Genomic DNA, 71,334 nt, shown 5'->3' with positions numbered 1-71,334 from the left:
GGAATATGATAATTCACTCTATTCTGCTTTGCTCAAGCCGCAACTGGAATAATATTGTGCCTTAGCGCATCACAAGCGGAGCATGAGCCAACAGGGTAATGCGGCAGCAAAAAAGATCCAATGCGATTCTAGGCTGCATCAATAGGAGGATAGTATCCAGACTCAGAGATATCATAGTCGTACTCTATTCTGCTTTGGTCAAGCCTCACCTGGAATAATATTGTGCCTTAGCGCATCACAAGCGGAGCATGAGCCAACAGGGTAATGCGGTAGCAAAAAAGATCCAATGCGATTCTAGGCTGCATCAATAGGAGGATAGTATCCAGACTCAGAGATATCATAGTCGTACTCTATTCTGCTTTGGTCAAGCCTCACCTGGAATAATATTGTGCCTTAGCGCATCACAAGCGGAGCATGAGCCAACAGGGTAATGCGGTAGCAAAAAAGATCCAATGCGATTCTAGGCTGCATCAATAGGAGGATAGTATCCAGACTCAGAGATATCATAGTCGTACTCTATTCTGCTTTGGTCAAGCCTCACCTGGAATAATATTGTGCCTTAGCGCATCACAAGCGGAGCATGAGCCAACAGGGTAATGCGGTAGCAAAAAAGATCCAATGCGATTCTAGGCTGCATCAATAGGAGGATAGTATCCAGACTCAGAGATATCATAGTCGTACTCTATTCTGCTTTGGTCAAGCCTCACCTGGAATAATATTGTGCCTTAGCGCATCACAAGCCGAATATGAGCCAACAGGGTATTGTGGCAGCAAAAAAGATCCAATGCGATTCTAGGCTGCATCAATAGGAGGATAGTATAGGAATATGAAGTTATATACTACATGGCTCTGTAATAAACACAGAGTTGTTTTGGAAGCCAGTCCGGAAGAGAGAGCGCTGGCCGCCCAGCCCTCCCGGCTGGAAACAAAACAGCCTCAAATGCAATTTTGCAGCTCAGCTGGACCTGCCTCCGAACAGATGTGCGCTGGCGACAGCCATATAAATTATTCTGCTGGAAGGAAAAGGAGAAGCGATTAAAAAATATATCCTCCCCGCATCACCGCCTCTTTGGTGTAATAAAGGCACAGCGCTGCCAAGAAGTCCGTGTCGGCAAAAGGGCATCGATGCGCCAACCTTGGGAAGAGTGTCAGGACCTAGAATAAGGAAGGATCGATCACGCCGAATTTCCGAAAACGGGTTCGGATTCTGGCGTTTTGGGGGCTTTGGGGGCACTCTGCGCATGCTTCGAGGGACCTATGCGTGCGGAGGAGCCCGGCCTCACCTTGATGCAATATTTAGGCCGTCAATTATTCATACTTCAGGAGACAATGCGGTGTGTTAGAAGGCACGGTTTCACCCAAGTGCTCGGAAGCGAACCAAAAATGACATATTGCCCTATAGCTCCTACTACAGCGAATGGTTGACCTACAGCTCCTACTATGGTGAATGGTTGCCCTATAGGTTGACCTATATGGTTGACCTATAGCTCCTACTATGGTGAATGGTTGCCCTATAGGTTGACCTATATGGTTGACTTATAGCTCCTACTATGGTGAATTGTTGACCTATAGCTCCTACTACAGCGAATGGTTGCCCTATAGGTTGACCTATATGGTTGACCTATAGCTCCTACTATAGCGAACAATTGACCTATAGCTCCTACTACAGCAAATGGTTGCCCTATAGGTTGACCTATATGGTTGATCTATAGCTCCTACTATAGCGAACGGTTGACCTGTAGCTCCTACTATAGCCAACAGTTGACCTATAGCTCCTACTATAGCCAACAGTTTACCTATAGCTCCTACTATAGTGAATGGTTGACCTATAGCTCCTACTATGGTGAATGGTTGACCTATAGCTCCTACTATAGCCAACAGTTGACCTATAGCTCCTACTATAGTGAACTGTTGACCTATAGCTCCTACTATAGTGAATGGTTGACCTATAGCTCCTACTACTGTGAATGGCTGACCTATAGCTCCTACTATGGCGAATGGTTGACCTATAGCTCCTACTATGGCAAATGGTTGACCTATAGCTCCTACTATGGCGAATGGTTGACCTATAGCTCCTACTACGGCAAATGGTTGACCTATAGCTCCTACTATGGTGAATAGTTGACCTATAGCTCCTACTATGGTGCATAGTTGACCTATAGCTCCTACTACGGAGAATGGTTGACCTATAGCTCCTACTATGGTGAATAGTTGACCTATAGCTCCTACTACAGCAAATAGTTGACCTATAGCTCCTATGACAGCGAATGGTTGACCTATAGCTCCTACTATGGTGAATGGTTGACCTATAGGTTTACCTATATGGTTGACCCATAGCTCCTACTATAGCGAACGGTTGACCTATAGCTCCTACAATATTGAATGGTTGACCTATAGCTTCTACTACAGCGAATGGTTGACCTATAGCTCCTACTATAGCAAACAGTTGACCTATAGCTCCCACTATAGAGAATGGTTGACCTATAGCTCCTACTATAGTGAATGGTTGACCTATAGCTCCTACTATGGCGAATGGTTGCCCTACTACTCAGGAGACACCAATGGCCCTCCCGCCAATGGCATTGCAGGTATGACGAGAGCCATAAACATGTCCCAGAGTCCAATACAGACATCCCAGTGTTCCTTTCTCTCTCCATTGGTGTGGAATTTGCATGACTCTGCCCACTGCCTCTCCCTTCACCCTTTCCTATTCTTTTCTATGGCACACCGCAAACAGAGGAATTGATCAGCAACTGAACATACTAGAGAGGTTGGGGGAGAATTCACCATGATTTATAGGTACTGGGATGTATAGTTCACCAGCAATCTAAGAGCACTCTGAACTCCACCAACGATGGAATTGGACCAAACTTGGCACATAGCAAACAGATGACTTGATCAGCAACTGAATATACTAGAATGGTTTGGGGAGAATTCGCCATGATTTATAGGAGTTGTAGGTCCTGGGATGTATAGTTCACCTGCAATCTAAGAGCATTCTGAACTCCACCAACGATGGAATTGGACCAAACTTGGCACACAGAACCCTCAGGACCAGCAAACAATACTGGAGATCTTTGCGGGAAATTCACCTTGATTTGGGGGAGTTGTAGTTCACCTCCATCCAGAGCGTACTATGAATCCAAATAAGGATGGATATAGACCAAACTTGGCGTGCATACCCAATATGCCCAAGTTTGAATACTGGTTGGTTTTGAGGGGAATTGGCATGGAGATTTTGGAGTTGTAGGCACTGGGATTTATAGTTCACCTGCAATCTAAGAGCACTCTGAACTCCACCAGATGGAACTGGACCAAACTTGGCACACAGAAACCCCATGACCAACAGAAAATACGAGAAGGGTTTGGTGGGTGTTGAGCTTGAGTTTGGGAGTTGTAGTTCACCTACATCCTACTTACCTAGATCTCCTTCAATTGCAAGTTTCAGAAAGTCATTCTGATGTTAAATGGCTGACATCAAGCGGCCGGCAGAGAGATTGCAACTGAAATATAACAGGAGGAAAGACATGGGAGAGAGATGTACACTTAGGCAACAGACCTGATCTTGAAAACAGTCAGCATCTGTTGGGGGGGATCGGATTGTGTCTTCATCTACTGAAGAACTGGTGTCTCTTCCAACACTGAGACCCGGATAGTGGCAAAATCTTTTTCTATGGAGGCTTTTAAACAGAAACTAGATGGCCTTCTGTTGGGAGGGATTGAATTGTGTCTTTAAACAGAAACCCGATGGGACATCAGCCAGGAGGGATCAAATTGTATCTTCAGACAGGAACTGGATGGTCATCAGTCGAGAGGGATAAAATTGTGTCGTCAAACAGAAACCCGATGGCCATCAGCCAGGAGGGATCGAATTGTATCTTCAGACAGAGACAGAAACTGGAGGGCCATCAGTCGAGAGAGATCGAACTGTGTGTTCAAACAGAAACCCGATGGCCATCAGTCAGGAGGGATCAAATTGTGTCTTCAGACAGAAATCCGATGGTCATCAGCCGGGAGGGATCGAATTGTATCTTCAGACAGAAACTGGATGGCAATCAGTCGAGAGGGATACAATTGTGTCTTCAGACAGAAACCTGATGGCCATCAGTCAGGAGGGATCAAATTGTGTCTTCAGACAGAAACTGGATGGCCATCATTCGGGAGGGATCGAATTGTGTCTTCAGACAGAAACTGGATGGCCATCAGTAGAGAGGAATCGAATTGAGTCTTCAAACAGAAACCCGATGGCCATCAGTCGGGAGGGATCGAATTGTATCTTCAGACAGAAACTGGATGGCCATCAGTGGAGAGGGATCAAGTTGTGTCTTCAGACAGAAACCCCGAGAGGGATCAAATTGTGCCTTCAAACAGAAACCCGATGCGCATCAGTCGGGGGAGATCGAATTGTATATCGAATTGTATCTTCAGACAGAAATCCAATGGTTATCAGTCGAGAGGGATCGAATTGTATCTTCAGACAGAAACTGGATGACCATCAGTAGAGACAGATCAAATTGTGTGTTCAAACAGTAACTCGATGGCCATCAGCCAGGAGGGATCAAATTGTATCTTCAGACAGAAACTGGATGGCCATCAGTCGAGAGGGATCAAATTGTGTGTTCAAACAGAAACCAGATGGCCATCAGTCGGGAGGGATTGAATTGTGTCTTCAAATAGAAACCTGATGGCCATCAGCCGGGAGGGATCGAATTGTATCTTCAGACAGGAACTGGATGGCCATCAGTCGAGAGGGATTGAATTGTGTCTTCAGACAGAAACTGGATGGCCATCAGGCGAGAGGGATTGAACTGTATCTTTGCATTGCAGAGCGGGGTTGGGCTGGATGACCTTTAGAGTCCCTTCCAATTCTTAAAGCCTCCGTCCTCTCTCTCTGTCCAAACTACAAATCCCATTGAGCGTGGAGGCATTGGGACGGGCCTTCCTTTTCCTGTCAGGCCCTGCAGGCTAGGCCTCAAGCCTGTGGTGGTAGCACTACCACGACGACGCCGACGCCGAGCCTCTCCGGGCCTCCTTGGCTCCCCCTTCGGCCTCTTCGGAGTGGGCCGGCCTTGGAGCCAGCAGGGCCGGGCCGAGGAGGGGAGGAGCTCAAGGGCCAGGCGGCAGCCGTCCGTCGCTCCTTGGAGCCGGAGCCCACTCGGCGCCGCGGGCTTGCGGCCTAACTCCCCGGCTCTCCTGCCGAGGCTCGCCGTTCGCCGGGTAGGCCTCAACGGTTGCCGTGGCAACGCGGCCTAGTCGTAGGCCTTCACGAATGTAGGCCTGGGCGAGGAAAACATGGAAGGGGGCAATGGAAGGGGGGAAAGAGAGGGTGATGAAAAGGGTTATTTGGGGAATGTTGCATTGGGGGGGGGGGGGGTAGCAAAAGGGGTTGGAGGGGAAGAAGCCAGAATTTAAATTCCAAGTTACTATTAAATTATTGTGATATAGTTGTTGCATATATATATAGGGTTTATATATGTGTGTGTGTGTATGTGTGTATAGCAACAAAACTACAGTAATAACAATCTAATTATTAATTGTTTATATATATATAGAGAGAGAGAGAGCAACAAAACTACAGTAATAACAATCTGATATAACAATTAATTGTTTATATATATATATATATATATATATATAGCAACACAGTAATAACAATCTGATATAACAATTAATTGTTTATATATAGAGCAACAAAACTACAATCATAACAATCTAATATAACTATTAATTATATATATATATATATATATAGCAACAAAACTACAGTCATAACAATCTAATATAATTATTAATTGTTTATATATATAGCAACAAAACTACAGTAATAATAATCTAATATAGTAATTAATTGTTTATATATATGGCAACAAAACTACAGTAATAACAATTTGATATAATTATTAATTGTTTATATATATATAGCAACAAAACTACAGTAATAACAATCTAATATAATTATTAATTGTTTAGATATATATATAGTAACACAGTAATAACAATCTGATATAATAATTAATTGTGTATATATATATATATATATAGCAACAAAACTACAGTAATAAAAATCTAATATAATTATTGTTTATATATATATAGCAACACAGTAATAACAATCTGATATAATAATTGTTTATATATATAGCAACAAAACTACAGTAATAACAATCTAATATAATTATTAATTGTGTGTGTATATATATATATAGCAACAAAACTACAGTAATAACAATCTGATATAATAATTAATGGCACATGTAATAATAACTAAATTTAAAGTTATTATTAAATTATTATATTGTGTGTCAGTAGACACCTCTGCCATATACACACATACAGATTTTCATTTTTGTATATATATTGTGTATATAGATTGATATGTGTGTATAGATTGAATAACAATCTAATATAATAATTGGTAATGGTAATGTAATAATAATGGCCTCCCTGCTTGCGTAGCAGGTTAAATCGCTGAGCTCCTGCACTTGCTGACCAAAAGGTTGGCAGTTTGAATTCAGGAAGCGGGGTGAGCTCCCGCTGTTAGCCCCAGCTTCTGCCAACCTAGCAGTTCAAAAACATGCAAATGTGAGTAGATCCATAGGTACCGCTACAGCAGGAAGGTAACAGCGCTTCATACAGTCATGCCGGCCACGTGACCTTGGAGGCATCTACGGACAACGCCGGCTCTTCGGTTTAGAAATTGAGAAGAGCACCAACCCCCAAGTCGGACTCGACTAGACTTAATGTCAAGGGGAAACCTTTACCTTTTAGTTGTGAATACACAGAAACTAATGAAATAGTTTACCGCCCTGAGTCGCCTTCGGGCTGAAATGGGCGGGATAGAAATAATGTATGTAAATAAATTAATAAATAATAGTTGCTAAAGTTGATTGAATGGTTCAAATTCTAACTTCAGGTGAAGTTACGTAGGAAAATCCATGCAATTCCTGGATGTTTTCCTACATATCCTATAAACAAGTGTGGGATCAGGAAAAGCATATGTTTACGATCAATAGTAGGTTATGGATAGGATCAGGGGAAGTGTAGATATAAGATCAGGAGACACATAGGTATAGGGCCAGGAGACACTTGTGTATTGGATCAGGTGAAGCTTATGGATAAGATCAGGAGAAGCTTGTGTATAGGATCAGGAGAAGCTTGTGGATAGGATCAGGAGAAGCTTGTTTATAGGAGAAGCTTGTGTCAGGAGATGCTTAGGTATAAGATAGGGAGAAGCTTAGGTATAGGATCTGGAGAAGCTTTTGGATAGGATCAGGAGAAATTTATGGATAGGATCAGGAGAAGCTTTTGTATAGGATCAGGAGAAGCTTGTATATAGGATCAAGAGAAGCTTGTGTATAGGATCAGGAGAAGTTTATGGATAGGATCAGGAGAAATTTGTGTATAGGATCAAGAGAAGCTTGTGTATAGGATCAGGAGAAGGTTGTGTATAGGATCAGGAGAAGCTTGTGTATAGGATCAGGAGACGCTTAGGTATAAGATCAGAAGAAGCTTAGATATAAGATAGAGATAAGCTTAGGTATAGGATCGGGAGAAACTTGTGTTTAGGATCAGAAGAAGCTGAAGTATAAGATCAGGAGAAGCCTGTGTATAGGATCAGGAGAATATTGTGTATAGGATCAGGAGAATATTGTGTATAGGATCAGGAGAAGCTTGTGTATAGGATCAGGAGAAGCTTAAATATAGGATCGGGAGAAACTTGTGTATAGGATCAGAAAAAGATTGTGTATAGGATCAGGAGAAGCTTATGGATAGGATCAGGAGAAGTTTGTGGATAGGATCAGGAGAAGCTTATGGATAGGATCAGGAGAAGCTTAGATACAAGATCAGGAGATGCTTGTGTATAGAATAAGAAGACGCTTAGGTATAGGATCAGAAGAAGCTGATGTATGTGTTCCTTTCTCTTTCAGGATGGAAGAGCAGTTTGCTTGAGCAAGGCTACCTTTCCAGGCCTTGCCATCCGCTGGGATGTTTCTCATGAACACCTCGGCTTTGGTGGCCCTTCAGCGGCAGTGGGAGCCCTTCTCCCAGCCGAGGAACTATAGATATCCCGTCTGCTTCTCCGAGTCAGAAGACGACCTTCCCCGATCGGCCGTCAGCGCCAAAGTTCAGGTGATCATCAACAACCTGCAAAGCGAAGACTCGTCTCTGCACAGCGGCAGCGAATATGGCTGCCTCGTGCCGAAGAAACCAAAGGTGGAAAAAGGCCAAAGTCACAATGTTAGAAGAAGCGGGAGAGTTCTGCAGAAGCGCAACTTGGACGACGTGGAAATGGAAGAAAAGTCCGAGTTTGGGGCCCTCTTGTTGCCTTCGGACAGCGACGATTCAGTGGATCGAGACATAGAGGAGGCCATCCAGGAGTTCCTGAAGAACAAAGACCAGAACGTCCTGCCGTTGCAAAGTGGCGTCAGCATAAACGAAGTTGTGTCTGACTCTTTGGAAGACGGTACCGACCAATGGGTTGCTTCTCCTTGCAGCGTGAGCAGCGACGATTCTTTCGAGCAAAGCATAGAGGCGGAAATCGAGCAATTCCTGAACGAGAAGAAGCAGCAGCAGGCGAGAAAGGAGGCGACAGCCGAGGAGAAGAAGCGACTCGATCAGAAGGAGACCCAAGAGAAATGGGTTGTTACAGGTCAGAGAGAAGCTACCAACAGAGTGAGCCAAAGTTCTCCGAAGCGGGGAGACAAGGCCTTCTTCTTAAGACAGCGCTCTCATCTACAAAATGTCGGCACTCGGTGTTTGAAGCCTGAAACTGAGGGAGAAGTGGCAGGCTTCAAAACGAGCCAAATACCTTTGGCCAGCCACTCTCTTTTCCTGGAACAAAGCCGCGAAGGTGAGAAAGGGCAAAAGCTTTGGAAAACCGGAGGAGAACAAAGCAACGACGTATCCGATTCAAGTAGCGATGACGGCATTGAGGAAGCAATTCAGCTTTACCAGCTTGAGAAAATCAGGAGAGCGTCCGAATCCCGAACTGCTTGTGTCCCTTTCCAAACAGAAGAGGATATATCATCGCGTCTGCTGATCCGCTCGGTGAATGCCCTAAGTGGCAAAAGGAGAAAGCTCGCCACAAAACCAGAAGATCTAAGTCGGATTAGCGGGAACAGCATCGGTCTGGACAGTCGCAAAAATGGTGCTCCGACGGAGAACAGCATCGCGACGTGCGCGCTTACACTCCAGACCTCATGTCGGGCCGATACCACTACCGAACTCATGTGCGCAGAAGCCATTTTGGACATTTCCAAAACCATCTTGCCTCCTCCTGGAGGAAGCAATGCTTTCTTCTGCTCTCGGGACGGGTCGGCATCTCAACACGAGAGTGACAGTAATTCTGTGGACAGCGACGACAGCATCGAACAAGAGATCCGGGCCTTTTTGGCCGTCAAAGCACAAACGGAGAGCTTGATAACAAAATCTGACACCCGGCACCTTAAGCGGATTCCCCGTAAACCCTTCAGACTCTCACTGAGTCATCAAAGGAAACTGAAAGGGGAAAGTAAAATAGTTAGAACGACACGGGACACGCAGCAGACGCTGTTAGAACAGAGCAATAAAGATGGAGGTGACTTAAGAATACTACAAAACACCCAAAAGGTGGCTAGATGCTCTCTGGACATTGGCGGTTCTGCGGATCCACCGTTCCAACGTTGTGAGACAAAGTCGATACAGAATCCGCCAAAATGTGGACTAGATTACAAGAGCAGTTCCTTGGACAGTGACGAGGATCTGGACACTGCCATCAAAGAGCTCTTGAGGTCGAAACGAAAGCTCAAGAGGAAGCCCAAAGACCCAAGAGCTCCGTGCAAGAAGAAGGTCAGGTTCGATGACACTGCAACACACATTCTTGGGAGCGAAGAAAGAGACTGCAAATCCCAAAAGCCTGTTTCACTCAAGAGTTGCCTTGTGAATTCCCAAAGGGTTGAAAATACGCCTTCTCGGAATGTCGTCAAGGGGAAGCCAAAAGTCACCAAGGCCATACAGTTTAATAACAATATACAAGAGAGATCAAAAAATAATATTTGGACTGACGCATCGTTGACAGATGAGAGCAGTTCCGTCGACAGCGACGACAGCATTGAGCAGGAAATTCAGAGGTTTTTGGCAGAGAAGTCTAAATCTATACTAAATATGGATACTCCTGCATCTAATGGAATTGTTGGGGGCTTGGGAGCTTGTAAATCCCAGGCAGCCGAAGCAAAGTATCAGCAATTCCAAGGTCAGAGTCATGCCGTCCCAAAACAGAAAGGGAAAATGAAGAAATTGGGTCCGCCAACGATCAATCTGCGGAACTCTCCGAGACTGGAAGAAGGGGCTATGCGAAACGGCGAGCAGATAATATCGTATGCAATAAACTCACAGAGAATCCAAGGAATTGCAGAGTCTTCCCATCCTGATTTACCTGTAAACAGAACTGTAGAAGGAAGCCAAATTATCCGCCATGATAAGTTGGACCAAAAAAGTCTGCCAACGGAGAGAAGCAAAGCCAAAAAACCCCAACTGCAAAACTGCTTTGAGCCTTTGTTCCAATGTCGAAACTCGTATGAGTTTAAAATTTCCAGCAATTTCCTCTCAGGACTGAAAAATCAAAATAACAGACCTATACTTTGGGGGAGAAGCCAGAGCTCGGAGTTGGCTTCGTTCAAAAGGCAAGGCAGTGTTGTTCCTTTAGCAAATTTGCCTGGAGAGGGGGGTGCAATGACTCCGAAATGGGGTTCCACGAGTGGGAAAGTGCTAGATTTATCCACAAGGAGCGCCGCAAAAGGCTGGCAGACATATGTAGCGGACCACAATGACACATCCCTTAATAGTGTCACAAAAATTAAATTTTGGGGAGACCAAGAGGCCTGCTGCAGCTTGGGTGCCAACCAAAGGTCTCATTTGCAAGGGCCCAAGAGGCAAAATATGCTAAAAGCAAGCACAGGATTGTTGTGTAGCAAGAAAAAGGAAGGACACAACATAAATTTAAATAAAGGAAAGGACACTAGCAGCAGTTATGGCTTAACGCTAAGAGGAAAGTCGTTGAGAGGACAAGAAGAACAGCCTCCAAAGGTTATCAAAGTGGAAAGTTTGTAAGTCGTTCCAAAAAATCGTTCCAAAGTATGTACGTAACTTCCAGTTTCAAATAGTTGCAGCAATATAAGTTAATGTGTTGTCGAAGGCTTTCATGGCCGGAATCACTGGGTTGCTGTGAGTTTTCCGGGCTGTCCAGCCATGCTCCAGAAGCATTCTCTCCTGACGTTTCACCCACATCTATGGCAGACATCCTCAGAAGTTGTGAGGTCTGTTGGAAACTAGGAAAATGGGGTTTATATACCTGTGGAATGATGTCCAGGGTGGGAGAAAGAAGTCTTGTCTGTTTGAGGCAAGTGTGAATGTTGAAATTGGCCACCTTGATTAGCATTGCAGCTTCAAATAATAATAATACTTTATTTATACCCCGCTACCATCTCTCTGGTGCGGCTTACATGAGGCCGAGCCCACAATACAATACAAGCAATAACGACAACAATACAAAGCAATTAAAATAAATCTCATACGCAGAGTAACATAAACATTAACAATAGCACAATACACATTTAAATCTGTGGCTTGGCCAATGTAATTAAAGTTTAAAAATAATGCTGGGTATGGACAAGATAAAGGAGGCCTGGCTGCTTCCTGCCTGGGTGGGAATCCTTTGTTGGGAGGTGTTAGCTGGCCCTGATTTTTTCCTAACTGTAATTCCCCTGTTTTTTGAGTGTTGCTCTTTATTTACTCTCTTGGTTTTAGATTTTTTTTAAGACTGGTAGCCAGATTTTGTTCATTTTCATGGTTTCATCCTTGCCTCCAACAGACAAGAGTTCTTTCTCCCACCCTGGGTATTCTACAGATATATGAAAGTCGCTGTCTAAGGAATTCCAGACAGGAAACAATCAGGGCCAGCTAATGCCTCCCAACTAAAGATTCTCCCAGGCAGGAAGCAGCCAGGCTTTGAAGCTGCAAGGCCATTCAGTGTTTAAAAAGTTGGCTAATGGCAACATTCACACTTGCCTCCAACAGACAAGAGTTCTTTCTCCCACCTTGGACATTGTATAGATATTTGAAACTTGCTGTCTAAGGAATTCCAGACAGGAAACAATCAGGATCAACTAATACCTCCCAACTAAAGATTCCCCCAGGCTTTGAAGCTGCAAGGCCATTCAACGCTTAAAAAGTTAGCTAATGGCAACGTTCACACTTGCCTCAAGCAGACAAGAGTTCTTTCTCCCACCCTAGACATTCCACAGATATATCAACCCCACTTGCCTAGTTTCCAACAGATCTCACAACCTCTGAGATCGACTGCCATAGATGTGGGTGAAACGTCAGGAGAGAATGCTTCTGGAACATGGTCGTACAGCCTGGAAAACTCACAGCAACCTTTGCCAAGATTAGAAAAGGATATAAAGCAACCCTAAATGTCTCCAAAGCGCTTGAAATGGAAAAGAAGTTGTGAGATATACCGACGTGAAGAAAACGTGTCTCCAATTATATGTTTTTGGTGGGAAGGGTGGAATCTTCTTTAGCAATATTTTTTTTTTACATGATTTCAAAAGTGCTTTAGCGTTGTTGTTTTTATAACAGTTTATAGACAGAGGTTTGTCACTTTTGAGATTATTGTATTGTTGAAGGCTTTCAAGGCCGGAATCACTGGGTTGTTGTGTGTTTGGGCTGGCCATATTCCAAAAGCATTCTTTCCTGATGTTTCGCCCACATCTATGGCAGGCCTCCTCAGACTTCACAACCTCTGAGGAGGCCTGCCATAAATGTGGGTGAAACGTCAGGAGAGAATGCTTCTGGAACGTGGCCAGACGGCCCGGAAAACACACGACAACCTTTTGTGATTCTTGTTCAAATGACGACATGTCTAAAGTGTCATTTTTCAGCAAAGAGTTATTTCTGGTTTCCAAATAATTGAAAAAGCACTTTTTTTAAATTAAAATTTGTTTTGGGGAAGGGTTGTATATAAGAAACAGGTGTACATTCATATGTTTATATGATTTAATAAACCGGTTTATGAACCGTGACAACAAAATGAGTTCTGTGTTGTGTGACTTGTTTATGCAAACCTTTTTCAAAGCAGTTTTGCCAAACAATAATAATAATAATTATTATTATTGTTATTATTATTATTATTATTATTATATGATACACAACAGGATTAGTACACAGCAGACAAGATCATTTTGCTGGCTTTTGTATTTGATCACACGTCGGACACTTCCCAAGTCTCTAGGACTGTGTGATGTATCGACAAATTATTATTATTATTATCATCATCATCATTATTATATGATACACAACAGGATTAGTACACAACAGACAAGATCATTTTGCTGACTTTTGCATTTGATCACACGTTGGACACTTCCCAAGTCTCTAGGACTGTGTGATGTATCGGCAAACAACGCGTGCAGATCCCAGTAAGGTGGCTTTTTGCAGCTGACAGATTGTAATTTTGTCAGTGCTGATTGTGTTTAAGTGCAGGCCAAGGTCTTGAGGAACTGTACTCAGTGTGCCAATAATAATAATAATAATATTTGAAACACAATAACAAGAGTACACAACAAACAACATCACTCTGCTGGCTGTCATATTGGATCCCACGGACACTTCCCAATTGTTTAGGACTACATGATGTATTGGTGAATAATGTGTGCAGATCCCAGTAATGTGGCCTTTTGCAGCTGACAGATTGTAATTTTGTCAGCGCTGATTGTGTTTAAGTGCAGGCCAAGGTCTTGAGGAACTGTACCCGGTGTACCAATCACCACTGGGACCCCTTGACTGGCTTGTGCCAGAGTTTTCGCAGTTCGATCTTTAAATCCTCTTACTGTGTAAGCTTGTCGACTGGGATTGCAACATCGACAACCCATACTTTGTTTTGTTTTTTTCCACGATCTCGAAGTCAGGAGTATTGGGCTCCAAAACTCTGAATTTGGAAGTCCCAAAGTAGTTTGACATGTTACTTTTGTGTAACTTTTTCAGGCTCGTGGTCCCACCCGTTTTTGTCGCAGGCAGATAGTATTTGTGTCACAAATTCCAGTGGATCATCTAAGCAAAAGTATTATGCCTCTGCTTATAGTCTGTCTGCGCAATCTTGCAGCAGCTGAGTTATTACTATTAGTATTATTATTATTTACTGTATGTTGTGTGTTTAGAATATGCACACTTTTTCAAGGCAGTTCTGTTATGATGATGAGCTGCATCTTGTGTGTCTTGTGTATGCAGATCTTTTAAAGGCAATTTTGTCATTATTATTATTATTATTAATAATAATAATAATACTAGCTTGGGTACCCGACATTGCTCAGGTGATAGAATCTGCAGAACCTAAATGCAGGATGCTGTTGGTCCCAGGAAAACTATTATCCCCAAACTAAGGCTGTAGCGTACCAACATGATTTTATATATTACTAGCCATCCCCTGCCACACGTTGTTGTGACCCACATGGGGGTTCTGTATGGGAGATTTGGCCCAATTCTATCGTCGGTGGGGTTCAGAATGCTCTGTGATTGTAGGTGAACTATAAATCCCAGCAACTACAACTCCCAAATGTCAAGATTCTATTTTCCCCAAACTCCACCAGTGTTCACATTTGGGCATATGGAGTATTTGTGTAGAGTTTGGTCCAGATCCATCATTGTTTGAGTCCACAGTGCTCTCTGGATGTAGGTGAACTACAACTCCAAAACCAAAGGACACTGCCCACCAAACCCTTCCAGTATTTTCCGTTGGTCATGGGAGAGCTGTGTGCCAAGTTTGGTTCAATTCCATTGTTGGTGGGGTTCAGAATGCTCTTTGATTGTAGGTGAACTGTAAATCCCAGCAACTACAACTCCCAAATGACAAAATCAATTTTTTGATTGGGTTGTTAGGTGTCTTGTGTCCAAATTTTGTGTCAATACATCCAGTGGTTTTTGAGTTCTGTTAATCCCACAAACGAACATTACATTTTTATTTATATAGACTAGTTTGGGTGCCCAGCGTTGCCCAGGTTATTTGAAAAAGTCAAGTCCATCATCAGTGGAGGTCACCGTTTCTCTAGTTGTGGGTAAACTACAATTCCTGCTGTGGTGAGTCAGTCCCCTCAAACCCCTCCAGTAGGCTAAGTTAGTCATGAGGGTTCCGTGTGCCAAGTTTGGTCCAGGTCCATCATCAGTGGAGGCCACCCTTTCTCTAGTTGTGGGTAAACTACAACTCCCGCTGTGGTGAGTCAGTCCCCTTAAACCCCTCCAGTAGGCTAAGTTAGTCATGAGGGTTCTGGGTGCCAAGTTTGGTCCAGGTCCATCATCGGTGGAGGTCACCGTTTCTCTGGTTGTTGGTAAACTACAATTCCCACTATGGTGAGTCAGTCCTGTCAAACCCCTCCACTAGGCTGAGTTAGTCATGAGGGTTGGTTCTGTGTACAAGTTTGGTCCAGGTCCATCATCAGTGGAGGTCACCGTTTCTCTAGTTGTGGGAAAACTACAATTCCCGCTGTGGTGAGTCAGTCCCCTCAAACCCCTCCAGTAGGCTGAGTTAGTCATGAGGGTTCTGGGTGCAAGTTTGGTCCAGGTCCATCATTGGTGGAGGTCACAGTTTCTCTGGTTGTGGGTAAACTACAACTCCCGCTGTGGTGAGTCAGTCCACTCAAACCCCTCCACTAGGCTGAGTTAGTCATGGGGGTTCCGTATGCCAAGTTTGGTCCAGGTCCATCATCGGTGGAGGCCACCGTTTCTCTGGTTGTGGGTAAACTACAATTCCCGCTATGGTGAGTCAGTCCCCTCAAACCTCTCCAGTAGACTGAGTTAGTCATGAGGGTTCTGTGTGCAAGTTTAGTCAGGTCCATCATCAGTGGAGGCCACTGTTTCTCTGATTGGGGGTAAACTACAACTCCCGCTGTGGTGAGTCAGTCCCCTCAAACCCCTCCAGTAGGCTGAGTTAGTCATGGGAATTCTGGATGCCAAGTTTGGTCCAGGTCCATCATCGGTGGAGGTCACATTTTCTCTGGTTGTGGGTAAACTACAATTCCCGCTTTGGTGAGTCAGTCCCCTCGAACCCCTCTAGTAGGCTGAGTTACTCATGGGAATTCTGGGTAAACTACAATTCCCACTATGGTGAGTCAGTCCCCTCAAACCCCTCCAGTAGACAGTTAGTCATGAGGGTTCTGTGTGCAAGTTTGGTCCAGGTCCATCATCGGTTGAGGCCACCGTTTCTCTAGTTGTCGGTGAACTACAACTTCCAGAAAGGAAGATCAGTTCCCCCCAGACTCCTCCCGTAATCAAATTTTGCCATATCAGGTATGTTTATGAAGTTTGGTCCGTCCAGATCTATCAGTGTTTAGGTCCACAGTGCTCTCTGGATGTAGGTGAACTACAACTCCCACAAATCAAGGTGAATTTCCCCCAGAGATCTCCAGTATATTTTGCTGTAGGCCAAGTTTGGTGGAGTTCAGATACACAACAAGAAGAGTCCACAGCAAACAAGGTCACTCTGCTGGCCGTTGTATTGGATCATACGTCGGACACTTCCCAAGCGTCTAGGACTGTGTGATGTATGATTACAGATGAACTATAAATCCCAATACCTTCCATTCCAATTCAGAAAAGGGACAAACAAGGCAAATGTTTTAATGTTGTGTTTTCCCCCAGGAGCCAAGTCACTAAGAGTGGGTCCCGCTATTCGCAAAAGGACGGCCCTCCGGTCCGGTAGCTGGGGTGGAAGTTGAAGGTGTCGCAGAAGGTGATGAAGTTGTCCGAACCCGTCACCAGGCTCCTCTCCACCGCGGTGTTGATGCCGCTGTTGGTATACATGCCGAACGCCGCCAGTTTGCCCGTGAAGGCGTGCGGACTGACATGGAAGCAGGTCTGCAAAGGAGGCAAAACAAGAAACCCGTGGTTACCGAAATTGGTGCTGACCCGAGAACCTTACGGCCTGAGGCCGAGATCTCTTTGGATTAACTCCTTCCAACAGAGAACTTGGCTCAAGACCACGAAAAACAAGGAAGCTCTAAATGGATACCGGAAATCGGCAGAGTTTATGTTGTTATTATTTAAAACACAACAACAAGAGTACACAACAAACAAAATCACTCTGCTGGCTGTTGCATTGGATCACACGTTGGACACTTCCCAAGTGTTTAGGACTATATGATGTACTAGCTGTACCCACCACGCGTTTTCCTTCTTCCTTCCCTTTCTCCTTCCTTCCTTCCTTCCTCCATCCCTCCCTCCCTCTTTCTCTCCTTTTTTCCTTCTCTCCTCCCTTCCCTCTCTCTTTCCTTCCTTCCTTCCTTCCTTCCTTCCTTCCCTCTTTCTCTTTTTTCCTTCTCTCCTTCCTTCCTTCCCTCTCTATTTCCTTCCTTCCTCTCTTTTTTTCCTTCTCTCTTCCTTCTCTATCTCTTTTTTTCCTTCCTTCCTTTGTTCTTTGGTTCCATCCTTCCTTCTCTCTTTCCTTCCTTCCTTCCCTCTTTCTCTCCTTTTTTCCTTCTCTCTTTCCTTCCTTCCTCTTTTTTCCCCTTCTCTCCTTTCTTCCTTCTATACCTCTTTTTTCCTTCCTTTGTTCTTTAGTTCCATCCTTTCCTTCCTTCCTTCCTTCCTTCCTTCCTTCCTTCCTTCCTTCCTTCCTTCCTTCCCTCTTTCTCTCCTTTTTCCTTCTCTCCTTCCTTCCCTCTTTCCTTCCTTCCTTCCTTCCTTCCTTCCTCTCCTTCTCTCCTTCTTTCCTTTCTTCCTTCTCTACCTCTTTTTTCCTTCCTTCCTTTGTTCTTTGGTTCCATTCTTCTCTCTTTCCTTCCTTTCTTCCTTCCCTCTTTCTCTCCTTTTTTCCTTCTCTCTTTACTTCCCTCTCTCTTTCCTTCCTTCCTCTCTCTTTTTCCTTCTCTACCTCTTTTTTCCTTCCTTCCTTTGTTCTTTGGTTCCATCCTTCTCTCTTTCCTTCCTTCTCTCTTTCTCTCCTTTTTTCCTTCTCTCCTTCCTTCCCTCTCTCTTTCCTTCCTTCCTCTCTTTTTTCCTTCTCTATCTCTTTTTTCCTTCCTTCCTTTGTTCTTTGGTTCCATCCTTCCTTCTGTCTTTTCTTCCTTCCCTCTCTCTTTCCTTCCTTCCCTCTTTCTCTCCTTTTTTCCTTCTCTCCTTCCTTCCCTCTCTCTTTCCTTCCTTCCTTCCTCTCTTTTTTCCTTCTCTCCTTTCTTCCTTCTCTACCTCTTTTTTCCTTTCTTAATTTTGTTCTTTGGTTCCATCCTTCCCTCTCTCTTTCCTTCCTTCCTCTCTTTTTTCCTTCTCTATCTCTTTTTTCCTTCCTTCCTTTGTTCTTTGGTTCCATCCTTCCTTCTGTCTTTTCTTCCTTCCCTCTCTCTTTCCTTCCTTCCCTCTTTCTCTCCTTTTTTCCTTCTCTCCTTCCTTCCCTCTCTCTTTCCTTCCTTCCTTCCTCTCTTTTTTCCTTCTCTCCTTTCTTCCTTCTCTACCTCTTTTTTCCTTTCTTAATTTTGTTCTTTGGTTCCATCCTTCCCTCTCTCTTTCCTTCCTTCCTCTCTTTTTTTCCTTCTCTCCTTTCTTCCTTCTCTATAAGTCCTTCTAGACTTGATGTAAATAGAGCAAAGTGGGCTGGAGTATGTCCCACGAAAACAAAGATTTTTGCAGTTTTCCCAATTTTTTTAATGATAGAACCAATTAGGAAATGACATCAATAACCCAGGAACAATAATCATTTTACATAGTGTTACCATTTGATATTATTTTGATTTTCTTTTTTTATTATTCTTATTATTGCTATCATTACTATATATTTATTATTAGATATTATTCTTATATATTTATTATTATTTGTATACTTATTATTAAGAGGCCATGGTAGCACAGCAGGTTAATCCGCCAAGCTGCAGAACTTGCTGACTGGACGGTCAGTGGTTCAAAGATACAGGATGGGGTGAGCTCCTGCTGTTAGTCCTAGCTTCTGCCAACCTAGCAGTTCAAAAACATGCAGACTTGTGAAACTACAAATCCCATTGAAGAATTGCAGAATTTGAGCAATTCCAACTCGCCTTTTTAGTTGCATTTTTTTCTTGACTTGTATTGGACCAGAGTTTACTGTCGCTTCCAATCTAGTTTAGCAAGCCAGGATAATAAACCAATAATTCCACAATTTCTTAACCCACATATCCTTGCTTTTGGCAATTTCTCTTACTTACTGGCATTTCGTGGACGGTGGGAGGCTTCCCGCCGTAGTCCATGTTGGTGGTTTGGAATAAAGGGTTTTGCTCTTTCTTCCTAGGAGGGAAAAATCCAAATTTGCTTAAGGAAAAGGCGCTTTTTTAAAGAGACATACTCACAATGGTCTCCAGGTATCTACACCAGGCAAGAGGAAACTTGGGCCCTCAAGGCGTTTTCGACTTCAACTCCCACCATTCCTAACAGGAATGGTGGAAGTTGAACTCCAAAACACCTGAACGGTTTGCCCATGCCTGATCTATACTGTAGGGTTTATTTTTATTTATTTATTCATTTATTTCTATCCAGCTTTTTCCCAGAACAGGGCTCAAAGCGGCATACAGCATATAAAAGCAGAAAGCACACACACAACAGAAAAACACAATCACAAACCACAATATGCATAAAATTAGCAACTTACAATATTATAAAAAACTCCGACACCCTAAGATGGGACATAAATTAGACATTGAGGCCGAAAGCCTCACGCAAATAGTCACTAAAATACTCACAAAAATATTCATTGAAATCTTTGCAGAAATATTTGTAAATATACTCACAAAAATAATTGCTGGACTAATAAAAAATCATTGAAATGTTTTAAGAACTCTCTCTCTCTCTCTCTCTCTCTCTATATATATATATATATATATGTTGTTGTTGTTCATTCGTTCAGTCGTCTCCGACTCTTCGTGACCTCATGGACCAGCCCACGCCAGAGCTCCCTGTCGGCCGTTACCACCCCCAGCTCCCTCAAGGTCAGTCCAGTCACTTCAAGGATGCCATCCATCCATCTTGCCCTTGGTCGGCCCCTCTTCCTTTTGCCTTCCACTTTCCCCAGCATAATTGTCTTCTCTAGGCTTTCCTGTCTCCTCATGATGTGGCCAAAGTACTTCAACTTTGTTTCTAGTATCTTTCCCTCCAGTGAGCAGTCGGGCTTTATTTCCTGGAGGATGGACTGGTTGGATCTTCTCGCAGTCCAAGGCACTCTCAGCACTTTCCTCCAACACCACAGCTCAAAAGCATCAATCTTCCTTCGCTCAGCCTTCCCTAAGGTCCAGCTCTCACATCCGTAGGTTACTACAGGGAATACCATGGCTTTGACTAGGCGGATCTTTGTTGCCAGTCTGATGTCTCTACTCTTCACTATTTTATCGAGACTGGACATTGCTCTCCTCCCAAGAAGTAAGCGTCTTCTGATTTCCTGGCCACAGTCTGCATCTGCAGTAATCTTTGCACCTAGAAATACAAAGTCTGTCACGGCCTCCACGGTTTCTCCCTCTATTTTCCAGTTGTCAATCATTCTTGTTGCCATAATCTTGGTTTTTTTGACGTTTAGCTGCAACCCGGCTTTTGCGCTTTCTTCTTTCACCTTGATGAGAAGGCTCCTCAGCTCCTCCTCGCTTTCGGCCATCAGAGTGGTGTCATCTGCATATCTGAGGTTGTTAATGTTTCTTCCAGCAATTTTCACCCCAGCTTTGCATTCATCCAGCCCCGCACATCGCATGATGTGTTCTGCATACAAGTTAAAAAGGTTGGGTGAGAGGATGCAGCCTTGCCGTACGCCTTTCCCAATCTTGAACCAGTCTGTTGTTCCGTGGTCAGTTCTGACTGTTGCTACTTGGTCCTTGTACAGATTCCTCAGGAGAGAGATAAGGTGGCTTGGGATGCCCATCTCACTAAGAACTTGCCACAATTTATTATGATCCACACAGTCAAAGGCTTTAGAATAGTCAATGAAGCAGAAGTAGATGTTTTTCTGAAACTCCCTGCCTTTCTCCATTATCCAGCGGATATTGGCAATTTGGTCTCTCGTTCCTCTACCTTTTCTAAACCCAGCTTGAACATCTGGCAACTCTCGCTCCATGTATTGCTGGAGTCTTCCTTGCAGGATCTTGAGCATTACCTTACTGGCATGAGAAATAAGGGCCACTGTACGGAAGTTTGAGCAGTCTTTCGCATTTCCCTTTTTTGGTATGGGGATATAAGTTGATTTTTTCCAGTCTGATGGCCATTCTTGTGTTTTCCATATTTGCTGGCAAATGGCATGCATCACCTTGACAGCATCATCTTTTAAGATTTTAAACAGTTCAGCTGGGATCCCGTCGTCTCCTGCTGCCTTGTTGTTAGCAATGCTTCTTAAGGCCCATTCAACCTCACTCCTCAGGATGTCTGGTTCTAATTCATTCACCACACCGTCAAAACTATCCTCAATATTATTATCCTTCCTATACAGATCTTCTGTATAGTCTCGCCACCTTCTCTTGATCTCTTCAGCTTCTGTTAGGTCCCTGCCATCTTTGTTTCTTATCATACCAATTTTTGCCTGAAATTTACCTCCAATGTTTCTAATTTTCTGGAAGAGGTCTCTTGTCCTTCCTATTCTGTTGTCTTCTTCCACTTCCATGCATTGCTTATTTAAAAATAGTTCCTTATCTCTTCTGGCTAACCTCTGGAATTGCGCATTTAACTGGGTATATCTCCCCTTATCCCTGTTTCCTTTTGCTTTCCTCCTTTCTTGGGCTACTTCCAGTGTCTCAGCAGACAACCACTTTGCCTTCTTGGTTTTCTTTTTCTTTGGGACGTACTTTGTTGCCGCCTCCTGAACAATGTCTCGGACTTCTGTCCATAGTTCTTCTGGGACTCTGTTTACTAAATCTAGTCCTTCAAATCTGTTCTTCACTTCCACTGTATATTCGCTAGGAATGTTAGTGAGATCATATCTAACTGGTCTGTGTATTTTCCCTGATCTCTTTAGTTTTATTCTAAATTGGGCAATAAGAAGTTCGTGATCTGAGCTACAGTCAGCCCCAGGTCTTGTTTTCACCGACTGGATAGATGTCCGCCACCTTTGGCTGCAAAGGATGTAGTCAATCTGATTTCGGTGTTGACCATCTGGTGAAGTCCATGTATAAAGCCGTCTTTTAGGTTGTTGGAAGAGAGTGTTTGTTATACACAGTGAGTTTTCCTGGCAAAATTCTATCAACCTGCGTCCCGCTTCATTTTGTTCTCCCAGACCATGCTTGCCTGTGATCCCTGTTGTCATTTGACTTCCCACCTTGGCGTTCCAGTCTCCTGTAATGAAAATAATGTCTCTTTTTGGTGTATTATCCAGTAGGTCCTGCAGATCCTCATAGAACTGATCTACTTCTGCTTCTTCAGCAGCTGTGGTTGGGGCGTATATTTGGATCACTGTGATGTTGAAAGGCTTTCCTTGCACTCGAATTGAGATCATTCTGTCATTTTTTGGGTTATATCCGAGCACCGCTTTAGCGAATTTCTTATTAATTATGAAGGCTACTCCATTTCTTCGATGTTCCTCTTGTCCACAGTAGTAGATCTGGTGGTCATCTGATGTGAAGTGGCCCATTCCAGTCCATTTCAGTTCGCTGACCCCCAGAATGTCTATCTTTAGTCTTGACATCTCACCAATAACAACATCCAATTTGCCCTGGCTCATAGATCTTACATTCCAGGTTCCTATGGTGTGTTGATCTTTAGAGCATCGGATTCGTCGTTCGCCTCCAGTACCGTCGGCCGCTAGCCTTCCTTTCGGCTTTGAGCTAGCTGCGTCATCACATCTGGGGCTAGTTGAACTTATCCTCTGCTCCTCCCCAGTAGCATTTTGGCCATCTTCCGACCTGGGAGTCCCATCTTCCAATGGCATACCGACATATCTCTTGTTGTACTGGTCCATTTAGTTTTCTTGGCAAGGATACTGGAGTGGTTTGCCATTGCCTTCCCCAGGGATCACGCTTGGTCTGACCTCTCTGCCACAACCGTCCCGTCTTGGGTGGCCCTTCACGGTTTCGCTCATGACATCATTGAGGTGCTCAAGCTCCAGCGCCCCGACAAGGCGGTGATCCTTTGCTGGAGTATATATATATATATATTCCAAAAAAATATTGGTAGAAATATTCACAAAAATATAAATAAAATATTTATATTTAAAATATTCATAAAATAATTACAAAAATATTTTCAGAAATAAACATATTCATCAAAGTATTTGCAGAAATATTCACAAAAATATTTGCAGGCATATTCACAAAAATATTTACAGAAATATTCACAAGAATATTTGCATAAATATTCACAAAAGTATTTGCAGAAATATTCACAAGAATATTTGCAGAAATACTCACAAAATATTTACACAAATACAAAGTATTTGCAGAAATAATCACAAGAATATTTGCAGAAATATTCACAGAAATATTTGTAGAAAAAATATTTGTAGAAATATTTACAAAACAATTTGCAGAAATATTCATAAAATATTTCCAGAAATGTTCAGAATAATATTTGCAGAAATATTCACAAAAATATTTGTAGAAATAATATTTGCAAAAATATTCACAAGATATTTGCAGAAATGTTCGGAATAATATTTGCAGAAATATTCAAAAATATTTGCAGAAATATTCAAAAAAATATTTGCAGAAATATTCACAAAACATTGAAATATTTACAGAAATATAAAATATATTCACAAAAACATTCTTTGAAATATTCACAAAATATTCACAAGAATATTTGCATAAATATTCACAGGAATATTTGCATAAATATTCACAGGAATATTTGCATAAATATTCACAAAATATTTGCAGAAATAGTCACAAAAATATTTGTAGAAAAAATATTTGCAGAAATATTCACAAGAATATTTGCAGAAATATTCACAAAATATTTGCAGAAATAGTCACAAAATATTTGCAGAAATGTTCAGAATAATATTTGCAGAAATATTTACAAAAAATATTTGCAGAAATAGTCATAAAACATTGAAATATTTGCGGAAATATTCACAAAATATTTACAGAAATGTTCAGAATAATGTTTGCAGAAATATTCACAAAAACATTTGCAGAAATGGTCACAAAACATGGAAATATTTGCAGAAATATTCATAAAATATATTCACAAAAACATTCTCTGAAATATTCACAAAATATTTGCAGAAATATTCACAAAATATTTGCAGAAATGTTCAGAATAATATTTGCAGAAATATTCACAAAATATTTGTAGAAATATTCACAAAACACAGAAATATTCACAAAACATTGAAATATTTGCAGAAATATTCACAAAATATTTGCAGAAATGTTCACAAAACTTCACAGAAATATTCACAAAACATTGAAATATTTGCAGAAATATAAAATATATTCACAAAAACATTCTCTGAAATATTCACAAAATATTTGCAGAAATATTCACAAAATATTTGCAGAAATGTTCAGAATAATATTTGCAGAAATATTCACAAAAATATTTGCAGCAATAGTCACAAAACATGGAAATATTGGCAGAAATATTCATAACATATATTCACAAAAATATTCTCTGAAATATTCACAAAATATTCCTAAAAATACTTAATGTCGTGTGACGCCACTTTCGAACCTCCGCAGCTCACCTGTAACCCCGAAACCATCCCGGCCGGTCGAAGCGGGTTGGTAAATTCGGATGGATGCGGTAATAGTCGCTGGTCCTCTCCTCTTTGCCTTCCTCTTTCGTTGTCGGCGGTTCCAATTGGGGAAGAGGCTCTTTTTGGGCCATTTCGGAGAGATTCTCACCTCTGTCCCAAAGGATGAACTGGCCTGGGATCAAAGCCAGGAGGGTTCTGATTGGCTGTTGGGTGGAAACAAAGCATCCCGTTGCTAGGAGACCGGGGACCACAACAAGAGATGCTCTTAAAGGCACAGGCCTCTTGAAAGAGAATGGGTGCAGCAGAGTTGTGCTTGGAGGAGTCAGCAGAGGGAGCTGCAAAAAGCAAAGCTGCTTCCATCCTCTTTTCTCTCTTTTCTCTCCTTCCTTCCTTCCTTCCTTCCTTCCTGCAAAGCAGGCATGGCGGCTCCAGGGCTTTGGAGGACAGGTGAGCACCAATTATTTATATTTATGTTGATTATATCCTACTTCTCGCAATGGAAGGCTTGGCTTGGGAAGCTGGGAACTCTTGTCTGCCTTGCAGTTTCAAAGTCTGGCTGCTTCCTGCCTGTTAGCCGGACCAGATTGTTTCCTGTCTGGAATTTCCTTGTTTTTTTAGTAATTCTTTCGTAATTCTTTAGTAATTAGTAATACCCTCCTTATTTTAGATTTTTTTTTTATAATACTGGTAGCCAGGTTTTGTTCATTTTCATGTTTTTCTCCTTTCTGTTGAACCGGCATTGTCCGTAGACACCTCCAAGGTCATGTGGCCACTGGCACGACTGCATGGAGCGCCGTTACCTTCCCGCAGAAGCAGTACCTATTGATCTACTCACATTTGCATGTTTTCAAACTGCTAGCTTAGTAGAAGCTGGGGCTAACAGTGGGAGCTCACCACACTCCACAGATTCGAACCACCAACCTCTCCATCAACAAGTTCAGCAGCTCAGTGGTTTAAACCACTGTACCACCAAGAGGTCTTAGAGAGATAGATAGATAGATAGATAGAATCCTAGAGTTGGCAGGGATAGATGAGTAGAAAGAAAGAAAGAAAGAAAGAAAGATAGATAGAATCCTAGTTGGAAAATATGAGATAGAAAGAGTGAGAGAGAGAGTTGGAAGGGATAGGTGGGTGGATAGAGAGATTCCTAGTTTGAAGAGACAGATGGATGAATGGATAGATAGATATTGATAGAATCCTAGAGTTGGAAGTGATAGATAGATAGATAGATAGATTCCTAGTTGGAAGAGAGAGAGAGAATTGGAAGAGATAGATGAGTAGATAGATAGATAGAGTTGGAAGGGATAGGTAGGTGGATAGATAATTGATAGAATCCTAGAGTTGGAAGGAATAGATAGATAGATAGATAGATAGATAGATAGATAGATAGATAGATTCCTAGTTGGAAGGGGTGGACAGAGGGATGGATGGATGGGTAGGTGGGTGGGTGGGTGGGTGAGTGGATGGATGGATAGATAGATAGATAGATAGATAGATAGATAGATAGATAGATAGAGTTGAAAGGGATAGATAGATAGATAGATAGATAGATAGATAGATAGATAGATAGATTCCTAGTTGGAAGGGGTGGACAGAGGGATGGATGGATGGGTAGGTGGGTGGGTGGGTGAGTGGATGGATGGATAGATAGATAGATAGATAGATAGAGTTGAAAGGGATAGATAGATAGATAGATAGATAGATAGATTCCTAGTTGGAAGGGGTGGACAGAGGGATGGATGGATGGGTAGGTGGGTGGGTGGGTGGGTGAGTGGATGGATAGATAGATAGATAGAGTTGAAAGGGATAGATGGATAGATAGAGTCCTAGTTGGAAGGGGTGGACAGAGGGAGGGAGGGATGGATGGACGGACGGACGGACAGACAGACAGACAGACAGATAGATAGATGATAGAAGTTGGAAGACATAGATAGATAGATAGATAGATAGATAGATTATTGATAGAATCCTAGAGATGAAAGGGATAGATCGATAAATGATAGAATCCTAGTTGGAAGAGACAGACAGACAGATAGAGTTGGAAGGGATGGATGGATGGACTGACAGACAGATAGATAGATAGATAGATATAGATGGATAGAATCCTAGAGTTGGAAGGGATAGATAGATAGATATAGATAGATAGATAGATAGATAGATAGATAGATAGATAGATAGATAGATTCCTAGTTGGAAGGGGTGGATGGATAGATATTGATAAAATCCTAGAGTTGGAAGGATTGGACGGAGGGATGGATAGGTAGGTAGGTAGATAAGTGTCGAAGGCTTTCATGACCGGAATCACTGGGTTGTTGTAGGTTTTTTCGGGCTATATGGCCATGTTCAGGAGAGAATGCCTCTAGAACATGGCAATATAGCCCGAAAAAACTTACAACAACCCAGATAGATTATTGTTAGAATCCTAGAGATGAAAGGGATAGATTGATAGATGATATAATCCTAGTTGGAAGAGACAGACAGATAGAGTTGGAAGGGATAGATGGGCGGACGGACGGAGGGAGAGAGAGAGAGAGGGAGAATGAATCCTACAGTTGGAAGGGATAGACAGACAGATAGAGTTGGAAGGGATGGATGGATGGACTGACAGACAGACAGATAGATAGATATAGAGTGATAGAATCATAGAGTTGGAAGGGATAGATAGATAGATAGATAGATAGATAGATAGATAGATAGATAGATAGATAGATAGATTCCTAGTTGGAAGGGATGGATGGATGGATATTGATAGAATCCTAGAGTTGGAAGGGATAGATAGATGATAGATAGATAGATAGATAGATAGATAGATAGATAGAGTCCTAATCAGAAGGGATGGATGGATGCTAGAATGATTTCAAGATGTGGATTATGGGATCTGTGGTTGCAGAAGCCATTTATGAGATAGCTGTATTTCCCCCTTTTGTTCCAGTTGTCCCCAATCTTGGCCGCTTCAGCTCTTTGGTGCGGATGTCTTCCTCTTTTCCTCTTCCTGCTTCCACCGTGATTGCGCAGAAAGTGCCTCCCAATGGTAAGTCTTCCTGTTGACCATCGGGTTGTCCCTTCGAGTGACCTTCTCCCAGGCAGCGGTTTCCTTATGTGGGGTTTCGTGGGTGTCCCCAACTAATGTGGAGGGATGGGGTGAAGTTAAGGTGGAATCGCAGCACTTGTTCTTCTCCTTTTCCCGCTTTCAGATATGAGTGAAATGTTGCTGACGGAGCCCTTGAAGCACCCCGACTACTTCAACGTCCAAGAGCTCTTCTCCCTTAAGGACCTTTTCGACGCCCGGGTCCACCTGGGACACAAGAAGGGATGCCGCCACAGGTGGGTCCCATCCCATACTGCTAGGAGAACACCTCTCTAGGAATTTCTAGCTCTGAGAAACTGGGGAACAATGCAGATTGATTGACACCACTTGAACTGCCGTGGCTCAACGCTGTGGGAAACCTGGGAGTTATAGTTTTGCAAGACCTGTTGTCTTCTCTGCCAAAGGGGTCTGATGCCTCCCCAAACTAAACATCCCAGGATCCCATAGCACTGAGCTGCAAATTATTATTATTATTATTATTATTATTATTATTATTATTATTATTATTGCAAAGGCTGGATGGCTATCTATAGGGGGTGCTTTGTGTTAAAAAGTTTGCCCATGCCTAATATATATATACAGCATTTTTGGGAGATGCCATCCTAAGGAATGAAGCCCAAAAACTACAAGAAAGAGGTGAAAATTCATGGACTATAATTAAAAGTTGCTGATGAGAACTGTGACAATGATTAATTGTTGAACCTTGGCAGAAAAACGTGTTTACATTATCATAGACAATTGCTCTGTAAGTTAAAGAAATGTTTACAAGGTTCCTTGCATTAAGAAGGAAGTCAACACAAGGCTCCTTACGTTTACCAACACCAATTAAGGAGAGTCAACATCTGCCCGGAACTGGGAAGCTAGGATGTTTCAGGCTGGAAAAACATCTACCATTCATTTACAACTTTGGGGGCGGGGGGGGGGGGGGACCAGAGTTTTTACATTATCATAATCAATGGCTCTGTGAGTTAAGGAAATATTTATGAGGTTCCTTACGTTAAGAAGGAAGTCAACACAAGGCTCCTTATGTTTACCAACATAAGGAGAGTCAACATCTGCCAGGACTTGGGGAGCCAGGATATTTCAGGCTGGAAAAACATCTATCATTCATTTACAACTTTGGAACAACTTTAGCAAGATATATTGCTATGTAAGAGACCTTCTAATATTCCAAAATTGTGGCAGACCAGAGGAGTCTTGCCCAGCCGCCTCTCTACTCCATAGGAAGAAGAGAGATGGTGTGCCTTTGGGACAGCTCTGCAATGGAATACAGTCCGGTCACTTGCTCCTTTTCTCAAGGGAAGAGAAAGGAGTACAACTTTGGAGTCATGATACGTTTGCAAGGAGTCAGATCGGAGATCTGATCGTTGGCTTTAGATAGATCCCTGGTTGGAAGGGATGGATGGATGGATGGATGGATGGACTCCTATAGTTGGAAGGGATGGATGGATGGATGGATGGATGGATAGATGGATGGAACCCTAGTTGGAAGGAATAGCTGGATGGATGGATGGAACCCTAGTTGGAAGGGATAGCTGGCTGGCTGGATGGATGGATGGATGGATCCCTAGTTGGAAGGAATAGCTGTATGGACGGATGGATGAATTGATGAGACGGATGGAACCCTAGTTGGAAGGGATAGCTGGATGGATGAATGAATGGATGATGGATGGAACCCTAGTTGGAAGGGATAGCTGGATGGATGGATGGATGGATGGATGGATGGATGGATGGAACCCTAGTTGGAAGGGATAGCTGGATGGATGGATGGATGGATGGATGGATGGATGGATGGATGAATGGATGGATGGATGGAACCCTAGTTGGAAGGGATAGCTGGATGGATGGATGGATGGAACCCTAGTTGGAAGGGATAGCTGGACGGATGGATGGAACCCTAGTTGGAAGGGATAGCTGGATGGATGGATCCCTAGTTGGAAGGAATAGATGGATGGATGAATGAATGGATGATGGATGGAACCCTAGTTGGAAGGGATAGCTGGATGGATGAATGAATGGATGATGGATGGAACCCTAGTTGGAAGGGATAGCTGGATGGATGAATGGATGGATGATGGATGGAACCCTAGTTGTAAGGGATAGCTGGATGGATGGATGGATGGATGGATGGATGGATGGAACCCTAGTTGGAAGGGATAGCTGGATGGATGGATGGATGGATGGATGGATGGATGGATGGAACCCTAGTTGGAAGGGATAGCTGGATGGATGGATGGAACCCTAGTTGGAAGGGATAGCTGGATGGATGGATGGATGGATGGATGGATGGATCCCTAGTTGGAAGGAATAGATGGATGGATGAATGAATGGATGATGGATGGAATCCTAGTTGGAAGGGATAGCTGGACGGATGGTTGGATGGAACCCTAGTTGGAAGGGATAGCTGGATGGATGGATGGAGGGATAGAACCCTAGTTGGAAGGGATGGGTGGATGGATAGAATCTTAGACTCGGAAGGGATGGATGGATAGATAGAACCGTCGTTGGAAGGGATAGATGGGTCAATGGAAATCTACTATTTCTTCCAACTAGGATTCTATCTAGTAAAACTGCAATAATAAGAACCTATGCTTTGAAGTTATTGAAAAGTTATCCATCACAGAGACTCAGGATTCCCCGGTTTGTCCCCTGCAGGTTTATGGTGCCTTACATCTTTGGCTGCCGCTTGGACCAGGACATCATCGACCTGGACCAGACGGTGGCACACCTCCAGGCCGCCCTCAACTTCGTGGCGCACCTGGCCTTCCGCAAGGGCATCCTCCTCTTCGTCACCCGCAACCGCCAGTTCTCCCACCGCGTTGAGACCGCAGCCAAGGAGTGCGGGGAGTACGCCCACGCCCGCTACTGGCAAGGAGGGCTGCTGACCAACGCCCCCATCCAATACGGGGCTGGGGTCCGCCTCCCGGACGCCGTCCTCTTCTTCGGCACACTCAACAACGCTTTCGAGGCCCACCTGGCCGTCCGGGACGCTGCCAAGATGGGCATCCCCACCGTCGGCGTGGTTGACACCAATTGCAACCCGGACTTGGTTTCGTACCCGATCCCCGGCAACGACGACAGCCCCTCCGCCGTCGAGCTCTACCTGCGGCTCTTCAAGGTGGCCATCCTGCGCGCCAAGGCCAAGCGCCGGCAGGTGGAGGTCCTGTACGAGGCGCGGAGCCAGCAGGAGTGACCGTGCGGCCTGCCTGGCAGGGTTGGCGTTGCGAGAGATTACGCAGGACTTTGTGTGCGGACTTGAACCGAGTTGGGAGTTCCAAACACCTATCAAAACTATCTCAGTGTTTCCCAAACTCAGGCCATTGGAGTGTTTTGGACTTCAGCTCCCATCAGCAAGAAAGGAAGCTTGACTTTCTGTAGACTACCATTGAGTTGGGGATTGAGGGAGTCACAGTCCAAAACGCTCACCTTTTTGTAGCTCTTCTTTGATGTCAGCAAGAAAGAGAACATAACTTTATAGACTTGGGTCAGGGATTATGGGAGTTGTAGTCCAAAACATCATCTTGGCGTTTCCTGGCGTTTTGGGGTATTTTGGACTTCAGCTCCCATCAGCAAGAAAGATAGCAAGACTTTATAGACCTGGGTTAGGGATTATGAGAGTTGCAGTCCCAAACTCTCATAACCTCTCTCAAAAACTACAGTATTTTGTGTGTTTTGGACTCCAGGTCCCATTGGCCCCAGATAAACATAACTTTTCATAGACTTGGAAAGAGTGAGGGGATTATGGGAGCGGCAGTCCAAAACTCCCAATTATTGCTAGTTCTGATCTTGAGTGTTTTGGACTCCACCTCCCATTGGCCCCAAATAAACATGGCTTTTCATAGACTTGGACTGAGTGAGGGGATTATGGGAGCGGCAGTCCAAAACTCCCAATTATTGCTAGCTCTGATCTTGAGTGTTTTAGACTCCAGCTACCATTGGCCCCAAATAAACATGGCTTTCCATACACTTGGACTGAGTGAGGGGATTATGGGAGCTGCAGTCAAAAACTCCCAATTATTTCTAGCTCTGATCTTGAGTGTTTTGGACTCCAGGTCCCATTGGCCCCAAATAAGCATGACTTGAACTAAGTGGGGATTATGGGAGCGGCAGTCCAAAACTCCCAACTCTTGCTAGCTCTGATCTTGAGCTCCCATCGGCACTAAAAAGTCATGACTTTCTGTAGACTTCCGGGAATGATGGGAGTTGCAGTCCATCATGCCTAACTTCCTTTTCAGCACAAAATAAAAGAAGCCTGTTTATTTGGAGACTCGCTGTGTCGTTTCTGAAACTTGTTTGTGTTATATCTTTGGGGTTGGGGCTGGGTCAAGGATTCTGGGAGTTGTAGTTTTGCAAAGATTGCTAGGACCTTGGCAAACTACAACTCCTAGCTCCCCATGGCTGGTAAAGTGAGGTCAAACCGCATTCATTCTACAGGCTTAGATGCACCTTGTAGCCTCATGCATTTCAACAAAGGTGAAGGATTCTGGGAGTTGTAGTTTTGCAAAGTTTGCTAGCACCTTGGCAAACTACAACTCCCAGCATCCTATGGCTGGTAAAGTGAGGTCAAACTGCATTCATTCTACAGGCTTAGATGCACCTTGTAGCCTCATGCATTTCAACAAAGGTCAAGGATTCTGGGAGTTGTAGTTTTGCAAGGCCATAAAGTTTGCTAGCACCTTGGCAAACTAAAACTCCCAGCATCCCATGGCTGGTAAAGTGAGGTCAAACTGCATTCATTCTACAGGCTTGGATGCACCTTGTAGCCTCATGCATTTCAACAACGGTCAAGGATTCTGGGAGTTGTAGTTTTGCAAAGTTTGCTAGGACCTTGGCAAACTACAACTCCCAGCATCCCATGGCTGGTAAAGTGAGGTCAAACTGCATTCATTCTACAGGCTTATAGTAGCCTCATACATTTCAACAAAAGTTAATTCCATATGAAAATATTTCTCTCTTTGTGAGTCAATGGAGTTCTCTCCACTTCCTCCAAAATAGCTTTTCCACAGGCTAAACCCGGAAGGTCCCTGCAGAAAGTCAGGGTGTATGTCTCTATTATTTTTCTGCTCTATGTTGTTTTCCGAGCGTGAGCGGTTCCGGCTGCCATTTTTGGGTCTCGTAGTCTGCGCATGCGTGTTTAAGTCAGGCAGTATCTCTAACTTTTCTGCTCTATGTTGCTTTCCTAGCGTGAGCTGTTCCGGCGGCCATTTTGGTCCCGTAGTGTGCGCATGCGTGTTTAAGTCAGGCAGTGTCTGTCTGGTCCCGTAGTGTGCGCATGCGTGTTTAGTCACCGAGGCTATATAAGGCCGTGATTGAGGCCTAGTCGGTCTTTTGGCGCCAGGCGGAGGTGAAGGAAGGATGTCTCTGCGCTATGTTTCCTTTCCAGACTCTTTCTCCTCAAGGTTTGGCAGGAATAAATAAATATAATAGTAGTAAAATAGGAGGATAATACTAATTTGAAATAAATTAGTAATATAAATGTGATAAAATACTATAAATAAAATATTAAATAAAAATTAATAAAATAATATAAATAAAATACAAATATAAATGTGATAAATATATAAATATAAAATGATTAAAAATTAATAAAATAATATAAATAAAATACAAATAAATGTATAAATGTGATAAATATATAAATATAAAATAATTAAAAATGGAAAAAATAATATAAATAAAATACAAATAAAAATATAAATGTGATAAATATAGAAATATAAAATAATAAAAATGGAAAAAATAATATAAATAAAATAAAAATATAAATGTAATAAATATATAAATGTGATAAATATAGAAATATGAAATAATTAAAAATGGAAAAAATAATACAAATAAAATACAAATAAAAATATAAATGTGATAAATATAGAAATATAAAATAATAAAAATGGAAAAAATAATATAAATAAAATACAAATAAATGTGATAAATATATGAATATAAAATAATGTGTATTTGAAATCATAAATGCAATAAAATGTAAATAAAATACAAATAAAAATAGAAGTGTAATATATAAATATAAAATAGTAATAAAATGTGTATCTAATAAAAGTAAATGTAATAAATATAAAATAATGTGTATTTGAAATCATAAATGCTATGTTTCTTTTCAGACTCTTCCTCCTCAAGAATAAATGAATATAATAGTAGTAAAATATGGTGATAATATTAATTTAAAATAATATATAAAAATAAAATAGTAATATAAATGTAATAAATAAAATAGGCATAAAATATAAAAAGTAATAAAATACAAATGCAATAAAATAATAATTATAAAATATAAAAATATAAATGTAATAAATATAAAATAATGTGCAGCTAATAAAATCATAACTAACTGCAATAAAAGAATATAAATAAAATAATATAAATGTAATAAAATAATGTACAGCTAATAAAATTATAAATGCAATAAAATAATATATAAATATAAAATAATAAAATAATGTGCAGCTAATAAAATCATAAATGTAATACAATAATATAAATTAAATATGTGTGCAATAAAATAATATAAATATATGCATCTAAAATATATAAAATAATAAAAGGAGTAAAACAATACAAATAAAAACATAAATGTAGTAAAGTAATATAAATAATACATCTAATAAAATCATAAATGCAATAAAATAATATAAGTAAAGGCAATAAAATATAAACAAAATTATATAAATATAATAAGATAATATAAATTGAATATGTGAAATAAAATAATATAATATGCATCTAAATATAAATAAAAATATATAAATGTGATACCATCTAAAAATATTACTTTAATAAAATAGTATAAATGTGCTTTTCAAAACATAGATGTAATAAAATAATATAAATGTGCAGCTAATAAAATATCAATTTAATAAAGTACTGATTAAAATAAATTGTATGCATCTAATAAAATAATAGAAACAAAATTAAATAAATAATAAACTCTCTGCACTTTCTAATAAAATAAAAATATATCACAAAGTACTGATATAAATAATAGACATATAATAATTGCCTTAACTTGTCCAAAGCAACCTTGAAGATTTATTTGTAGCTGATGGCTTTTAAGCCGATTGCGACTTCAGCCAACATTGAAGCGAAACTATATTGCTTCTAACATTGATTCAGAAGGGCTTTGCCTTCCTTTGAGGCTGAGAGAATGTGGCTCGACCAAGATCACCCAATGAGTTTGTATGGCCAAACAGAATCGAACACTGGTCTTTGGAGTCCAGATCCAGGGCTTAATAGTAGTTGTTGTGTGCCTTCGAGTCCTTATGGTGATCCTCTTGCTGGATTTTTCTCACCAAGATCTTTTCAGAAACTTCCTTTGTATTTTCAAATATATTTCCATACTGTCCTTTGTTCTGTTGCAGGAATGGACCAGGATATGTCTCCACTTTCCAGACCAAGATGGCTCCCCCCTTGACCCTTGGTGAGTCTCTTCCTGGGCTTTACTTCCCTGCTTTTGGCCCCTAAAGGCGTTGCAGACATGGCCGCCAGTCTGTGTTTGTGTCAGTAGGAGGCAGAGAGGAAACAGGCTGCGTCTACGTTCCATGTTCTGTGGCCGTGAACCCTTGGAATGATTAGCAGCTTGACATCCATGGGTTTGTCACCATTGGAACTGCTATGGCTTAATGCTGTGGGATCTGTGGTTTTCCAAGGTCTTTCACCTTCTCTGCCAAAGAGAACTGGTGCCTCACCAAACTGCAACCCCTAGGGCTATCTCTCTCTCTCTCTCTCTCTCTCTCTCTCTCTATATATATATATATATATATATATATATATATATAAATGCTCTGTGCATAATGAGTTCCTTAAAAACAAAAGAACCAATGAACGAAATCACACCAAATTTGGCAACAAAATGTCTCACAACACAAGGAGTGACCATCACTCAAAAAGTTATGATTTTGTCATTTGGGAGTTGTCGTTCCTGGGATTTATAGTTCCAACTACAATCAAAGAGCACTCTGAACTCCATCAACGATGGAATTGAACCAAACTTGGCACATAGAACTCCCATGACTAACAGAAAATACTCGAAGGGTTTGGTAGGCATTGACCTTGAGTTTGGGAGTTGTAGTTCACCTACATCCAGACAGCACTGTGGACTCAAAACAATGATGGATCTGGATCAAACTTGGCACGAATATTCCATATGCCCAAATATGAACATAGATGGAGTTTGGGGGAAATAGACCTTGACATTTGGGAGTTGTAATCACTGGGATTCACAGTTCACCTACAATCAAAGAGTATTCTGAACCCCACAAATGACAGAATTGGGGGCAAACTTCCCACACAGAACCCCCATGACCAACAGAAAATACTTAAGGCCATCCAGTCCAACTCCTTTCATTAGGGCAAGAAAACGTAAACAAAGTCCTCCTAACAAAGAGCCATCCAGCCATAGAGATGGATGGATAGATAGATATGATTCACACACACAGATATAGTATCATAGATTTGAAAGGGACCCTTAAAGAAGGAAAATAATATTCCATGTTCCAGAGTAGGCAAACCAGACACTCTCCACATCAACACTGACAAAGAAACAACAAGAAATACTGTTTACCCACAAGCAGAAAGAAATTACATAGATTAGAAACCAACACTTTCTCATGACTTTATTTTCCAGATCAACAGACTGGGCCACAGCAACGTGTGGCAGGGGACAGCTAGTTTATTTATATTTTACCTTTTCCATGTGGCCCGCCCATTGTGTTCAATTTTATATTATGCTATTTTGCTTTGATTACTCTATTTTGCTATTGTATATATTTTGTTGTGATGTAATTTTTTCTTGTTTTTTGTTTGCATTTTGTATTTTATTTTGCTGTATTGTATTTTCGGGCTTGGCCTCATGTTAGCCGCCCCGAGTCCCCCTCGGGGAGATGGTGGCGGGGTATAAATAAAGATTATTATTATTATTATTATTTATTTGGTTTACTTTTACCCCGCCCTTCTCACCCCGAGGGGGACTCAGGGCGGCTTACACATCCAAGGCACAATTCGATGCCCATAACATACAACAATAATAAAACAAAATAGCATAAATTAGCAATCAACAATAGTACATTACATCTATAACCGATAAAACCAATAAAAATTTCATACAAACCAATTACTCCTTATTGCCAGTCAACGTTCGCTATCTCATAGTTCATATTCCAATTCCACAATTGTCAGTCCTATTTGTCAGGTTGTCCTTATCTAGTTAGCAGATTGCCCGAAGGCCTGGTCCCACAACCACGTCTTTACTTTTCTCCTGAACGAAAGGAGGGATGTTGATGCCCTAATTTCCCCCGGGAGTGAGTTCCACAGGTGAGGGGCCACCACTGAGAAGGCCCTGCTCCTCGTCCCCACCAACCTCACTTGTGACAGTGATGGGGTCAAGAGCAGGGCCTCCCCAGATGATCTCAAATTCCGGGGTGGGACGTAGAGGGAGATACGTTCGGACAGATACGCTGGACTGGAACCGTAAAGGGTTTTGTAGGTCAAAACCAGCACCTTGAATTGGGCTCAGAACTGAACCGGCAACCAGTGGAGCTGACACAGCAGAGGGGTGGTGTGCTCCCTGTATGTCGCCCCAGTGAGCAGCCTGGCTGCCGCTGGCTGGACCAGTTGAAGTTTCCGAACAGTCTTCAATGGCAACCCCACGTAGAGTGCGTTGCAGTAGTCTATTCGGGATGTAACAAGAGCGTGGACCACTGTGGCCAGATGGTGACGGGGTATAAATAAAGTTGTTGTTGTTACTATTATTATATTATTATTATTATTATTATTAGCAGATCACCATCTGTGTTTTGTCTGTTTGTTTTTGTTAAAAATGTAATACAAATGTCTGGTTGCTGATGACACGATAAATAAATAAACCATCAAAAACATTACAATTTGATCTTTTGGGGTCTGAAATGCTGCATTGCCTTTGGTTTGCAGGTAAAAGGCTGTCCTACGGTACAGGAAAAGATGTAGCATGTTGAATATGCTTGGAAACCCAGAAGCTATTGCAATCTACAGACAGGAGGTGAGCCAAAACGTGCCATTTCCAACAGCATATACAGTGGACCCTGCTATATTTGCTCCAGATACGGAAAAAAAGCTAGTCTTATTAAATTGTTTAATATATGGACCAAAGTATGATTCCTTTCGGAGTAGGCAATGATTTGGGTCCTGATTCTTGCCCCCAGAGGCGTTGCAAGCATGGCTGTTGTGCCGTGTTTGCGTCATTGGGTGGCAAAGAGTAAGAAAGGCTATGTCTACGCTCAGTGCTCTGAAATGGAAAACCGTGGGCACTCAGAATGATTTGTAGCCTAACAAAACAAACACTGCTTACAGCCAAAACCTTATCTGTAGATTTTTCTCAAAGGCTCCTTAGTTAGGTGGCAGATAGGGAGGCAGCTGCAATAATAACAGTTACGTTGAGTGAGATGTCCAGGTCACTCTTGTCCAGAGCGCTTGACTGAGTTTCAGCTGTTTAATTCTGGTTCTGCCTCATGCCTAGAAAGCTTCCCTGGTCCCATTGGGACTGGGTTTCATAAAAAATATTAAAAATTAACTAGGTATTTTTAATTACAAAAATGTAAGTCAAGCACTAAAAGAGTTAAATGGATGCAATGATCCAACAAAAACTGTTCAGTATAAGGAAGTGTACCTGTAGCTTAGTAGCCTCAGCCTGAGGGAGGCCTCAGGGAGAGAAAGGCCTCAGTGTTGGTTCGTTTCAGTGTGTGAGAGAGGTCTCAGTGGGAGAAAGACCTCAGTGTATTAGTAGATCTCAGTCTGAGGTAGGCCTCGGTGGAAGAAAGATAGGTGTTAGTTCGCCGCAGTGTGAGGTAGGACTCATTGTGTGTGAGAAGTCACAGTGGGAGAAAGGCTTTGGTGTGTAGGTAGGCCTCAGTGTGTGAGAGAGGTCTCAGTGGGAGAAAGGCCTCAGTGTATTAGTAGATCTCAGTGTGAGGTAGGACTCGTGTGAGAGAAGTCACAGTGGGAGAAAGGCTTTGGTGTGTAGGTAGGCCTCAGTGTGTGAGAGGTCTCATTGGGAGAAAGGCTTTGGTGTGTTAGTAGGCCTCAGTCTGAAGTAGCCCTCAGTGGGAGAAATACCTCGGTGTTAGTTCGCCTCAGTATGAGGTAGGCCTGTGTGTGAGAGAGGTCTCAGTGGGGGGAAAGCCTCAGTGTGTTAATAGGTCTCAGTGTGAGGTAGGCCCCAGTATGTGAGAGAGGTCTCAGTGAGAGAAAGGTTCAGATTGTTAGTAGGCCTCAGTCTGATGTAGCCATCAGTGGAAGAAAGGCCTCTGTGTTAGTTCACCTCAGTATGAGGTAGGCCTGTGTGTGAGAGAGGTCTCAGCGGGGGGAAAGCCTCAGTGTTCATTCCCCTCATTGTGTGAGAGGATTCAATGTGAGAAAGGCCTCAGTGGGAGAAGCCCTCGTGTTCGATGTTCCAATGTGAAGGTTGAACTTTATTTGTGTTGTTTTTGTAAATAGTGCAACCATATTATTTTGCCCTTAAAAAAGCCCAACAGGTTTAATTCATTTATTTACATACTTTTGAGACATTTATAAGGATGTGACTGGATGCTTCGGCCCATAAGTTGCTTTAGACTCCGGGAGGGAAACTAGTAATTCCAGGGGCCATTTTTTTGTCCTTATGAACCTTAAAGAAAATGTAGAGAACTCCTTGTTTTGTTGTTGTTAATGTCTTGTATTTATTTATTCACAGGAGTTGGCTGCGGACCTTTTTTTTTTTTTAAAGCAATTGTTAATGTGTCCCATCGAAGGTAAGAATAGGAACGTAAGAATGCCGAACCCTCGAAACTTAATCCCTTGACAAAGCTGACACTTCAGTGGTGTTTGATCGATAGAGGAAACTTGAAACAGCGTCTCAGTTTCCCGTTTTTAAAAAAGTTAGCGTTGCCTTCCTCCTCGTCTTAACTTAGATTCCCTTGCCGGTGTCCTTGGCACGGCTTATCTGTGCCCTTTCCCGGGGCATTCTTTCCATCAGGAGAGGCACCCATGTGCCTCGTGTTCATGCTTCAAACCGAACTCCTTGGAACAACTTTTGGGGGGATTAAATAATTTTAAAAGTCCCCATGTCCTTCACAATTGCAATTATATTTGGAAGGCTTTGTGTTGCGTACTGTCCTGAATATCATTCGCCCCAGTGGAATGTATTATTATTATTATTATTTGAAACACAACAAGATGAGTCCACAGCAGACACTCTGCTGGCTGTTGAATTGGATCACATGTTGTATTTATTATTATTATTATTATTTGAAACACAACAAGATGAGTCCACAGCAGACACTGCTGGCTTTTGAATTGGATCACACGTCAGATTATTATTATTATTGTTATTGTTATTATTATTAAAAACACAACAAGATGAGTCCACAGCAGACACTGCTGGCTTTTGAATTGGATCACACGTCAGATTATTATTATTATTGTTATTATTATTAAAAACACAACAAGATGAGTCCACAGCAGACACTGCTGGCTTTTGAATTGGATCACACGTCAGATTATTATTATTATTGTTATTATTATTATTATTAAAAACACAACAAGATGAGTCCACAGCAGACACTGCTGGCTTTTGAATTGGATCACACGTCAGATTATTATTATTATTGTTATTGTTATTATTATTAAAAACACAACAAGATGAGTCCACAGCAGACACTGCTGGCTTTTGAATTGGATCACACATCAGATTATTATTATTATTGTTATTGTTATTATTATTATTAAAAACACAACAAGATGAGTCCACAGCAGACACTGCTGGCTTTTGAATTGGATCACACGTCAGATTATTATTATTATTGTTATTATTATTATTATTATTAAAAACACAACAAGATGAGTCCACAGCAGACACTGCTGGCTTTTGAATTGGATCACACGTCAGATTATTATTATTATTGTTATTGTTATTATTATTATTAAAAACACAACAAGATGAGTCCACAGCAGACACTGCTGGCTTTTGAATTGGATCACACGTCAGATTATTATTATTATTGTTATTGTTATTATTATTAAAAACACAACAAGATGAGTCCACAGCAGACACTGCTGGCTTTTGAATTGGATCACACGTCAGATTATTATTATTATTGTTATTGTTATTATTATTAAAAACACAACAAGATGAGTCCACAGCAGACACTGCTGGCTTTTGAATTGGATCACACGTCAGATTATTATTATTATTGTTATTGTTATTATTATTAAAAACACAACAAGATGAGTCCACAGCAGACACTGCTGGCTTTTGAATTGGATCACACGTCAGATTATTATTATTATTGTTATTATTATTATTATTAAAAACACAACAAGATGAGTCCACAGCAGACACTGCTGGCTTTTGAATTGGATCACACGTCAGATTATTATTATTATTGTTATTATTATTATTATTATTAAAAACACAACAAGATGAGTCCACAGCAGACACTGCTGGCTTTTGAATTGGATCACACGTCAGATTATTATTATTATTGTTATTGTTATTATTATTATTAAAAACACAACAAGATGAGTCCACAGCAGACACTGCTGGCTTTTGAATTGGATCACACGTCAGATTATTATTATTATTGTTATTGTTATTATTATTAAAAACACAACAAGATGAGTCCACAGCAGACACTGCTGGCTTTTGAATTGGATCACACGTCAGATTATTATTATTATTGTTATTGTTATTATTATTAAAAACACAACAAGATGAGTCCACAGCAGACACTGCTGGCTTTTGAATTGGATCACACGTCAGATTATTATTATTATTGTTATTATTATTATTATTAAAAACACAACAAGATGAGTCCACAGCAGACACTGCTGGCTTTTGAATTGGATCACACGTCAGATTATTATTATTATTGTTATTATTATTATTATTATTAAAAACACAACAAGATGAGTCCACAGCAGACACTGCTGGCTTTTGAATTGGATCACACGTCAGATTATTATTATTATTGTTATTATTATTATTATTATTAAAAACACAACAAGATGAGTCCACAGCAGACACTGCTGGCTTTTGAATTGGATCACACGTCAGATTATTATTATTATTGTTATTGTTATTATTATTAAAAACACAACAAGATGAGTCCACAGCAGACACTGCTGGCTTTTGAATTGGATCACACGTCAGATTATTATTATTATTGTTATTGTTATTATTATTAAAAACACAACAAGATGAGTCCACAGCAGACACTGCTGGCTTTTGAATTGGATCACACGTCAGATTATTATTATTATTGTTATTGTTATTATTATTAAAAACACAACAAGATGAGTCCACAGCAGACACTGCTGGCTTTTGAATTGGATCACACGTCAGATTATTATTATTATTGTTATTGTTATTATTATTAAAAACACAACAAGATGAGTCCACAGCAGACACTGCTGGCTTTTGAATTGGATCACACGTCAGATTATTATTATTATTGTTATTGTTATTATTATTAAAAACACAACAAGATGAGTCCACAGCAGACACTGCTGGCTTTTGAATTGGATCACACGTCAGATTATTATTATTATTGTTATTGTTATTATTATTAAAAACACAACAAGATGAGTCCACAGCAGACACTGCTGGCTTTTGAATTGGATCACACGTCAGATTATTATTATTATTGTTATTATTATTATTATTATTAAAAACACAACAAGATGAGTCCACAGCAGACACTGCTGGCTTTTGAATTGGATCACACGTCAGATTATTATTGTTATTGTTATTGTTATTATTATTAAAAACACAACAAGATGAGTCCACAGCAGACACTGCTGGCTTTTGAATTGGATCACACGTCAGATTATTATTATTATTGTTATTGTTATTATTATTAAAAACACAACAAGATGAGTCCACAGCAGACACTGCTGGCTTTTGAATTGGATCACACGTCAGATTATTATTATTATTGTTATTGTTATTATTATTAAAAACACAACAAGATGAGTCCACAGCAGACACTGCTGGCTTTTGAATTGGATCACACGTCGGATTATTATTATTATTATTATTATTATTATTATTATTATTATTAGAAACACAAGATGAGTCCACAGTAGGCACTCTCCTGGCTGTTATATTGGATCACACATTGGACACTTCCCAAGTGTCCAGGACTGTGTGATGTATCGGCAAATAATGCGTGCAGATCCCAGTAAGGTGGCCTTCTGCAGCTGGCAGATGGTAATTTTGTCAGCACCGATTGTGCTTAAGTGCAGGCCAAGGTCTTTAGGCACTGCACCCAGTGTGCCGATCACCACTGGGACCACCTTGACTGGTTTCTGCCAGAGTCTTTGCAGTTCGCTCTTTATATCCTATTATTATTATTATTAGAAACACAACAAGATGAGTCCACAGCAGACACTCTGCTGGCTGTTGAATTGGATCACACATTATTATTATTATTATTATTATTATTATTATTATTTGTATTCCGCTACCATCTCCCCAAAGGGACTCGAGGCGGGTCACAGAAGCCCTCCCAAGTGCCACATGCAGACAATACATAAATATATAAATAATGACCTAAGTATAATCAACAACACATAAAAATCTCATTGAAAAAATTATAAAAAATTGAAAATTACAAAATTTCTAAAAATGCATGATGCTTCCCCGACTGGTGTATATTTCAAGGGGGGGAAAGAGTAGGGTAGATTTGCAAAAGTATGTCTTTGGGGTGTTTTTCCTCCCGGTAATCTGCCCCGTTGAGACCTAACTACGACTGAGGTGTCGTTGTTATGCAAGAAGGAGGCAGAGAACAAATTCCACAGGCCGCTTTAGCAGGTTTTCATCCTCAAAGCAAATGGATGAAAGATTGCGACAGCAGCTGAACAGTTTGTGGCCATTCAGCAAAGAATTCTCTCCCCAACTATCTATTTGCCAAATGAATGTCATAACATTATTAATTGAATCAGTTTTTGATACCTTTGTGTTGTTTTCATTCCTCCCACGTGTCTTGCCTGTATACTCCTTTCTGCGCACACAAGTTGAGCTAAATAAACGTGTTTGAAATAAATAAATAAAATACAAATGATGACTTTTAGAATAAACACGCACACATCTTTGTCAGTTCAAAGCCACAGGAGCCTTTGGAAAAATATGTGTTCCAGGCGCATGTCAAAATGCCATAATCGCCTCTGCGCATCAAAGAGTCCACAGAAACACTTGTGACCTTTGTTTTGTGTGTTACTACCTCAGGTACCTGACGTTGCCCCAGTTTTGTGAAAAAGTCAGTTTTTTAATTGTACCAAATGTGTAAGGTTGTATTTATTTATTTACAACATTTATGTGCCGCCCTTCTCACCCTGAAGGGGACTCAGAGTGGCTTACAAGATATATATACTTTTTTATTTATTTATTTACGACATTTATATGCCTCTCTTCTCGCCCCGAAGGGGACTCAGAGCAGCTTACATGATATATATATATACACGTTTTTATTTACAACATTTATATGCTGTCCTTCTCACCTCGAAGGGGACTCAGAGCGACTTACAAGATATATATACATATATATTATTTACTATTTACCACATTTATATGCCGCCCTTCTCACCCCGAAGGGGACTCAGAGCGACTTACAAGGTATATATAGATATTTTATTTATTTACGACATTTATATGCCGTCCTTTTCACCCGGAAGGGGACTCAGAGCGGTGTACAAGATATATATACTTATTTATTTATTTATTATTTACAACATTTATATGCTGCCCTTCTCATCCCAAAGGGGACTCAGAGCGCCCTACAAGGTATATATTACATACAATATATATTACATACAATATATATTACAAACAACATACAATATACGTATTATGTTATTAACATAGTACAATATCAATATTAAATATTACTGCATTGTACTATACTGTTATTTTGTGATATTATTAGTAATATTACATGTAATATAAATATATAATTCTAATATATTACTATAATTAGTATTATATTGCATTAATTATAATGTTATAAATATATGTATATACAATATATCATATCTTATTATATTATATTACAACTCACATTAACTCCGAAAAACTCCCATCAGTCCTTATGTTGGGCAAGTTTACTCTAGATGCATCACCCATGGGGTTTAGTGTGCTCTCTTGACTGTAGGGTGAACTACAACTCCCACTGTGGTGAGTCAGTCCCTTCAAACCCCTCAAGTAGCTTGGGTTAGCCATGAGGGTTCTGTGTACCAAGGTTGGTCTAGGTCTGTCGTCAATGGAGGTCACAATTTTTCTGGTTATGGGTGAACTACAACTCCCAGAAAGGATGGTCGGTTTCCCCCAAACCCTCAAGTACCATAATCAAATTTGGGCATATCAGGTACCTGTTTACTATCAAGACATCCTGATGTTTGCAGTACAATCTGTTTTCCCCTTTTTGGAATTTGAATCTCTTAAATTCTGTGTATTTATATTTATTTATTTGCCCCAGATTTTTCAGAGGTCTTGAGTGTAAAGATTCAGAGTATCCGATCGTTTCCCATCCTGAGAAGCATCCAAGTTGACCTAGCAGCCCTCCGTTTGGATGCAAGCTGCCATGCGATCCGCATAAGCCCAAAGGGGATTACAACTATTTGTAAACATAACAAGCAAAAACAAAAAGATGATAATGGAACAGGAGGCCTCATCCAATCTCCTTGAGTGCTTGCATTAGCATTGTTTAAGCTGGACGTTTAACCTCCCCATTTGTCAGCCTGTGTGCTTTCAAGATGATGGGGAAAATTCCCCGGAGTGTAGGCTCATTTGATGCATTGCTGCAAAATATCCCCTTGAGGGAAATCTCTAGTTGGCCTAGATGCAGCAAAGAGACCTGGTTTTCTGTGTTGCTTTGGGTTTTCCTGGGCTGTCTGGCCATGTTCCAGAAGCACTTCCTCCTGACGTTTCGCCCACATCTACAGCAGACATCCTCAGATGTTGTGAGGTCTGTTGGAAACAAGGCAAGTGGGGTTGATGTATCTATGGAAAGGTACTAGCGTTTTTCAGCCTGAGGATCGGGACCCCTGTGGGGTCACGAGGGGGTGTCAAAGGGGTTGCCAAAGACCATCAGAAAACTATTTTCTGTTGGTCTTGGGAAGTTTGGCCCAATTCAATCGTCAGTGGGGTTCAGAATGCTCTTTGATTGTAGGTGAACTATAAATCCCAGCAACTACAACTCCCAAATGTCCAGGTCTATTTTCCCCAAACTCCACTGGTGTTCACATTTGGGCATATTAAGTATTTGTGCCAAATTTGGTCCAGATCCATCATTGTTTGAGTCTATAAAGTCCTCTCTGGATGTAGGAGAACTACAACTCCCAAACTCAAGGTCGATGCCCAGCAAACCCTTCCAGTATTTTCTGTTGGTCATGGGAGTTCTGTGTGACCAACTTTGGTTCAATTCCATCATTGGTGGGGTTCAGAATGCTCTTTGATTGTAGGTGAACTATAAATCCCTGCAACTACAACTCCTGAATGTCAAGGTCTATTTTCCCCAAACTCCACTAGTGTTTACATTTGGGCATATTAAGTATTCGTGCCAAGTTTGGTCCAGATCTATCATTGTCCGAGTCCACAGTGCTCTCTGGAAGTATGTGAACTACAACTCCCAAACTCAAGGTCAGTGCCCACCAAACCCTTCTGTTGGTCGTGGGAGTTGTGTGTGGCCAACTTTGGTTCAGTTCCATCGTTGGTGGAGTTCAGAACGCTCTTTGATTGTGGGTTTACTATTAATCCCAGCAACTACAACTCCCGGATGACCAGCTCTATTTCCCCCAAACTCCACTAGTGTTTACATCTGGGCATATTCAGTATTTGTGCCAAGTTTGGTCCAGAGCCATCATTGCTTGAGTCTAAAGTCCTCTCTGGATGTAGGAGAACTACAACTCCAAAACTCAAGGTCCATACTCGCCAGGGCACACTGATTCATACCAAGTTTGGTCCAGATCCATCATTGTTTGAGTCCACAGTGCTCTCTGGATGTAGGAGAACTACAACTCCAAAACTCAAGGTCCATACTCGCCAAACCCTGTTGGTCGTGGGAGTTCTGTGTGGCCAACTTTGGTTCAGTTCCATCGTTGGTGGGGTTTGGAATACTCTTTGATTGTGGATTAACTATAAATCCCAGCAACTACAACTCCCAAATGACAAAATATCAGGAGAGAATGGTTCTGGGACCTGGCCATACAGCCCAGAAAACTCACAGCGACCCCTATTTAGAAAGCTGTTTACTTATCTGACTTGGATTTTTCTTTTTTCCATTTATGCATTTGTACATTAGTAATTTGGAGTAAAGTTTCCTGAAACAATTCCTTTTGTGTCTGAGATCTTTCTCCCTATTCCTTCCGTGTTATTTCTGCTTCTCCCAACCCATTGGGTTATCCTGCTGACATTTGACTCAAGTCTGGGGCTGAGACAGTACACAATAGGATGTTGGCTGGGGAATATCACAAAGAGTAGTTATTTCTGACTTACGACAGTCTGAAAATGGGGTAAAAATGGGGTTTTCCTGACAACATCTGATTCAGATCTGAGGCTGAGAAAGCAAGAACTGCAAAGACGCTTGTGCAGCGGCAAAGTAATACAGCAACCACAATGAGAGAGACTGTTTATTGACGTTGTAAGACAAGAATTGCAAAATGGGCATCTGCCTTGACCAGGCCTCACTGATTGTCCATCCGTTCGAAGCTCGTCCTTCTATCCAGCACAACGTTCTCCTCGTCCAGTTGTGAACTCCTTTGGAGTCTGATTGTTTCGCCGAGCAGCGAGAACGAGAGGAGTCCATGTTCGCCTTCGACGTTCTCGTCTGCACAGTTCCTTCATTCCCCCGTATGCCTATGAATATTTGGTGTCCGAAATGGTCTTCCACAACAGAGTCTTGAGGTTGTTCAACACCAGCGAGTGGTGGACCTCCATCTGGCTGGCCAGGCCGCTGAGCGTGGTGCAGGTCTTGAGCTGCTTCCCCAGGTCGTCCTTCAACTCGGAGGGTGCCCCGTGGAGCAGGTACTCCTGCAAGAACCCGCAGACCTTGGCCAGGTTAGGCTGCACCACGTCGCTCTTGCATTGCTTCATGAGCTTGTCGCAGGGCGCCACGCAATCCTTGCCGTAGGTGCAGTCGGCGTTCTGCTCGCAGCGCCGCCCTTTGAGGAAGCCCCGGACGGCCGTCTCGGCGGCCACCTTCCGCAGGTCCGTCATCTTGAAGTCATGCCGCTCGTTGTAGCCCACGTCAGCGAAGGCGCCGTCACAGATGTAGAAAGTGCCGTAAGTGCCGTGGAAGATCTCCTCCACGAACTCCAAGAGGCCAATGGCGATTTTGGCCCGGCGTGGCCAAGCCGGGGAGAACCACCGGTGGAGGAGCCGGTGAATGGCGGAAGGCAACAACGGCTGCAGGAAAGAGGGGACCTCCACCGTGTAGAGCGACGTGTGTGGGATTTTCTCGGTCACGTACAAGTCCCCGCAATGTCCCAAGAGTCTGGAGGCGTGTTCCTTCTCGTGCAGAGAGAGGATCAGCAAGAAGTCATTCAGCTGGAGAAGGGCCCAGATGGACTTGGCCTCCGCGAGAGACAGTTTTCCATCTCGACTGACGTCGGCCATCACAATGATTTTGTTCACTAGGTTTCCCAAGGACGGTTGATCCCCGAGAGTGGACTGTGGAGACAAACAAATATTTTTTATTATTATATAGCCACCCATCTGCTTACTCATGAATTTGTTATCTCTATGAATCTCTAGATCCTCTATAGAGTTTCTAAAATGGAGTCTGAGTCCTGATTAGTCCCAGTATTGATCACATGGTCTAATTAGTATAGGAGGGCTGCTGTGAATTTAATAGACTGTGTGACTCATGAATTTGCTATCTCTATGAATCTCTAAATCCTCCAGTGTGACTCTATAGAGTTTCTAAAATGGAGTCTGAGTCCCAAAAGTCTCAGTATTGATCACATGGTCTGCAGCCCCTCCCACAAAACTGCAAATATTTTTTATTATTATTATATAGCCATCCCTCTGCTTACTCATGAATTTGTTATCTCTATGAATCTTTAGATCCTCTATAGAGTTTCTAAAATGGAGTCTGAGTCCCGAATAGTCCCAGTATTGATCACATAGGAGGGTTGCTGTGAGTTTTCTAGACTGTTGACTCATGAATTTGCTATCTCTATGAATCTCTAAACCCTCCAGTGTGACTCTATAGAGTTTCTAAAATGGAGTCTGAGTCCCAAATAGTCCCAGTATTGATCACATAGGAGGGTTGCTGTGAGTTTTCTAGACTGTTTGACTCATGAATTTGCTATCTCTATGAATCTCTAAACCCTCCAGTATGACTCTATAGAGTTTCTAAAATGGAGTCTGAGTCCCGAATAGTCCCAGTTCTGATCACATAGGAGGGTTGCTGTGAGTTTTCTAGACTGTTTGACTCATGAATTTGTTCCCTCTATGAATCTCTAGGCCCTCCAGTGTGAGTAGAATTTCTAAAATGGAGTCTGAGTCCCAAATAGTCCCAGTTCTGATCACATGGTCTGCCGCCTCTCCCACAACACAGAGTTAAGTAAAACTGCATACCAATACACATACCGTACAGCAAGCAATCAGAATTATATACATAACAAATAACTACTATAAGAGGGTTGCTTTGAGTTTTCTAGACTGTGACTCATGAATTTGCTATCTCTATGAATCTCTACACCCTCCAATGTGACTCTATAGAGTTTCTAAAGTGGAGTCTGAGTCCCGAATAGTCCCAGTATTGATCACATAGGAGGGTTGCTGTGAGTTTTCTAGACTGTTTAACTCATGAATTTCCTATCTCTAGGAATCTCTAAACCCTCCAGTGTGACTCTATAGAATTTCTAAATTGGAGTCTGAGTCCCGAATAGTCCCAGTATTGATCACATAGGAGGGTTACTGTGAGTTTTCTAGACTGTTTGACTCATGAATTTGCTATCTCTATGAATCTCTAAACCCTTCAGTGTAACTCTATAGAGTTTCTAAAATGGAGTCTGAGTCCCGAATAGTCCCAGTTCTGATCACATGGTCTGCTGCCCCTCCCACAACACAGAGTTAAGGAAAACTGTCTACCAATACACACAGCAAGAATCTGAATTATATACATAATTAGTATAGGAGGGTTGCTGTGAGTTTTCCGGGCTGTGTGACTCAATGAATTTGCTATCTCTATGAATCTCTAAACCCTCCAGTGTGACTCTATAGAGTTTCTAAAATGGAGTCCAAGTCCCGAATAGTCCCAATATTGATCACATAGGAGGGTTGCTGTGAGTTTTCTAGACTGTTTGACTCATGAATTTGCTATCTGTATGAATCTCTAGACCTTCCAATGTGACTCTATAGAGTTTCTAAAATGGAGTCTGAGTCCTGAATAGTCCCAGTTCTGATCACATGGAATGCCGCCCCTCCCACAACATAGAGTTACGCTCACAGAACTCCCATGACCATCAGAAAATACTGGAAGTGGGTGGTGGGTTCAGAATGCTCTTTGATTGTAGGTAAATGATAAATCCCAGCAACTACAACTCCCAAATGACAAGGTCTATCTCCCCCAAACTCCACCAGTGTTCACATTTGGGCATATTGAGTACCTGTGCCAAGTTTGGTCCAGATCCATCATTGAGTCCACAGTGCTCTCTGGATGTAGGTAAACTACAAACTCCAAAACTCAAGGTCAGTGCCCACCATTAAGTCTGGGAAATGATGGTTCTCTCTGTGAGACAACTGGCTCGGAAAGTGCAGGGCCCCAAGGGAATTCAGGGGAGTCAGAAGTAGCAACAGCAGATAAGTAATCAAGTGAAGAGCCAAGTGATAAGGATGGTTCCAAGAGAAACCACGTGTAGTATGAAGGACCACAAAAACCCTTTATTTACAAATCGCAGCCAAAAATAGATTGTGTCGTTCAGAGAGATTACATGGGAAAGTTGTGAAGGAAATTGATGGGAAACGGAATGATTTCATGGGTGTCTATTAGACAGTAAGTTGTTTACCTTCAGGTCAGTTCAGTCAACGCTGTGTGAGAGTGAGAAGCTAAGCCTGATTTCTCTCATTCCTGGTTCCTGGGAGTTATAGTTGTGCGAGCTACCAGTACTCTTGGGCAGAGAAGGCTAAAACTCTTGCAAAACTACAAATCCCAGGGTTCCACAAGCACACCTTGAACTGGCTTTTAGAGCTGACTTTGCTCTAGTCTCTCCCAGTTGCAAAACCCACTCACTTTTAAGAAGTTGAGAAGCATCTCCCGGAACTCGTCCATCGAAGTCCCCCTTGTTGGCTTGTTGAAGAGAACTATATCTCTCCGGGGCCCTGATTCTGGGAAAGCGTCGGCCTTCAAGGCTTCTTCGATGCCGCATTTGATGATCACTCCCGTCTCCTTCCAGAGCCCACTGTATACCTGGAATGGAGAGGTGATGAACTAATACGGTATTGATAGCCAAATATCAACCTGGTTAGCCACCAACCTTGCAGTGTCGTCCCCAGCATGGACTACCATGCTTCCATCTTTTGACATCCTGAGACTTGTAGTTCCATGATGTCGTTCTTTTCGCCTCCATTACGGAGACGTTACTGCTTTCGCCAATGAATCTGAGACAGGAGCGAAATATGGTAACCCCACTATATGTCGCTGAATGACAACTTCCATATTCCTGCCAAACTGATGGGAGTTGCAATCCAGCCACCTACCTGTTGGGTAGGAGAGGAAGAGAGGCATTGCTGGAAAACCAAAGTGTGTTCCTCACAAAGGTCTTTGCACGTCGATCCGGAAATAATCCCTTTGTGATACTGATCACACTGGGGAGGGAAAGAGAAAGCAATCAAGACAGGATGTAAATAAATATAATGATGATTCTGGAGGCAGCTGCTGTCAGCCTTTCCTGTTGTAGGCAGGCACACACACAATAATATACTCTACTGCAGTGGTTCTCAACCTGGGGTCCCCAGATGTTTTTAGCCTTCAACTCCCAGAAATCCTAACAGCTGGTAAACTGGCTGGGATTTCTGGGAGTTGTAGGCCAAAAACATCTGGGGACCCCAGGTTGAGAACCACTGCTCTACTGCCACTCAAAGTTAATTAATCAATTAATTGATTGTCAGTTAGTCGAGAGACACCAATTCAGGCCTTCTGTGGCATTTGCGCTACTGCAAAATCAGAGATTTATTGAAGAATAGATGTAGACAAAGCAGTAAAACTGGCAAAAACAAGAAAGTTCCCCAAACAAAGGATAGTCCATGAGCTTCAAGACAACATAAGATCTATTGGAACAACAATCCTTGAAACAAGGCACAAGAATCCATGAAACAAGCCAGCATTAAAAATCCAGGAGCTTGGCAAAAACTTGGTACATGAAACTAAGAACACTTGAGAACAAGATCCATCATGAAATTCCAACGTTGACCCAACGGAGGCAACTCTTTCCCATTAATATAAGCTTTTCCAGATCCCAAAAATGAAAGGAAAGCATTTCTCTTGACCTTACCACCAGATAATGGTTTCTTATCTCTCTTTTCCTGTAAACGAACTGGCAAAGCAGTAAAACTGGCAAAAACAAAGTTCCCCAAAGGATAGTCCATGAGCTCCAAGACAAAATAAGATCTATTGGAAAACAATCATTGAAACAAGACACAAGAATCCATGAAACAAGCCAGCATTAAAAATCCAGAAGCTTGGCAAAAACTTGGTACATGAAACTAAGAACACTTGAGAGCAAGATCCATCATGACATTCCAACGTTGACCCAACTGAGGCAACTCTTTCCCATCAAAATAAGCTTTTCCAGATCCTAAAATGGAAAGGAAAGCATTTCTTTTGACCTTACCACCGGATAATGGTTTCTTATCTCTCTTTTCCTGTAAACGAACTGGCAAAGCAGTAAAACTGGCAAAAACAATAAAGTTCCCCAAACAAAGGATAGTCCATGAGCTTCAAGTCAAAATAAGATCTATTGGAACAACAATCCTTGAAACAAGACACAAAGAATCCATGAAACAAGCCAGCATGAAAAATCCAAGAGCTTGGCAAAAACTTGGTACATGAAACTAAGAACACTTGAGAGCAAGACCATCATGAAATTCTAACGTTGACCCAACTGAAGCAATTCTTTCCCATCAAAATAAGCTTTTCCAGATCCTAAAACTGAAAGGAGAGCATTTCTCTTGACCTTACCACCAGATAAAGGGTTCTGGCAGCGTTAAAATTCCAATACACAAATCAGGAGTTTGGCAAAAACTTGGTACATGAAACTAAGAACACTTGAGAACAAGATCCATCATGGAATTCCAACGTTGACCCAACTGAGGCAACTCTTTCCCATTAATATAAGCTTTTCCAGATCCCAAAACCAAAAGGAAAGCATTTCTCTTGACCTTACCACCAGATAAAGATTTCTTATCTCTCTTTTCCTGTAAAGGAACTGATCTTTCTTGCACCTGAGCACTCTGTCTCTGGGTTGTAGTAGGTTGTTCCGGGCTATATGGCCATGTTCTAGAGGCATTTTCTCCTGATGTTTCGCCTGCATCTATGGCAAGCATCCTCAGAGGTAGTAAGGGTGCTTGCCATAGATGCAGGCGAAATGACAGGAGAAAATGCCTCTAGAACATGGCCATATAGCCCGGAAAAACCTACAACAACCCAGTGATTCCGGCCACGAAAGCCTTCGACAGCACTCTGTTTACAAAAGCCTTGCCTTCTATCTACACTGACCCCTCTGAAACCCCCTCACAACTCTCCCAGGGGTCCCAACCCCCAGGTTGAGAAACGCTGATCTTCACTCATTAACTTGACTCTCGTTAACTTCTGACAAATCATCTTCAGATAGTTGCTCTGAGAAAGACTGTGAAGGGCCTCTCCCAGGAATGTGGCCTTGGGAATCTTCCTGAGACAGCTCAGGCCTCTCGTCTAAGCTTAACTCGGGCCCAGGCAAACCCTCATCCCCATTGCCAACAGACCCAGGCCCAACATCGAGAACATCAGACACAATCCCAGGCTGACACACAACAAAAACTCACAATGATGGCCTGGCAGACGTGTCCCCGGCAGAGCTCCGAATAGGACGAGTAATGCATGTAGACCACCCAGCTGCCCACGAAAATGCCCAGCCAGACAAAGAAGAGGTATTTCACCTTGATGCCAGGGAGGCGGCTCTGCAAAATAATAATAATAATAATAATAATAATAATAATGAAGTTCATCATCAGTTAGCGAGATGCCCTCCCTCTATCCCGACTGTCACTGCCTTGGCTTCAGAAGGAGAGAAGAGCAGCCAGGCACAGTACCACCGTTCCTTGTAGAGAGGCCATCCCTCCGTTCCAACTGCCACTGCCTTGGCTTCAGAGGGAGAGAAGAGCAGACAAGGCACAGCTCCACCGTGCCATGACCAAGTGGTGCGATGGGTGCCCTCCCTTCCATCCCAACTGCCACTGCCTTGGCTTCAGAGGGAGAGAAGAGCAGACAAGGCACAGCTCCACCGTGCCATGACCAAGTGGTGCGATGGGTGCCCTCCCTTCCATCCCAACTGCCACTGCCTTGGCTTCAGAGGGAGAGAAGAGCAGACAAGGCACAGCTCCACCGTGCCATGACCAAGTGGTGCGATGGGTGCCCTCCCTTCCATCCCAACTGCCACTGCCTTGGCTTCAGAGGGAGAGAAGAGCAGACAAGGCACAGCTCCACCGTGCCATGACCAAGTGGTGCGATGGGTGCCCTCCCTTCCATCCCAACTGCCACTGCCTTGGCTTCAGAGGGAGAGAAGAGCAGACAAGGCACAGCTCCACCGTGCCATGACCAAGTGGTGCGATGGGTGCCCTCCCTTCCATCCCAACTGCCACTGCCTTGGCTTCAAAGGGAGAGAAGAGCAGCCTGACGCAGGCATGGCTTCACCATGAAGTGGGGACCACCTTTTACTTTGGCACTATGCATGCAAGGTGTGCCTGTACTGCATACCTAGGACTATTATAAGAAAGCTACTACTTCCTGGGACCTATTATTATCATCATTGTTATATTATATTATATTATATTATATTATATTATATTATATTTATTATATTATATTACATAATGATATACATGTATACTATTATTATGTTAATATTATTGCTTTATTATTATTATTATTATTATTAAATAGCTATTACTACCTGGAGCCTATTATTATTATCATTATATTATATTATATAATTACATAATGATATAAATGTATACTGTTATTATATTAATATTTTATTATTATTATTATTAAATAGCTACTACTACCTGGCACCTATTATTATTATCATCGTTATATTATATTATATAATTACATAATGATATAAATGTATACTATTATTATTAAATAGCTACTACTACCAGGAACCTATTATTATCATCATCATTATATTATATAATTATATAAATATATAAATATGTTATTATTATTATGATTAAATAGCTAGTACTAAATTATATAAATTTATTATTATTATTATTATTATTATTATTAAATCACTACTACTACCTGGGACCCATTATTATTATTATCATTATATTATATATTTATATAATTATATAAATATATTATTATTATTATCTATATATTTATATAATTATATAAATATATTATTATTATTATTATTATTATTAAATAGCTAATACTACCTGGGACCTATTATTATCATCATTATATTATATATATAATTATATAAATATATTATTATTATTATTATTAAATAGCTACTACTACCTGGGACCTATTATTATTATCATATTATATAAATATATTATTATTATTATTATTATTATTATATAGCTACTACTACCTAGGACCTATTATTATCATCATTATATTATATAAATTTATTATTATTATTATTATTATTACATAGCTACTACTACCTGGGACCTATTATTATCATCATTATATTATATATATAATTATATAAATATATTATTATTATTATTATTAAATAGCTACTACTACCTGGGACCTATTATTATTATCATATTATATAAATATATTATTATTATTATTATTATTATTATATAGCTACTACTACCTAGGACCTATTATTATCATCATTATATTATATAAATTTATTATTATTATTATTATTATTACATAGCTACTACTACCTGGGACCTATTATTATCATCATTATATTATTATATAATTATATAATAATATACTATTATTATTATATTATTGTTATATTATAATTATAAATAAATACATACTCTTATTATAATATTGTTATATTATAATTATAATTATAAAAGCAACTCAGACCTGGGACTAGTTTTTTTGCATTTGGGAGGGGGGGGGGCTTCTGAATTGCATAATTAATGCCCACCCATTACATTGACCTACCTGGGGGAGGAGAGGCTGCCTTGCAAAGCTGGAATATATACTATAATAATAATAATATTATTTTGTTGTATTATAATTATAAAACCTACTAAGACCTGGGACTAGTTTTTTTGCATTTGGGAGGGGGGGGGCTTCTGAATTGCATAATGAATTCCCACCCATTGCATTGGCCTAACTACCTGGGGGAGGAGAGGCTGCCTTGCAAAGCTGGAGTCCATCTCTTGCATCTCTTGCATCTCTTGCAGGGAGGCCTCCAATGGCACCTTCAGCATCAATGGTGTGCCCCCCACCCCCCAATTTGCCCCCTTACCTGCAGACCCCTATTAAAGGGGCAGAAAAGCACCAGGCGCTTCAGCCTCCGCATGCTGGGCTGGGCATTGGTTGGGGGGTCCAGGAAATCCAATGCAACCACAAAAAGGGGCGAAAAGAGGGGGGGTCTGTGTTGCAGCTTCAGCTCAAATGCATCCCTATCTCAAGTAGATGCATCAAGCCACTCATTGGGGGGCAAGGAAAGGGGGTTGGGAAGCAGCAAAAGGGACCCCCCCTCTAAAATAAAATAAATAAATACATATTCTCTGTCTATTCCTTGGAGGAGGAGGAGGCTGCTTCTGCTGCTGCAGCAAAGTGGTGCTCTTCCCTTAAAGGGGAGGTCTGCCCGGGTCTCCCTTTTTTGCCCTCCGATAGAAAATGAGAAATCCCCCCCCCCCGCCCCATTGCTTCCCATTGCCTTCCCTGCAAAACAAAGCAAGGAATTTGAAATGCATTTCAATTTATTTTCAATGTTGTGGATTTTGCTCTTGCCCAACCTGGTTTGTTTACATTGTAGCCCAGATTTCACCTGCTGCTTCCTCTTGGGTTGTCTATCTATTTGTCGTGTATATAGACAGTTGCAATGTACTGTATTTCAAAACACAAACAAAGTCACAAACTTGGTGTTATACTAGATTTCCTTTGACCACTCTGGTGTTGCCGCAAGAAGGTCCTCCACTGTGCATGTAGCATTGCAATACGTGGTCTGTGGTTTGCTCTTCTCCGCATTCGCACGTCGTGGACTCCACTTTGTGGCCCCATTTCTGCATCTCGTGTGTCAGAGCACACCTTTCCGAGTCGCCCAGTCTTCTGTGTTCCCAGGAGGGAGGTTCTGCATTTTTAGCCTGCCACTTTTGGACTCTTGCTTGCTGAGCTGTTCCTATGAGTGTCTCTGTAGATCTTATTTCTTGATTTAAGGCATTGGCATGATGGCTGGTATCCGAACAGAGGATGGGCCAGAGTTGACACTGACTTGGACCTTTCATTATTGGCTACTACGTCCCGACGAATGTCAGGTGGTGCAATACCAGCTATAGGCAAACCCAGCCCCTTGGGCTCTTTTCGCAGGCTCTTCTCTTTCTCATCATCCTCTCTTTCCATCCTCCTTGCCTCCCTTTGTCGTCGAGGGCAGCCCAGACCCCTGCCTTCAAACTGATCTGACCAGCCGCAGGGAGTTCCGCAGTTCCACAGTTGGGCCAAAACTGATTAAATCTGCCCCAGCAGCAGCCTCAACCAGGGACTCTTTGCAGCCTTGTACTCTCTCCTTTCCCTTCTTTTCCCAGCCCAAACTATGTAACAAATCTCTCAATAAAGGCCAATTGAATTGTAACCCTAACCTCTCCAAAATGATACTTTGTGTCCCTTTCCTGACTGAAACTGTCTTCACACCGCGGATATGGAAACCCCTTGGGCCCCCGTATCCGCGAGTTGATGGATCGACTCCATTTTGATGGCATATTCGCAGGAGACTGCAGACCTGCCTGGGATGCCTTCCTGGCATCCCAGGGAGGCCAAATCTGCGTTCTTTCAAACCGCGGATACGGAAACCCCTTGGGCCCCCGTATCCGCGAGTTGATGGATCGACTCCATTTTGATGGCATATTCGCAGGAGACTGCAGACCTGCCTGGGATGCCTTCCTGGCATCCCAGGGAGGCCAAATCTGCGTTCTTTCAAACCGCGGATACGGAAACCCCTTGGGCCCCCGTATCCGCGAGTTGATGGATCGACTCCATTTTGATGGCATATTCGCAGGAGACTGCAGACCTGCCTGGGATGCCTTCCTGGCATCCCAGGGAAGCCAAATCTGCGTTCTTTCAAACCGCGGATACGGAAACCCCTTGGGCCCCCGTATCCGCGAGTTGACGGATCGACTCCATTTTGATGGCATATTTTTCCTAGCTAAATTCTAACCCTATCTGCTATCTCGATTTTTTCGGGCCCCTGTGCTCGGGGAATAACCTTTGGTTTATTAAGAATATTTTTAAAGGGAAACAGCTGATTGTCAAAATCCAAGCCTCGCTGCTGCTGCCGTTCAACCATATCAAAGCTCCATGCTTGTGCGGTGATGGCACGATCGTCAGCATAGATTAAACTCTGTCCCTTCTGGCAGTGGCTGGTCATTTGTGTAAATGTTAAACATTTTGGGTTGCTGGCTGTGGATGATGGGCATTGTCATAGGGAGAATATGGCCAGTGGATGATGGGCATTGTCAACGTCTCGAATTTCCCTCCCGAATATGGGGATGATGGTCATTGTCATAGGGAGAATGTGGCCAGTGGATGATGGGCATTGTCAAAGTCTCAGTTCTCCCTTCCTAATATGGGGATGATAGTCATTGTCATAGGGAGAATGTGGCCAGTGGATGATGGGCATTGTCAAAGTCTCAGTTCTCCCTTCCTAATATGGGGACGATGGGCATTGTCATAGGGAGAATATGGCCAGTGGATGATGGGCATTGTCAAAATCTCAAATTTCCCTCCCGAATATGGGGGTGATGGTCATTGTCATAGGGAGAATATGGCCAGTGGATGATTGACATTGTCAAAGTCTCGGATTTCCCTTCCTAATATGGGGATGATGAGCATTGTCATAGGGAGAATATGCCCAGTCTTGGCTTGTGATTGTAGTTCCTAAAATAGGCCACTAGATGGAGTGCCAGTACTGAAAGAAGCCTTAGATATAGCATCCCAATACTATATAGAATCAATGGGATCTTTGTTTACATATTGGTGTTTACATTCAGTATTTGATGCAAGGGATCTGCTTGAGCCAGGCTTATCAAAGAGGATCCAAGGCACCAGCTGGCATCTTCAGGTACATCTACACAGTGGGATTAATGCGGTTTGACACCACTTGAATCGAGTGGGGATCCAAAACAAAATTGCGTGCAATATCATACAAAACACAAAAATAATATTATATAAAATTATATATATATATATATACACACACACAAATATACACACACATTTATATGCATATATATATACATTTATATGCACACATATAAAAATTATAATATAATGTTATAATATAATAAAATATATAATACATAATATATTACAATAATATTATAATAATATAATATGGTAGTATTAATGTTATAATAATATAATTATATTATATATTATAATATTGTTATAATTTTATATTATTATTATTATTATTATTATAACATTAATATTATAATATAATATTAATAAAATAACAATATAAATAATATAAAATGTAATATATTATAATATAATATTATATATTATAATAATATCGTTATATTATATTATATATTATAATAATGTTATATTTTATTATAACATTAATATTATAATGTAATATTAATGTTATAACAATATAATAAATAATATACAATATAATATTATATTATATTATATTATATATTATAATAATGTTATGTTTTTATATTATTATAGCATTAATATTATGATGTAACAGTAATGTTATAACAATATAATAAATAATATATTATTATATTATATTATATTATATATTATAATATTGATATATAATTATAACATTAATATTATAATATAATATTAATGTTACAACAATATAGTAAATAATATACAATATAATATGATTATATTATATATTATAATATTGTTATATTTTTATATTATAACATTAATATTATAAAATAATATTGATGTTATAACAATATAATAAATAATATAAAAATATTATTTTATGTTGTTATATATTATAATAATATTATATTTTTATATTATAACATAATATTGTTATAACAATATAATAAATAATATAAAATATAATATAATATTATTTTATTATATTATATATTATAATAATAGTATTATATTTTATATCATTATAACATTAATATTATAATATAATATTAATGTTATAACAATATAATAAATAATATAAAATATAATATTATATTGTATTATATATTATAATGATATTGTTATATTTTTATATTATTATAACATTAATATTATAACAATATAATAAATAATATAAAATGTAATATATTATAATATTATTTTATAATATGAAATATATCTGCATATATATATACAAATATATGCATATAAATATATATTTAAAAAAATTAGAAATCATGTAATGCCATATAAAATGGAAGACAATGCAAAATATAAATAGCCAAGAACAGAATAGAGGGAAATATTAAAATATTCAATTAAAACAATCCCCAATTTGCTTGCAGCCAAACCTGGGTCGAGGCCATGGCTTCACAGCCAGGAACGGAGAGATAAATAGGCCGCATTTATTGCAAAAGCAGAAAGGAAAGCGACGGGGAAACAAGGCGGCCTCTGTTTGGCCTTTCCTTGCAAGCTTGACCAGTCCGACGACAGTGACGGAGATGCCTGGATTCGTTTGGGCAAGCCTTTGCTTCGGGCAGTGTTTCCCAACTGTCCTAATGCTGCAACTCCTTAATTGAGTTCAATCTGCCCAAATGTGAACACTGGGGAAGACCTTGACATTTGGTAGTTGTAGTTGCTGGGATTTATAGTTCACCAACAATCAAAGAGCATTCTGAACCTCACCAATGACAGAATTGGGCCAAACTTCCCATGCAGAACCCCTTGTCTTGAAGGCACTCACTAGTGTGAACCTCCCCCCAGCCTCGCACACTCTCCCTGCCATGCGCCAAGCACGCCTGCTCTCCCCTCCTTGCTTGGAGTCTCAGAAACAGCCCTCCCCTAGGCTGAGAGGCTGATCAATCACAGCACGATGAGGGCTTTCGGTAGAAGGAGCCTCCCTCCAGCCTCGCACGCTCTCCCCTGGTGGCACATGTGCACCACACTGCCATGCGCCAAGCACGCCTGCTCTCCCCTCTTTCCATGTTGTCTCAGCCTCCCCTTGGCTGAGTGGATGGTCAATCACAGCAGGAGGAGGGTTTTTGGTAGGAGGAGACTCCCTTCAGCCTTGTGCACTCTCCCTCGCCTTTACATGCGCATTACACTGCCATGCGTTGAGCACGCCTGCTCTCCCCTTCTTGCTTGGAGTCTTGGAAAAAGCCCTCCCCTTGGCTGAGAGGCTAGTCAGTCACAGCAGGAGGAGGGCTTTTGGTAGGAGGAGCCTCCCTCCAGCTTCGCGCTCTCCCTCGCTGGCACATGTGCACCATGCTGCCATGCGCCGAGCACGCCTGCTCTCCCCTCTTTCCATGTTGTCTCAGCCTCCCCTTGGCTGAGTGGATGGTCAATCACAGCAGGAGGAGGGCTTTTGGTAGGAAGAGCCTCCCTCCAGCCTCGCGTGCTCTCCCTCGCCTTTACATGCGCATTACGCTGCCATGCGCTGAGCACGCCTGCTCTCCCCTTCTTGCTTGGAGTCAGAAACAGCCCTCCCCTTGGCTGAGAGGCTGGTCAATCACAGCATAAGGAGGGCTTTTGGTAGGAGGAGCCTCCCTTCAGCCTCGCATGCTCTCCCTCACCTGCACATGCACACCACGCTGCCATGTGCTGAGCACGCCTGCTCTCCCTTCCCTGCGTTGGGTCTCAGAAACAGCCCTCCCCTTGTATTATTGAAGGCTTTCATGGCTGGAATCACTGAGTTGTTGTAGGTTTTTCCGGGCTATATGGTCATGTTCTAGAGGCGTTCTCTCCTGACGTTTCGCCTGCATCGATGGCAAGCATCCTCAGAGGTAGTGAGGTCTGATGGAAGTAGGAAAGTGGGTTGATATATCTGTGGAATGACCAGGCTGGGGCAAAGGACTCTTGTCTGCTGGAGCTAGGTGTGAATGTTTCAACTGACCACCTTGATGGTAGAAGTAGCCTCCCTCCAGCCTCGCGCGCTCTCCCTCGCCTGCACATGCACACCATGCTGCCATGCACTGAGCACGCCTGCTCTCCCCTCCCTGTGTTGGGTCTCAGAAACAGCCCTCCACTTAGCTGAGAGGCTGGTCAATCACAGCAGGAGAAGGGCTTTTGGTAGGAGGAGCCTCCCTCCAGCCTCGCGTGCTCTCCCTTGCCTTCACATGCGTATTACGCTGTGATGTGCCGAGCACACCTGCTCTCCCCTCCTTGCTTGGAATCTCAGAAACAGCCCTCCCCTTGACTGAGAAGCCAGCCAATCACAGCAGGAGAAGGCCTTTTGGTAGAAGGAGCCTCTTGTCAGCCTTGCGTGCTCTCCCTCGCCTGCACATGCGCACCACGCTGCCATGTGCTGAGCACGCCTGCTCTCCCCTCCCTGCATTGGGTCTCAGAAGCTGCCTTCCCCTTGGCTGAGAGGCTGGTCAATCACAGCAGGAGGAGGGCTTTTGGTAGGAGGAGCCTCCCTTCAGCCTCGCACGCTCTCCCTTGCCTGTACATGCACACCATGCTGCCATTTGCTGAGCACGCCTGCTCTCCGCTCCCCATGTGGGGTCTCAGAAACAGCCCTCCTCTTGGCTGAGAGGCTGGTCAATCACAGCAGGAGGAGGGCTTTTGATAGGAGGAGCCTCCCTCCAGCGCTTGCCTGCACATGCGCACCATGCTGCCACGTGCCGAGCACGCCTGCTCTCCCCTCCCTGCGTGGGGTCTCAGAAACAGCCCTCCCCTTGGCTGAGAGGCTGGTCAATCACAGCAGGAGGAGGGCTTTTGATAGGAGGAGCCTCCCTCCAGCGCTTGCCTGCACATGCGCACCATGCTGCCACGTGCCGAGCACGCCTGCTCTCCCCTCCCTGCGTGGGGTCTCAGAAACAGCCCTCCCCTTGGCTGAGAGGCTGGTCAATCACAGCAGGAGGAGGGCTTTTGATAGGAGGAGCCTCCCTCCAGCGCTTGCCTGCACATGCGCACCATGCTGCCACGTGCCGAGCACGCCTGCTCTCCCCTCCCTGCGTGGGGTCTCAGAAACAGCCCTCCCCTTGGCTGAGAGGCTGGTCAATCACAGCAGGAGGAGGGCTTTTGATAGGAGGAGCCTCCCTCCAGCGCTTGCCTGCACATGCGCACCATGCTGCCACGTGCCGAGCACGCCTGCTCTCCCCTCCCTGCGTGGGGTCTCAGAAACAGCCCTCCCCTTGGCTGAGAGGCTGGTCAATCACAGCAGGAGGAGGGCTTTTGATAGGAGGAGCCTCCCTCCAGCGCTTGCCTGCACATGCGCACCATGCTGCCACGTGCCGAGCACGCCTGCTCTCCCCTCCCTGCGTGGGGTCTCAGAAACAGCCCTCCCCTTGGCTGAGAGGCTGGTCAATCACAGCAGGAGGAGGGCTTTTGATAGGAGGAGCCTCCCTCCAGCGCTTGCCTGCACATGCGCACCATGCTGCCACGTGCCGAGCACGCCTGCTCTCCCCTCCCTGCGTGGGGTCTCAGAAACAGCCCTCCCCTTGGCTGAGAGGCTGGTCAATCACAGCAGGAGGAGGGCTTTTGATAGGAGGAGCCTCCCTCCAGCGCTTGCCTGCACATGCGCACCATGCTGCCACGTGCCGAGCACGCCTGCTCTCCCCTCCCTGCGTGGGGTCTCAGAAACAGCCCTCCCCTTGGCTGAGAGGCTGGTCAATCACAGCAGGAGGAGGGCTTTTGATAGGAGGAGCCTCCCTCCAGCGCTTGCCTGCACATGCGCACCATGCTGCCACGTGCCGAGCACGCCTGCTCTCCCCTCCCTGTGTGGGGTCTCAGAAACAGCCCTCCCCTTGGCTGAGAGGCTGGTCAATCACAGCAGGAGGAGGGCTTTTGGTAGGAGGAGCCTCCCTCCAGCGCTTGCCTGCACATGCGCACCATGCTGCCACGTGCCGAGCACGCCTGCTCTCCCCTCCCTGCGTGCGGTCTCAGAAACAGCTCCCCTCTTGGCTGAGAAGCCCATCAATCACAACTGGAGGAGGGCTTTTGGTAGGAGGAGCCTCCCTCCAGCCTCGTGCGCTCTCCCACGCTGCCATGTGCCATCTGCGTTGGTTCTCAGAAACAGCCCTCTCCCAGGCTGAGAGGCTGGTCAATCATAGCAGGAGGAGGGCTTTTGGCAGGAGGAGCCTCCCTCCAGCCTCGTGCGCTCTCCCACGCTGCCATGTGCCAAGCACGCTGCTCTCCCCTCCCTGCGTTGGGTCTCAGAAACAGCCCTTTCCTTGGCTGAGAGGCTGGTCAATCACAGCATGAGGAGGGCTTTTTGGTAGGAGGAGCCTCCCTCCAGTCTTGTGCGCTCTCCCACGCTGCCATGTGCCGTGCATGCCTGCTCTCCCCTCCTTGCTTGGAGTCTCAGCAAAAGCCCTCCCCTAGGCTGAGAGGCTGGTCAATCACAGCAGGAGGAGGGCTTTTGGTAGGAGGAGCCTCCCTCCAGCCTCATGCGCTCTCCTACGCTGCCATGTGCTGAGCACACCTGCTCTCCCCTCCTTGCTTGGAGTCTCAGAAACAGCCCTCCCCTTGGCTGAGTGGATGGTCAATCAACGCAGGAGGAGGGCTTTTGGTAGGAGGAGCCTCCCTCCACCCTCGTGCGCTCCTCAAGTGGCGGTCGAGGGGCATTTACAGAGGTGCCTTTGCACCCCTGGCAAAAGAAAGTGTACTGCGGCCACTTACTTTGCGTAATGGACACGCCGCCCCTGCTCATGACCCCCCAGGCACACACACACACACACACACACACACATATATATATATAGTCCAGCCCAGAGGGACTAGAGAGGACCTAGTATCCAAACTCGTAAATAATCCCATGGTGAAGCATCCCATTCGGGACTCGCTCCTGGCAACCTTTCCAACAGAGGTGACGAATCGGAGCAAACAAAACGCCACCAAGAGTCAGCAGTTCTGCTCCAAAGTCCATCTACATTGTTGGACTAATGCAGTTTGACACCACTTGACCTGCCGTGGTTCCCAGGCTTTGGAATTTGGCACCGAAGGGAGAAGGCCTTGGGAAAGGATCCCCAAACGCTGACCCACCACGGCGGTGCCAACCGGCCTTCGTCCTGCATTGCGGATGCGCCGAAGATGCCTTGCGCCAAGGCTCTGATCTTCGGAACACATCGCCGCACTTTGGGAGCATTAGAGCGGCTTAGCCGTGGGATCCTCTTTAAGTCCCAGGGTAAAAATACACCCGCTTGGGCCTGGATTTCCCTCTTTTTCGGTCCCCGCTCCCAGCAGAGAGGCCTCCAAGACCAGGGCTTGGCCAGAGAGGATTCTGCAGGGGAAGCGGAAAAAGAGGATTGGGCAAAAATAGCCGCCTGATCCCACTGGTCAGCTGGGTCTGGAGTGACCTAAGACCAGGGCCTAATGTCCAGACGCGTATACTATCTATCTATCTCTCTATCCATCTCTCTATCTATCTCTCTATCTATCTCTCTATCTGTATCTTCTATATCCATATATCTATACACATAATAAAAGCAAAAATATGCATGTATGTGTGTGGCTGGGGTGCCCACTTACACAGACAAGTTCCCCACTTCCACAAAAAGCTATAGATCTCACTACTCAGGAGGTCGCAGAATCGAATCTGGGGAGTGTGGTGAGCTCCTGCTGTCATCCCCAGCTTCTCCAACCTAGCAGTTTGAAAACATGCAAATGTGAGTAGATCAATAGGTACCGCTCCAACAGGAAGGTAAGGGTGCTCCTTGCACTTATGGACAACGCTGGCTCTTTGGCTTAGAAATGGAGATGAGCACCAGAGTCCCAAAGTCAGACATGACTGGACTTAATGTCAGGGGAAAACATTTATCTTATGTAATAATAATAATAATAATAATAAATTAATACTATATTATATTTTATATATTATGTATTATTATATTATATTATATATATTATATATATTATATTAATATATTTTATATTAAGCATATAATTTATATTAAAATAATATATTGTTATATTATAATATAATATAATATATAATACATTACAATAATATAATAATAATATATGGTAGTATTGTTATAATATAACATATTATATTATATTATTATAATAACATTAATATTATAATATTAACATTGTAATATAATATTGTTATAATAATATAATGGTGTTCATTTGTTCAGTCGCTGATATTATATAACATAAAATATAATATATTATAATATAAAATGTAATATATATTATAGTATGAAATGTAATATATTATAATATAAAATGTAATATATATTATAGTAATATTGTTGTAATATAACATATTATATTATAGTATTATAACATTAATATTATAATGTAATATTAGTGTTATAATAATATAATAAATAATATATTATATAATATGATATTTTAATATATTATATATTATGGTAAGATTGTTATAATATAATATTTTATATATTTTTATTATAATATTAATGTTATAATATAATAAATAATATATAACATTATATACAATATGTTATAACATTATATTATATTAATAGTATAATAGTAATATTATAATCATGTAATCTATTTTTCCTGCTTCTTGGCAGGGGGTTGGACCGGATGGTCCACGGGGTCTCTTCCAACTCTATGATTCTATAATAATAATAATAATATATTATTATTATTATTATTATTATGGAATATAATAATAATAATACTTTATTTATACCCCTCCACCATCTCCCCAAGGGGACTTGGCATGGCTTACTTGAGGCCAAGCCCAGCAATACAACAATACAAATATACAATATTAAAATATGGCAAAATATAATGAAAAATAAAATACAGAAAACCATACAAATGAACACACCAAAACAATATAAGATCGCAGTAGCTGAACCACAATCTATATATATTATTATGATAATGTTATGCTAGTATTATAATAACATAATCGTAGAATTATATGTGCTTTGATAAGATTCGGAAAGGACCCCAAGGGGTCATCCAGTCTAATCCCATTTCCGACAGGCAGCAGGAAGACACAATACGAGCCCTCCCGACAGATGGCCATATTGCAAAAGCGTCTACTTGGTTTACATAAGGCCAAGCCCAGCAATACAACAATGCAAATATACAACATAAAAATATGGCAAAATATAATGAAAAATGAAAAATAAAATACAGAAAACCCTACATATGAACACAGCAAAACAATATAATATCACAGTAGTTGAACCACAATCTATCTATCCATCCATCCATCCATCTATCTATCTAATGATTATATTATGATAGTATTATAATAATATAATCGTAAAATTCTATGTACTTTGATAAGATTTGGAAGGGACCCCAAGGGGCCATCTAGTCCAGCCCCATTTCCAACAGGCAGGAAGACACAATCTGAGCCCTCCCGACAGATGGCCAGATTGCAAAAGCCTCTGCTTGGAAACCTCCAGGAAAAAGTTGGGCTGAGAAGAGGAGGAGGAGGATTGCAAAAGGAGGAGGAGGAGAAAAAAGAGGAGGAGGAGGAGAAGAGGCAACCAGTCAGGGCGAGCCTGGGCAGCAGATCCACGCCCCTTAATCCTCCTTCCTTTCCTGCCTCATTCTGCCCTTCCTGGGTGCGGAGAAGCCTTGGCTCCTGGGGGCCCTTCTTCTCCTTCCTTTTGCCCCCCTTTCCCCCTTTCCGTGGCCCCCTTCCTCGTTTGGGGAGGGCTGTGGACCCTTCCCAAGTGGGCCCCCCTACCCAGCTCTCCATTGCGCGACTCCCCTTTTGCGCCCTGGGCTGCCTAGTGCTTCTCTCCATGGAGGACTCCTTCTCTCCGGCGGTGGGCTGGGGCTGGGGGGGCTTGGGGGGCTGGCTGGCCCTGGGCTTCCTGGTGGGCTTGCCGGGGGTCTTGGCCCTCAGCCCCAAGCTCCGCTTCCGCTTCAAAGTGGGCTTCTATTGCATCCTTTGCCTGGTTTGCTCGGCTCTCACCGCCCCGGCTTGCCTCTTCTGGAACCGAGGGCGCACCGTCCACAACATGACGTGAGTTCCCGCGTCTATCCCGCGATAAAGGGGGGGCTTGGGGGGTGGGTTCGCAGCCCGGTTTGGAGACAGAAGGGTCCTCTACCGAGCTGTCAATCAAAGGGGTTTGGGGGGGAAGGAATTGAGGTCCAAAAAGCTAACCAAATAGTTGCTTGCTTTTTCCCAACTTTTGCAAACTTTTGCAAACTTTACGCATTGCAATAAAGCAGGCCTGGGCTGCTCCGGGTGTTTTGGACTCCAACTCCCACCATTCCTTACAGCCGGTTTGGAGGCAGAAGGGTCCTCTACCGAGCTGTCAATCAAAGGGGTTGGGGGGGGGGGGGGGAGAATTGAGGTCCAAAAAGCCAACCAAACTGTTGATTGTTTTTCCCAACTTTTGCAAACTTTACGCATTGCAATAAAGCAGGCCTGGCCCAACTTGGGCCCTCCGGGTGTAAGGACTCCAACTCCCACCATTCCTTACAGCCGGTTTGGAGGCAGAAGGGTCCTCTACCGAGTTGTCAATCAAAGGGGTTTGGGGGGGAGAGAATTGAGGTGCAAAAAGCCAACCAAACTGTTGATTGGTTTTCCCAACTTTTGCAAACTTTACGCATTGCAAGAAAGCAGGCTTGGGCCAACTTGGGCCCTCCGGGTGTAAGGACTCCAACTCCCATCATTCCTAACAGCCGGTTTGGAGACAGAAGGGTCCTCTACCGAGCTGCCAATTAAAGGAGTTTGGGGGGGGGAAGGAATTGAGGTGCAAAAAGGTAACCAATCTGTTGCTTGCTTTTGGAAACTTTTGCAATTTTTTGCAAACTTTACGCATTGCATTTGAGCAGGCTTGGGCCAACTTGGGCCCTCCGGGTGTTTTGGACTCCAACTCCCACCATTCCTAACAGCCTACCGGCTGTCTCCAAACCCTTCTGTCTCCGGTAGGCTCTTAAGAATGGTGGGAGTTGGAGTCCAAAGCACCTGGAGGGCCCAAGTTGGCCCAGGTCTGTTCAACTACAATGCCAAAAGTTTGCAAAAGTTGGGAAAAGCAAGCAAAAACAGACCTGGGCCAACTTGGGCCCTCCAGGTGTTTTGGACTCCAACTCCCACCATTCCTAACAGCCGGTTTGGAGACAGAAGGGTCCTCTACCGAGCTGCCAATCAAAGGGGTTTGGGGGGGGGGGGGGGAGAGAATTGAGGTCCAAAAAGCCAACCAAACTGTTGCTTGCTTTTGCAAACTTTTGCAAACTTTTGGCATTGCAGTTGAACAGGCCTGGGCCAACTTGGGCCCTCCGGGTGTTTTGGACTCCAACTCCCACCATTCCTAACAGCCTACCGGCTGTTAGGAATGGTGGGAGTTGGAGTCCAAAACACCTGGAGAGCCCAAGTTGGCCCAGGCCTGCTTTTCTTAAAGGGGAAGTGCACTATTTATGTTTCCCTTCCCTGTTTAGAATGTAAACAAAGGAGGAAAATATGTCTCCCTCTCTGTTTACAAAGCAAGCTTTGCAGGCCTGGAATGTAAAAAGCCATTGATTACAATAAGAGACACTGTGTTTTCCAGGCTGTCTGGCCATCTTCCCAGTAGCATTCACTCCTGACATTTCGCCCACATCTATGGCAGGCATCCTCAGAGTATTGACACCTGACATCCGGGTTTTTCAGACCTTTAATCAGGAGCATCCCATATCAATACAGGCAATGTTTGCGCTCAAAACATAAGGGTCATTTCTTATCACCGGTTCCCTTGCCTTTCAATAAGAAGCAGACATAACTTATCGTATTTTCTGGCTTGAGTTTTCCCAGGCTGTCTGGCCATCTTCCCAGAAGCATTCTCTCCTGACGTTTCGCCCACATCCATGGCAGGCATCCTCAGAGGTTGGGAGGTTTGTTGGAAACTGGGAAAATGAGGATTATGTATCTATGGTTTCAATACATAACTTATCATAAGGAGTATTTTCTGGCTTGTGAGTTTTTTCCAGGCTGTCTGGCCATCTTCCCAGAAGCATTCTCTCCTGATGTTTCGCCCACATCCATGGCAGGCATCCTCAGAGGTTGGGAGGTCTGTTGGAAACTAGGAAAATGAGGTTTATGTATCTATGATTTCAATACATAACTTATCATAAAGAGTATTTTCTGGCTTGTGAGTTTTTTCCCAGGTTGTCTGGCCATCTTCCCAGAAGCATTCTTTCCTGATGTTTCGCCCACATCCATGGCACGCATCCTCAGAGGTTGGGAGGTCTGTTGGAAACTAGGAAAATGGGGTTTATATATATATATGGAATAATGTGTTGTCGAAGGCTTCCATGTCCGGAATCACTGGGTTGCTGTGAGTTTTCCCAGGCTGTCTAGTCATCTTCCCAGTAGCATTCTCTCCTGACGTTTCGCCCACATCCATGGCAGGCATCGTCAAAGGTTGAGAGGTCTGTTGGAAACTAGGAAAATGGGGTTTATATATCTGTAGAATGATGTCCAGGATGGAGAAAGAACTGTTTGAGGCAAGTGTAAATTTTGCCATTGGCCACCTTGATGAGCATTGGCCTTGCAGCTTCAAAGCCTGGCTGCTTCCTGCGTGTTTTTATATAGTTGTGGGATGATGTCCTGGGTGGGAGAAAGAACTCTTGTCTGTTGGAGGCAAGTGTGAGTGTTGGCATTGGCCGCTTTGGCATCTGTGAATGTTGCAATTGGCCACCTTGATTAGCATTGGATGGCCTTGCAGCTTCAAAGCCTGGCTGCTTCCTGCCTGTGGAATGCCCTCGGTGGGAGAAAGAACTCTTGTCTGTTGGAGGCAAGTGTGGATGTTGCCATTGGCCAGCTTGATGAGCATTGGATGGCCTTGCAGCTTCGAGGCTTAGCTGCTTCCTGCCTGTTTATATATCTGTGGAATTACGTCCAGGGTGGGAGAAAGAACTCTTGTCTGTTGGAGACGGTGTGAATGTTGCCATTGGCCACCTTGATGAGCATTGGATGGCCTTGCAGTTTCAAAGCCTGGCTACTTCCTGCCTGTTGTGGGATGGTGTCCAAAGTGGGAGAAAGAACTCTTGTCTGTTTGTGGCCAGTGTGAATGTTGTCAATAATCGCCATAATTAGAATTGAAGCCTTTCAGCTTCAAGGCCTGGCTGCTTCCTGCCTGGGGGGATCCTTGGTTGGGAGGTGTTAG

At 42.5% G+C, this 71,334-nt stretch overlaps 5 protein-coding genes, 1 long non-coding RNA gene and 2 other non-coding genes across 10 annotated transcripts in view; 6 read left to right on the top strand and 2 right to left on the bottom strand.

The window, feature by feature from the left end:
- Window positions 1–4,981: 4,981 nt before the first annotated feature.
- PPP1R26 (protein phosphatase 1 regulatory subunit 26) lies at window positions 4,982–13,072 on the top strand. Of its 2 annotated transcripts, none has more exons than XM_060757476.2 (2): window positions 4,982–5,217; window positions 7,929–13,072. In XM_060757476.2, exon 2 carries the CDS (start codon window positions 7,987–7,989, stop codon window positions 11,086–11,088), a length of 3,102 nt encoding a protein of 1,033 aa, XP_060613459.2. In that variant the 5' UTR covers window positions 4,982–5,217; window positions 7,929–7,986; the 3' UTR covers window positions 11,089–13,072. The 2 variants fall into 2 exon arrangements, with proteins under 2 accessions (XP_060613459.2, XP_060613461.2); XM_060757478.2 differs by having other exon boundaries at window positions 5,205–5,271.
- Window positions 13,073–16,631: 3,559 nt separating this feature from the next.
- On the bottom strand, window positions 16,632–24,926 carry PIERCE1 (piercer of microtubule wall 1). Its single transcript, XM_060757763.2, has 3 exons — window positions 24,644–24,926; window positions 19,200–19,278; window positions 16,632–16,884 (listed from the first exon to the last, which is right to left on the bottom strand). Exons 1-3 carry the CDS (start codon window positions 24,784–24,786, stop codon window positions 16,696–16,698), a joined length of 411 nt encoding a protein of 136 aa, XP_060613746.2. The 5' UTR covers window positions 24,787–24,926; the 3' UTR covers window positions 16,632–16,695.
- Window positions 24,927–24,932: 6 nt separating this feature from the next.
- On the top strand, window positions 24,933–32,008 carry MRPS2 (mitochondrial ribosomal protein S2). Its single transcript, XM_060757479.2, is given in 5 exon segments — window positions 24,933–25,064; window positions 25,066–25,102; window positions 27,588–27,686; window positions 27,850–27,979; window positions 30,399–32,008. Coding segments are annotated over 5 exon segments (921 nt in total). The 5' UTR covers window positions 24,933–24,947; the 3' UTR covers window positions 30,937–32,008.
- A 1,049-nt stretch (window positions 32,009–33,057) lies between these two features.
- LOC132763728 (uncharacterized) lies at window positions 33,058–43,825 on the top strand. The gene is made up of 4 exons (XR_009630275.2): window positions 33,058–33,142; window positions 35,117–35,175; window positions 37,683–37,770; window positions 39,460–43,825. It is a non-coding gene; the product is annotated as an uncharacterized lncRNA (long non-coding RNA).
- On the top strand, window positions 35,209–35,342 carry LOC132763982 (small nucleolar RNA SNORA17). The gene has a single exon (XR_009630312.2). It is a non-coding gene; the product is annotated as a small nucleolar RNA SNORA17 (small nucleolar RNA).
- LOC132763981 (small nucleolar RNA SNORA17) lies at window positions 37,923–38,064 on the top strand. The gene has a single exon (XR_009630311.2). It is a non-coding gene; the product is annotated as a small nucleolar RNA SNORA17 (small nucleolar RNA).
- A 3,550-nt stretch (window positions 43,826–47,375) lies between the features above and the next one.
- DIPK1B (divergent protein kinase domain 1B) lies at window positions 47,376–56,773 on the bottom strand. 2 transcript variants are annotated; one of them, XM_060757481.2, is made up of 5 exons: window positions 56,430–56,773; window positions 53,788–53,922; window positions 51,466–51,573; window positions 50,999–51,175; window positions 47,376–48,429 (listed from the first exon to the last, which is right to left on the bottom strand). In XM_060757481.2, the coding sequence occupies exons 1-5, from the start codon at window positions 56,481–56,483 to the stop codon at window positions 47,617–47,619; spliced, it is 1,287 nt and encodes a 428-aa protein (XP_060613464.2). In that variant the 5' UTR covers window positions 56,484–56,773; the 3' UTR covers window positions 47,376–47,616. The 2 variants fall into 2 exon arrangements, with proteins under 2 accessions (XP_060613464.2, XP_060613463.2); XM_060757480.2 differs by lacking the exon at window positions 56,430–56,773 and adding an exon at window positions 56,299–56,399.
- Window positions 56,774–67,769: 10,996 nt separating this feature from the next.
- The window catches only part of AGPAT2 (1-acylglycerol-3-phosphate O-acyltransferase 2), a 26,392-nt gene continuing 22,827 nt past the window's right edge, over window positions 67,770–71,334 (top strand). The window contains exon 1 of the mRNA XM_067471816.1: window positions 67,770–68,207. Coding sequence (XP_067327917.1) covers window positions 67,984–68,207 — 224 coding nt within the window. The 5' untranslated portion in view covers window positions 67,770–67,983. The remainder of the gene's footprint in view (window positions 68,208–71,334) is intronic.

This window comes from Anolis sagrei, chromosome 11 (genome assembly GCF_037176765.1).
Source record: "Anolis sagrei isolate rAnoSag1 chromosome 11, rAnoSag1.mat, whole genome shotgun sequence".
Lineage (NCBI taxonomy): Eukaryota > Metazoa > Chordata > Lepidosauria > Squamata > Dactyloidae > Anolis > Anolis sagrei.
The sequence above is the reverse complement of the archived record's forward strand: the minus strand, read 5'-3'. Positions and strand labels throughout refer to the sequence as shown.

Coding starts and splice junctions, on each gene's coding strand:
- PPP1R26 (XM_060757476.2), top strand. CDS start 7,987: ATGTTTCTCATGAACACCTCGGCTTTGGTGGCCCTTCAGCGGCAGTGG.
- PIERCE1 (XM_060757763.2), bottom strand. CDS start 24,786: ATGGCCCAAAAAGAGCCTCTTCCCCAATTGGAACCGCCGACAACGAAA. Junction 19,279..24,643: donor GGATGGTTTCGGGGTTACAG/GTGAGCTGCGGA, acceptor TTTCCCTCCTAG/GAAGAAAGAGCAAAACCCTT. Junction 16,885..19,199: donor CCACCGTCCACGAAATGCCA/GTAAGTAAGAGA, acceptor CCTCCTTTGCAG/ACCTGCTTCCATGTCAGTCC.
- DIPK1B (XM_060757480.2), bottom strand. CDS start 56,391: ATGCTGAAGGTGCCATTGGAGGCCTCCCTGCAAGAGATGCAAGAGATG. Junction 53,923..56,298: donor GGCAGCCTCTCCTCCCCCAG/GTAGTTAGGCCA, acceptor ATTATTTTGCAG/AGCCGCCTCCCTGGCATCAA. Junction 48,430..50,998: donor TGCTTCTCAACTTCTTAAAA/GTGAGTGGGTTT, acceptor TTGTCTCCACAG/TCCACTCTCGGGGATCAACC.